Source organism: Netta rufina, assembly GCF_964035555.1.
Source record: "Netta rufina genome assembly, chromosome: Z".
Lineage (NCBI taxonomy): Eukaryota > Metazoa > Chordata > Aves > Anseriformes > Anatidae > Netta > Netta rufina.
Genome location: NC_140126.1, coordinates 11419876 through 11491964, shown reverse-complemented (window position 1 = coordinate 11491964; position 72089 = coordinate 11419876). Strand labels below are relative to the sequence as shown.

General features: G+C 39.7%; 1 protein-coding gene across 1 annotated transcript; it reads right to left on the bottom strand.

Annotated features, from left to right (window-relative positions):
* Positions 1-63944: 63944 nt before the first annotated feature.
* Positions 63945-71838, bottom strand: FBXO4 (F-box protein 4). Its single transcript, XM_084305517.1, has 7 exons — positions 71272-71838; positions 70944-71179; positions 69122-69342; positions 68213-68288; positions 67539-67717; positions 66468-66643; positions 63945-65611 (listed from the first exon to the last, which is right to left on the bottom strand). Exons 1-7 carry the CDS (start codon positions 71698-71700, stop codon positions 65522-65524), a joined length of 1407 nt encoding a protein of 468 aa, XP_084161643.1. The 5' UTR covers positions 71701-71838; the 3' UTR covers positions 63945-65521.
* Between the last annotated feature and the right edge of the window lie 251 nt (positions 71839-72089).

Here is a 72089-nt window from a genome sequence, read left to right as displayed (position 1 = left end):
ACATGGGGGATGTTTCAATCTGAAATCAAAATATGTGTCCTGAAACAGTCTATTCCTTTCTTGAACCATGACTTCATTATTGAAATAAGTACAATAAGCAATGTATTTTTTGCTGAATCAGGTCCAGTGACTGCAAAAAGGCAACATTCCTGTGAGTGTTTTTGTCATCATTCAGAGTGAATGGCAAGAGTAACTGGACATAACAAATATTACATTTGAACCAACGTTAATAAAAAAGAAAGAAACAAAGCAGTAATGGCTAGATTAGTGAAAACACTAAAAGACTTCCCATTGCTATAGATACCTTAATTAAACAAATAAAAATAAATAAAAAGAGTCCTGTGTACATGAAGATGTCTAGCAAACATTGGTGCTCAATTTCACAACCTTAGTGATTATTAAGATATGAAGGATATTAGCAAGATACAAAATTTTGAGTTTTGATAAAAGTAGGCAGCTTAACATCATCCTCATACTTTGATAATACCAAACAGGCACTTTGCCTCTCCCTTCTGCTGCACTCCTTGCACAGATTTTCAAAGCACACCTCAGAGAGCTCTACAAAGGGAAGCTAGAATGTCATCCTCATTTGTTTAGTAGTTGTGTGTGGAGAAGTGCATTCATATAAAACAGGGGTTGATATGATCTTAACTGCCACCTTTGTGTCTCCCAGAAATATGATCTAACAGGTGATTGAGAGTTTGCTGAATCCTTTCAGTTGAGGGATATAGCCAGTTAGCATGAGAGTATATCTTCAGCCATGTGAACAAAATTACTGTTGCTACCTGATACTAGCAGTTCCCATAATATAGGTACCTTAATCTTACTTCTTCAGTAGTATTACTTTTTAGAGTTTCTACATGAGAATTTTACAAGAATGTATATGAGACACATTTGTGTATACTTTTGTAGCTGTTGGACTGAAAACACTCCTCTGAGAAAGTCAGGCCTGACACTGAGAAAAATGTTTCCATGAGCTTTAGATTATCAAACGCTTTAACTGTTCATAAGAGAATAAATTTATTTCTGACATTTTAAAGTGAGTAATTGTATCCCTATAGTTTAACTCCAGCATTTGGCAATGGAAGCGTACCCTGAGACATTTGTTCTCACTCTCTCTTCCCTTCACTAGAAGTGCTGGAAAAAAAAAAAAAAAGGAACTGAATGTAAGCTAAATTCAAAGGAATGATCTCTCAAGTCTGTCCAGAAAGGATTAAAGCCATTCTTTTAGAGTCCAGAACATGTTTACACTTTGCTTCTGCACCTGATGGTGTGAAGCATGTTGCAGAATAATGCAAGTAGAAAACTTTCCATTTATCCTTCATCCGTATTAAAACAAGATTTTCAGCCATGTTGCTTTTACTTGTTACCATAGAACAAGCATGGTTATCATTTTTGAACCTAGCTCTATTACATTATCCAGTGTGTACAAATATCTGAGTGGAGGGTGTCAAGAAGATGGAGCCGTTCTCCTTTCAGTGGTGCCCAATGAGAAGATGAGAGGCAACAGGCATCAATAGCTGATGACGTTCCTGATATTCTTTAAACAACTGTTGATTTCTCATGCATGTTCCCACTTTCTTGGGCCAATTTCCTCATGCCAAGACTCTTTTTCGCCTTCCCGTGTAATAAGCTGTTCCTCAGTTTCTTGTTGTGTCCTCCTCAATGGTCTCTTCAGGGCATTCCCCATGCTCATGTGTCCAGCTGCAAGTTAAGGACATCCCTGGCTCCCGGGCACAGTTCCCAGGTTGAAGACCAAGCTCCCGGCCCGGACCCCAGCCTGGCAGATGTTGCTCCTGTCAGCATGGAGCAGCCATCTCACATCAGCATTTTCTCACAACAGTCACATTTAATCCCTAAGTGCTGCTACCAGGGGCACCCCAAGAGCCTTGTGATGTACTAGAGTCACTGTCACCCTATGGCCCCACAAAAGGCAGCTGGCCGTAAGTGCCCTGAGCATCCAGCCTGTGTCCAGTCCAGCTGGTGGCACTCGAGAGGTGGAGATCCTAGTGCTGGAAAGTGAGATTTGGAGGTGTTGCTAGTGGAAGGCATGATATCGTGGTCATTTCAGTGGCATGCGAGATGTCACGGTCCTTCCTGTGACACAAGAGACGTGAGGTCCTTCTATGTGGCAGGTGAGGTAGCCCAGTCCTTCTGGTGAAACGTGAGTCGTCAACATCCTTCTGGTGGCATGTAAGTTTTAGGCAAGGCATCAAGGTCTTCTTGGTGGAGCGCAAGGCCTCAAGGTGCTGCTGGTGGGCTGTGGCTCTCTGAGATTCTGCCAGCAACCTGCAAGGGAGGTGCTGAGGACTGGAGGCATTTGATACCTGCTTGTCATCAGAGCAGGGTCCTGCAGAGCACAAGCATCTCCCCAGCAGGACAGAGGCAAGCACCATGAGCCAGCCACACCAGGAGCTGCCAGCAGAGGTGCCCAGAGAAGAGTCATGCACCATCTACCTGGGCCTGCTGGCTGATGCAGCTCGGCTGGACCCTGCGGGCACTCCTTCACAGAGTGTGTCCAGCCGTGGGCTGCCCACAGAGCCACCTGCCCGCTCTGCCGGCGGCCCATCCTGGCCATCGTGAGGCTGGTGCCGCACTCCGTGCAGGATGCCTCGGCTTGCCAGCCCAGGGGAAGGGCCCAACGCAACACGGGGCCGGGGTGGCGACTGCAGCAGTGGCAGTGGAGCCCCTCCAGCTACCAGTCCTGCAGCGTCTTGCCCAGGGGCAGGGAGCACAGCCCCTCCACGCCACGACAGCTTGTCCACAGCTTCTTGTGGCACTGGGAACAGGACAGGCGCAGATGGCCCTGATCCCTGCTGAACACCAACACCGGGGACACATCATGGCTGCGTAGGGCCTGGCAGGAGGAGCTGGGGGCTGGTGACCATGCAGGCTGCCAGGCTGAGCCCCACATTTAAGGCAAAAATAATAAAATCCTAAAAAGTAACCTAGATGGAAGTCATTTGGGGGATGAGAAATTATCATGGGATTGGGTAACTGCAGCATGGGATTGGGTGAGGGAGCAGCCCTAAAGGTGACCATGCCCTAACTGGAAAAAGGCTGACAAAAAAAGTCTCCTGAACCTGGGGCAGAAGAAAATGCCTGCCGGCCTGAGAACTGCCAGCCTGGGAGCCCTACCACAGGGAGCAGTCCTTCAGGAATGGACTGGTCCAGCATGGGCTGCTCTCCTCAGAGCAGCACAGGAAGCTTCTCAGACAAAGGGAGCTCCATCTGGGGTAAAAATCAGGAGTGTTTTATATCATTTATACCTCTTACCTGTAAGAAGGCATAGGACAAAGGGGAGTGGTCTTAAACCAGAGGAGGATAGACTAGGCATTAGGAGGAAATTCTTCACTGTAGAATGGTGGTGGGGCACTGGAACAGGTTACCCAGAGAAGCTGTGGATGCCTCATACCTAGAGATGTTCTAGACCAGGCTGGATGGAGCCTTGGCCAACCTGCTCTAGTGGGTGGCATCCCTGCCTATGGCAGGGGGGTTGGACTTAGATGATCTATAAGGTCTCTTCCAACCCAACCCATTCTTGGAGGCCTGGAGCTAGGTAGCAATGTCCCCCAGGGGTCAGTACTGGGTCCAGTCTTATTCAACTTATTCCTCAACAATCTGGATGATGGAGTGGAGTGCACCTTCAGCAAGTTTGCTGACGATGCAAAGCTTGGAGGAGTGGCTGCTACCCCAGAGGGATCTCGACAGGCTGGAGGGTAAGACCGAGAGGAACCTCGTGAAGTTCAACAAAGACAAGTGCCGGGTCCTGCACCTCAGGAGGAATAACCCCAAGCACCAGTACAGGCTGGGGGCTGACATGCTGGAGAGCAGCTCTACACAGAGAGATCTGGGAGTTCTGGTGGACAGCAGGCTGACCATGAGCCAGCAATGTGCCCTTGTGGCCAGGAAGGCTAACGTATCCAGGGATGCATTTGGAACAATAATGCCAGCAGATCAAGGGAGGTGATCCTGCCCCTCTACTCAGCCCTGGTGAGGTCCCACCTGGAGTATTGTGTCCAGTTCTGTGCTCCCCAGTATAAGAGGGACATAGAACTACTGGAATGAGTCCAGAGGAGGGCTACGAAGATGATGAGAGGACTGGAGCACCTGTCGTACAAGGACAGGCTGAGAGAGCTGGCCCTGTTTAGCCTGGAGAAGAGAAGACCGTGGGGAGGGTGTTGAGAGGATGAAGCTGGTCTCTTTTCAGTTGTGCCCAGTGACAGGACTAGAGGCAATGGGCACAAACTGAAGCACAGGGTGTTCCGGCTGAATATGAGAGGGCACTTCTTTACTGTGAACATGACAGAGCACTGGAACAAATTGCCCAGAGAGGTTGTGGAGTCTTCTTCTCCGGAGATATTCAAAACCCACATGGAAGTCTCTTCCAACTTCAGCCCTTCTGTGATTCTGTTGTCTATTACTGTTTGTAGGAAAAATTGATGGCAATCATATTTGTCAAAGTTGTGTTTACTAAAAAATGAAAACCAAACAATATCAGCACAGTGAAAAGATCTCTCAGATACTCTTTGCTTAAGTAGCATTTAAAATATGGCTTTTTTTCTTTTTTCCTATTTTTTTTCCTTCATAGTGAAGCCAGAAATGACTCTATGCCCAGAATCTCCTTGTTACCTTTTAACTGTTTACTTATTCCTTTAAAGAAAAATCAAATTTCTGTAAAGTATGATAAAAACTGTCTTTGTTTTCAGCAGCGCCGTGATTCTATGTGATGGACGCTTCCTGTTCCAATTCCATTCCCTCATGTTGTATTTTCAGTTACTGGTTAATAACATTCTAATAACTAAAAAAAAGAACGGGAAAAATATTTCCAACTTTTCATTTAGTCAGAGCTTGTTAGTGGAGTTACATTGATACTTATGTGGATGACAAGTAAATACTAGTCAGATTAATAAGTGTTCTGGAAAATACAGCCAGCATTAATCCAATAATACACTTTTCAAATTGTTTTCTAAGTGTTCTTTGTGTGAAAGCTGAGAAGTAACTCACTAAAAAAGAATGTCTGATTCCAATTTAGATAGATGTTGTCATCTACCCTGAACTGCACTGACTCAATGTAACCTAAGTAAAAGATCCCATTGCTATGAGCAGAGGCAGGATAAGGAGCATAGTAGCATATCATATCATAGTAGCATATCATATCATCTTTACCATTTGTATTAGGAAATAACAACAACAACAACAACAACAAAATCAGAAGTTTTCGGTTTTCTTAAATGGAATTATTGCATGAACTCTTACTGGTGAAAGAAAATAAGATACAAAACTCTAAAGCAAAACTAACACCCTTTTTTTCTTATCTCATTTTCAGTTATGAGCATGGTTTCAGTTATTATCAGTTTACAAGCCTGAGCGAAAGAACACAGGGGAATTTGCTCTTCAAAATTAAGTAATTCAAACTTTATTTATCATGTGTGTGTGTGTGTGTTTGTGTGCATTTTCTGCCTGCCCAGACACATTACATTCATGTCTTTGTATTAGACCATGTTTATTTGTGCTGGTTACACATGACAAAGAAATAGTAGTTACATGAAGCAAGCAATTCAAAAGTAAGTAAAAACCATCACCAAAACTTCAGCCCTGGACTTGGGGAGAACAGACTTCAGTCTGTTTAGGGAACTAGTTAGCAAGGTCCCCTGGAAAACAATTTTGAAGGCATTGGGGTCCATCAGTGCTGGGCAATTTTTAAATACCACCTCTTATGGGCACAGGAACAGGCAATTCTAAAAGGACAGAAGTCAAGCGGATAGGGCAGAAGATCGTCTTGATTGAGCAGGGATCTTCTAGAGCGTAGGTACAAATTATATTGGCACTGGAAGAGAGGTTGGGTGACATGTCAGGAACACAGCAATACTGTTTGACATTGTAAGGAGAAAATTTGTGCAGCCAAAGCTTAGTTAGAGTTGAAGCTGGCCAGGACCGTTGGGGACAATAAAAAAAAATTGGGTTGTTTCGGTTTGATTTGGTACAGTTTTAGTATGTTTACAGTAAAAGGAGGACCAGAGACTTTGGTCTGTTACTTGATGAGGATGGTCACCTCACAAACAGAGAGGTAAAAAACAGAGGTATTTAATGCCTTCTTTGCCTCCATCTTCAACACTCTGGAAGCCCCAGAGTTCTGAGGTGGAGGACCATGACTGGGGTAACAACAATCTCCCAGCCAACCCTGAACTTTTGTGGGATTTGCTGCCCTAGCTGGTTGCACATACGTCTGCGGGGCTTGATGGGATTCATCCCAGGGTACACAAAGAGCTGGTTGATGTCATTGTGAGACCTCTCTGAATTATTTTTCAACGGTCTTGGGAATCTGGAGAGGTCCCAGTCAACTGGAAGCTGGCAAACATTGTTTCAGTTTTGAATAATAACAAGAAAGAAGACCCTGGTAATTAGAGAGCTGTCTTCAGTGCCTGGCAAATTTATAGGGATGGTTATTCTGGGAGTTATTAAAAACACCTAAAGGACAATGCAAATGCAGTTATTGATCACATAAAGGCATGACTCTCTCAAGTCCCACACAAGCTCCGTGGAAATTGTTGATAACTCTTCAGCATTTTAATGGCATGAAATACATATTTTCGGGCAACTAAATTGTGTCCCATCTTCCTGTCTAATTTAGAGAAATATTGCTACAAGTGAACATTTCCAAATGTTTCAGAGACTCTTTTTCAGAACTTCAGACAATTTCCTCTGTGCCAGTGAAGTAGGCTTACACAAATTATTTTTTAATAATATAGATGGATGTAATGATATTCAGATAACAATTTCTATTTAAACATGCTTACATATTTAGTCTAAAATTGATTTTGGATTTTAATAGGAAATTTAGAACCTACAGCACAATTAAAAGACAAGGCCAATAGTTTATTTACATTTACTGACATTCAGCAACATTCATTATAAGAGCTATCCTAGCCTTCCTCATGAATATTAATTGAAGATGATTTTATTGTAAAAGACTGGTGACATTTATTTTTATTTATTTATTTATTTATTAGAAAAAAGGAAAACATGGTGGTTTTTTTTTTAAATGTATGATTATGTTCTGATTATCATCGATCATTTTTCTCTTTTAAGAAGGGCAAAAATATGAAATTAAACCAATGAAGAAAAAGATCTGAAAAAATATATGGAGTAGTATGGACTACCCACCATTTAACCAGGGATGAAAAGACGGATCAGGATTTCTGTATATTTGAAGGCTGACTGCAAGTTCCATATTACACTCCATGCTGGACCTCCACGTGGAGGCATTAAAAATTACCAGTATATGAATAATTTCTCCAAAATCAGCCAGAAGTCTGACAGTATCAAGCTGTGCTTTTTAGGTATCATTATCACCAGAATGAACTTGTGGCTTTTGACGATCTGCTTTTCATAACTATGAACTTCATCAAAACATATTCTCTGACTCTCTTGTAGCATTCACTACTCAACACAAAATAAATCTAGTAAACTTGAGATTATATTAATATGCAGTTTGTTGGTTTTCCATTATAACACCATTCTGATGCTGGTTCAGGTAAAATCTGACAGAAAAAAAAAAAAAGAGAAAAAAAGGAAAAAAAAAAAAGAGAGGACATGCAGTTCAAGGTTCAGAATTATTATTTATCTAATAAACATAGGACATCAAGTTTCACAGATGAGACAAGGTAACTCCATTATGGGAAAAGGTAAACTGAATTTAGTGGAAGCAGGCATAGTTGTAAGCAATGTGTATCTGCAAATTTTATGATCCTTGATTAGTTCCGGGAAGGCTATAGAGAAGTTAAACTTTAGAAAACTGTCAGAAAATTGAATTTGCTACGTATGTTAGATATTTCCATTCCCTGACATATTCTGACGAATTTTTAATGTATTGGTTTTATGATTATTATGTAAGATGAGGTATAACACAGACAAGAACAAAAAAGCTCAGCAAGGTTACTTCTAGCTAAGAAAACAAGTCCATAGCCTGCAAACTCATCAACAGAGATCGTCAGTGGGTCCAAATGACTGCGAAACAGTCTCACAAGCCAACCAAAAAGGTAAAGGAACGTCATGGAAATATAGCACACAGTGCTGCAGGAAGCTTCATATAGAGTCAGATGAGTGGGTTGGTCCACATGTTGGCTGACCACAGTCAGCTGGTCTCTCATACATACAAGAAATTTGAGTAAACTGAAAAGTTTCTGAAAAGTTTGATAGTAGTCATATAAGCTGTTAACAAAAAATTACTAGAATTTTTAATTCCAATGGGGGAAAGAAAGAAAAAAAAAAAAGCATGCCATAATAATTCTGTAAAAACTAATTCTGTAATGAAAAAAGTATTTGATTTCACAACAACTCATATTCAGATTAAATAGTGAAAGCAAAAACAAAACAAAATGAAACACTGCATCCAAGTTAACCCCACCACTGAGAATAACAGGATCAGAGGGAAAGGATAAGGGAAGAATGGCTTCACACTGGACCGAATACCAGGTCTGTCCTGGTGGAATGCATTTGTGAGAGGAAGTTCAAGGCCATAAATTCATGGGCTGCTTCACCTGGGGTGCAGAGAAATTTGTGTCTTTGTTTTCATTAGTGCCCATAACAAGCTAAATACTATGTGGATATCAAAGAAGTGCTAGGCAGTTTAAACATTCAGGAAGAAATAATGCTAAAACTACAAACTTCATCCATTTTCTAAAAATATAAAATCCAGTCCATATGCTACTGCAACATTTTTCCTGCAAACCTGAGTACAGTGTGCTCAGAACTAGTGTAAAACATCAGTAAGTGAAAAATACTATCTAAGGGAAAGTTTGATGGGACAGAAGCTGAATAAAACAGGCATTCTCGCAAGAAAAATAAAGAGAAGCTGTGTTTGAATATGTAGCAGCCTGTATTCCACTGACTGGAAAAGGGGAAATATAACCCCCATCTTTAAAATTGTAAAAAAGAAAAGGCCCAGGGAACTACAGGCCAAACAGTCTCATCTCTGTGCCTGGCAAGATCATGGAGCAGATCCTCCTGGAAACTATGCAAATACAAATGGAAAATATGGAAGTGATTGGTGACAGCCAACGTGGCTTCACTAAGGGTAGAATAGTGCCTGACAAATTCAGTGTCCTTCTACGATGGGGTTACAGCGTTGGTGGGTAGGGGAAAAGAGACTGACATCTTCTACCTGGACTTGTCCAAAGTGTTTGACAAAGTCCCGTATCATATATCCTTGTCTCTAAGTTTGAGATATGAACCTGATGGATGGACCACTCAGTGGGTAAGGAACTGGCTGGATGGTCACACTCAAAGAGTTGCAGTCAAAGATTCAATGTCCAAGTGGAGATCAGTAAAGAGTGGTGTTCCTCAGGGGTTAGTACTGGGACTGGCTCTGTTTGCCATCTTTGTTAGTGACATAGAGCAGGATCAAGTGCACCCTCAGCAAGTTTGCTGATGTGTGGTGCAATCGACACGCTAGAGAGAAAGGACTTGGGGAAGGGATCTAGAGGGACCTGGGCAGGCTTGAGAGGTGGGCCTGTGCAAACCTCATGAAGTTCAACAAGGCTGAGTGCAAAGTTCTGCACGTGGGTCAGGGCAATCCCAAGCACCAATAAAGGCTGGCCAGGGAATGGATCAAATGTAGTCCCAAGGAGAAGGACTTAGAGGTGTTGCTTGATGAGAAATTCAACAAAAGCCAGCCATGTATCCTTGTAGCCCAGAAAGCCAACCATATATTAAGCTGCATCTAAAGAAACATGGCCAGCAGGGTAAGGGAAGTGATTCTCCCCCTCTGCTCTGCTCTGTTCTCACTAGATCCCACCTGGAGTCCTGCATTCAGCTCTGGGGCCTGAGCACAAGAAGGGCATTGGTATATTAGAATGAGTCCAGAGGAGGACCACAAAGATTACCAGAGGGCTGGAGCACCTCTCCTGTGAGACAGGCTGAGGGAGATGAAGCCTAGAGAAAAGAAGTCTCCATTGAGAACTCTTAGTGGCTTTCCAGTACCTAAAGGGGGCCTACAGGAAAGAAAGGGAAGGGCTCTTTGACAGTGAATGTAGTGATAGGACAAGGGGGAATGGTTTTAAATCAAAAGAGGGTAGATTTAGATTAGATATAAGGAAGAAATTATTTCCTATGAGGAAGGTGAAGCACTGGCACAGGTTGCCCAAAAAAGCTGTGGATGCCCCATCCCTGGAGGTGTTCAAGGCCAGGCTGGATGGGGCTTTGAGCAACCTGGTCTAGTATGTGGTGCCCAGCCCATTGCAAGGGGTTTGGAACTAGATGATTTTAACATCCTTTTGAATCCAAACCTTTCTATGATTCTATGATATTGTTATTACTGTGAACCTTACAGGTAAGCAGTATCTGTCCCATACCTAAGCCAAGTTCTGTCCTAGGCACTTAAACACTCAGGTAAAATTGATAGTGAAGAAGCTAACAGCCAATTATTACCTCCCCATACTCTCTCTGTGTTATATAGACAAGCAAGGGTCATGACAACTAGAACAAATACAGATTTACAGCATGAGTGAGAAGAATTGTGATTAATTAATTAATAAAAGTAATGTAATTTTTTTTTAAAAGTGGTTTTTGTATACTAAGCAAGGAAAAAAAAATGAGATTACCGGTTCAGATTCAAATTTCAGTTATGTTGACAAAGCCAGATCCCACAGATATAATCCCATAGATTAAAAAAGTTTTTAAGATCTATGCATGTATGAGAAAAATCTGTCCACAGATAAACATTTAAAGACAAGGTAAACATTTAAAGAAAAAAAAATAAAAAGAAAAATAGAAAAAGGAAATACAAGGACATCACAACATTCCACACATTTCAGAATATGATTAGGAAAATTTCAGGACAGATGTGTCCTAATTACAAAGTAATCAATATACTGGTAGTTTTTCACTTTCCTGTCAACCTTTTAAACAAAAAGAAACGGTGTTTTAAAAACAATACCAGAAGCATGAAATATTAATGTCAGCCTACAGGCTGGCAACACAAGAACCGTCTCACATAATGAGACTGATCTGGACGGGTTATGGAGAAACCATTTCTACACCTGGTGAAAGGGATATATTTACCATATGAAAACCATTGGGCAGGAAGCATCATCAATTTTATTTTATTTTATTTTATTTTATTTTATTTTATTTTATTTTATTTTATTTTATTTTATTTTATTTTAAAGGTTTAGCTCAGATGCTGACAACTGCAGCTTACTACTTCTTCCATAGTGAAAAACAATGCATCTTCCATCCATAAACACCACTTCTTAATGTACTATTCTAGGTAACAATAAAAAGGACATAAACACCACAACTCCTGTGGAAAGAGATGAACTTCAAATCAGAAAGAAAATAAAATATTTTCCAGTTTTTTTTTCATGTGTTGTCTTTTCCACACTTCTGCAAAAAACAAGCTGAAAGAAGCATCTTCCTGCCTGATGTAAATGCAGATTTCTTCGGCAATCTTGACTTTGGCAATAACAGGTCATTCTTTAGATAGGGTTTTCTAGAGAATAGATATTAGCAATAACATCTGCTGCCTGCCTGTTCTAGTTGGAAATTCAATTCATGCACCCAATTCTATTCCCAACAGATTTATTTTTTTTTTTAAACGGCACGTTCGTACAAATGTTTGAAAAAAACTAAATCTCATATGACTCATACCTCTTCCTGTCAAAACAGATTAATAGTCCTGTTTATACACACAGCACATGCTGCACCATCAGGAGGAGATGGGCTTTCCCATACAACTCAGTCAGTGAAAAGTGACACCAGGTCTTAAATGCTGCACTATCATTAGACTGCCACCAGCCTTTTAAATTTATTATTTCAGGAGAAAACACGAGAATGTCTGTGCTGGAAGATGTTGTTCTACCTAATTGGTAGTCAGCTAGCTTTCAACTAGCTCACATTGTGCTCTTCTCAGATCCAGGTGACAAGGGTCAGATAATTCAGATGAAGGTTTAACAGCCCTTGTAAAGATGAGTTTCAAGGTTTGATCAATGTAACAGATCCCACAGATATGTAGGAATAAATACAAAGAGAAATCCTTTCAAGTTTCTGTAACTTATTTCAGTCTTTGGAAAAAAAGGTTTGAACCTGGTTGCATGAACAGAAGACCTTAAAGGATCTTTCATCCTTCAGTGGAGTGGAAACCAACACTGCATTTGAAGAGGGATACCTGTTCCACTGGTATTCAAATTGCCATCCACCAGAACACCCAGATCTACTCTGCGCTGGTGTGGCCTCACCTCGAGTACTGAGTGCAGCTCTGGGCACCACAGTACAAAAAGGACATTAAACTGTTGGAGAGTGTCCAAAGGAGGGCGGCGAAGATGGTGAAGGGCTGAGAGGGGAAGACATATGAGGAGCGGCAGAGGGCACTTGGCCTGTTCAGCCTGGAGAAGAGGAGGCTGAGGGGGGACCTCACTGCAGTCTACAGCTTCCTTACGAGGGGGAGTGGGGAGGCAGGTGACCTATTCTGTGTAAACACCAGCGATAGAACCCGTAGGAATGGTGTTAAGCGGAGGCAGGGGAAGTTCAGGCTGGACATCAGGAAGAGATTCTTCACCGAGAGGGTGGCTGCACACTGGAACAGGCTCCCCAGGGACACAGTCACTGCACCAAGCCTGTCTGAATTCCAGAAGTGAGTGGACTGTGCACTTAGTCACATGGTCTAAACTTTTGTGTAGACCTGTGTGGTGCCAGGAGTTGGATTCGATTATCATTGTGGGTCCCTTCGAAGTTAGGATATTCGGTTATTTTATGATTCTACGATCCATTTTTACAGGACGATTTCTGCCCCATCATCCAGATTATTTATGAAGACATTAAACAGGACCGTAACCCATGGTTGACCCTTAGGATACAGTGCTATTTGCAGAGTTTGCACCACTGATCACTACCCTCTGGGCCTTGTTCTTCCAGTTTTCAATCCACTTCACTGACTGCTTGTGAGGAACAGGACCTGCAAACACAAGGCTGCTCCTGCCTGTCTGTAGCTGCCTTCGTCTGATTTTTCTTCCTGGCTAGGTGGTCTGTAGTAGATACCCACTATAATGTCACCTTCACCTGTCTCCTCTTTACTCCTAACCCATAAACTCTCAGTTGGCTTTTCATACAGCACCAAGCAAAGCGCCATGCCAACTGCTCTCTCACATAAAGGGCAACTCCTCTGCCTTGCCTTCCCAGTCTGTCCTTAATAAAGAGCCTGTATCCCTTCACTACAACTCTTCAGTAATGGGAGCCATCTCAACACATCTCCATGATCCCAGCTGGATTATAGTCCTGCAGCCACACAGACATCTCTAACTTAACATGTTTACTTTCCATACTGTGTGAGGTAGAGTACAGGCACTTTTGAGAGGCATCCCAGCATGCTGGCTTCCTGGAAAGGTTTTGGAGATTTCTCTATAATGGTGCCTTGTAGACACTTCATCGTTTACCTGCAAATGCTCAAAATGACCCCACTTAAGCTCCATTTTGTTGATTTTTATGCTCTATTCATATCACATCACTTCATGACCTTTGCTCATCAGCCTTGTCCATTGTTCCCTTACAGAGCTGCTGGTAATTCCATGCTCCCTCCCCATTACTCTTTCACTCCTATTTTAAAGCCATTTGTACAAGGTTAGTCATCATATAAGCAAAACCATCTTTGCCCCACTTAGCAAGGTAGATCCCATCTCTCTCAGGCAGATGTTGATCTGCAAACAGATCCCGTGGTCACAGAACCCAAAAACCTGTCACCAACACCAGAACTGGAGCCAACAATTGACTTGTATTATTAGTACTCTCCTCACATCCTGTGATGTAGAGGGGAGGAGGGCACTGGTTCACTGTGTTTACAAAATAAGCTGCACCACAGAAAGTTCAACACATTTTAGATGTGGCTTGTCTTCTTGGGACAAAAGTGGCCAGCAGCTAAAGCATTTATTTGTCATTGACCTTATTAAGAACACAGACGCTGTATTTTGACACTCATAACATTAAAATACTGCATAACTGTGATGTATCTGCGAGCAGAGCTTGGCATTTGTAGTAGCTGCTGTTCCCAGCAACCTGGAAATCTACCTCCCACAGTGGAAAATAGTTGTCTTCTGTAAGTAGAATCCCCTTTCTGCCTTAATATGACCTGCTGCACTAGTGTGGTGCATGCATTATATACTAGATAGACAGCAGAAGCCTAATAAGGGCTTACCATGGGACACAAATGCCCCAAGTCCCAATTACTAAAAGCCGTGGGAACCTAGACAAAGAATTTATCCCATGTCCCAGACTGCAATCCAAACCCCACAGCTGTCAGTGGCTGAGCCTTGTAGGCACCCAACCTCATTGCAGGCTCGGTGGTGCTCAAACCTTACACCCTTTCCCCCCACCCTCCCAAGTTCTGAAGAAAATATTCACATTTTATGTAAACCATGGGCACTGTTTCACAAGAAAATGGTAATAGAGATTCATGTTCATTTCTAAGCATGTCGTAGGTACTACCTTAGAAAGAGGCCGCTGAAGGGGCTTAGGCAACTATGTAGAAAGAAATGGAATTTAACATTTAACAAGGAATGACAAAATCTGCTGAACCTACCAACCACTGCATTATCTTTGACGTGGGATCCAACTGTTTTTGATTTGATTCTGAGGTGTATTTGTGCCTGCCAGAGTGGTACTGTTCATAGCTACAGCCCACCCACCTCCTTCAGAGAAAGAGCTCAGCATGTGTGAATGCTCAAGGTTTCTTTGCTATTAACAAAAATTCAGTAACACATAACACTCTACTGAGTGCACAGATTTTATAAGATAAAGCTTAAAGGTTCTCTGTATCAACACCCTCACCGTTCTACCATTTCTCTGTATTTTACCTTTTTTCCTCCTCTGCATGATACAAATTGGCCTCCATTCACATCTTTAACTGCACCATTTTATTACACTCAGCATTTTGTTTATTCATCCCATATTTCTGAATGCGTGCAAGTTAATGAGAACCATGCATTGAATTTTCAGAAGTATTTCGGGAGATGAATCTACTTCCTTTCCCTGTCTATGCAATGCAAAAACCATGCTGCAGACAAATGCCAAAAAGACAAAAGAAAACAAATACCCCCCATATGAATAAATAAAAATAGAGATCATTAGCAACAAGCCAGATTGTTTTTAGGCAAGTTTTCCCAATACCACAATACCACAAAAGACAATGCAAGACCCAAAAAAAAAAGGGAAAAAGAACTTCATGTTCTCAAAGAACTTCTTTTCAACATATTTATTAAATGGAGAATTTTACAGCACTGAATGCAAGAAAATGGACCAAGTAAATGCATAAGTTGAGAGTCACCAAACTAAGCAGAACAGAAAGGAGGAAGAGCTAGAGAGATTAGTGAATTTTATGTGCTCTAGTCATACAAACATATAGAATGAGATTTGTGTAGGCTCTTGAAGACAGCAGGACCACCACGGCTAGACGTGGCAGAAACAGAGGCACACAGAACACAGTTGGGCATAGAACAATCAGTTGGCCTGGAAAGTGAGAAACAATACTGGGGCACAGAAACAGTGACCAGGCTAGAAGTAGGCTAGAAGAAAACTAAATTGAAAATTACGTTTAAATTGAAAATAAGTTGAAAATTGAAATCTGTTCTAAAAATGGAAAGGGCATAAATAGCTTAAACATTTGCAGCCACTTAGATAAAAATTACACATACGCATTATTCCTTTGCAACACTATAGCCAGTGCTAAAGAATAGTAAATGATTATCTGCTCAAAAAGACAGCATTAATAAGAACCAAGCTCCACAACAACTGTATTTATTAAGTCTTAACCTTAAGCCTTACCTGCCCAGTGGTTAGCAAAACATCTTTGAGACTTGACTGCTTCTTGCTTCCCTCACAAAAGCATTGAAAATTATTTACTTCAGGGAGACATGACAGTCATGTAGTGCATGTGAATGGGAAAAGATTATTCACAATTTCTTAAAAGAAAAGATTTTCTCTGAAATGATCAAGATGTTTGAGATGAAATGCATTTCTGTAGCCTCATTAAAATAAGTCTATTGATTGAACTCACAACTAGAGGCTATTGAGGAAGCCAGAGGGATTGGAGTAATTCAAGGAATATAGAGCATCATTCACGTAACCTCCAGCTCAGTGACTGCCTAACCCACAGACTGTGGGAAGCTGGGAGAAATGGCAAGGGAAAGATCAATCTATGCTTGCACTGTTCTTACACTCTCAGTACTTACCACTTACGGAGACCAGACCACCTTTTTCTGTTTCAGTGTAGCTGTTCTTGTAGTCAATGAAAGGAGATTATACAGGTATGAAAACTTTAAACAGGACAGCTTGGCACACACATACACACACATACACATACACACACAAACAGAAATCCAACAGAGAACAAACCATTTGACTGCAACCTTTCTTTCCTTTAGCAGAACAGCTTTCTTGAGGCTTTCCGTTCAAGGTTTATTGTTATTTCCCATTTTATGGACATAGACTGATAAAACAAGACAATCAAAGGACTGTAAAAACTAAAACTGGATATTTGTTTTTGATAGTGAAGGTTTAGAATTGTAAAGCAGGACCTGACCAAACATATTTTAAAATGAAAACACTGTAAGGTGATTAAATAATACAAAGGAAGCCAATGAAAAAATCTGTTGCCTTTTTGTACTTGGCTTTGCTTGAGTTAATATCTCACATATCGTTTGGGCCTCTCCTCTTGAGACTGTGCCAAGGTCCAGCCTCATTTTGCAATGGCCACAGCTTGACTGCAGAAGCACATTCCAACACAAATATAAAAAAATAGTATTTTTATTTTTTTACAGTTTAACTACGAGATGAGAAACTGTTTGAGTTAACAATACTGTGACTTTTTTTTTTTTTTTAACCATAGTTAATGATTGCTACAGTAGATCCAGTTGAGTAGGAGCTACTACCATCTGGCTGTGTCTCTCTACAACTGTATTAGGACATAAAGTACAGTGATTCTCTACTGTTGACTTATTTTTAAAAATCATTGCTTATTTTTAAAAATCATTGTTTAATTATTTCTGAAAGAGGTGACCCATACAGCCTTGAATTGAGATGCATTTACTTTATATGATCATGCTATAGAAACATTTGGGAAGTTTTCCCCCCTTTAGTTAAAAGCCAGAATAATGTAACACTTCACATGATTTCAAAGAATACAGTGGTCTAACAGCTCTGCAGAACTGTATACAGAGATGTCAAATAATGGCTAAGATACTTTCACTATTCACTAAATTATCTGTTTGTATCTTTGCAATGTTGAATATCACACTTATTTTTAAGCTGCACATTATGCCACTAACAAAACGTCTTCTCACTTCTCAGCTTCACGCGCTTTCAGAAGAAAAAGAAACATGTCAACCTGATAACCCAAACTGTAGGTAATATGGAAGACAAAAGGCAGTGGCTACAATGCTCCTGCCTTTGCCCCCATTAGCTTATTTAGAAAACCTTGGTCCAGCAGGAAAGATCAGACATTTAAGAATCTTTTCATACTTTAGAAATGAGAAATGAACATTACTTTCACACCAAAATTCATGCTTATAGCCATTTTCCTCATGCCTTACTTATGTTTATGACTTCTTATTTCAAAATGAAGTATGATTTTCCAAAAATGTAGTAATTTAATTCAAGGTTTGTTTAATGTAACAAATAAAGCTTTGGGGAAGTTCAAACATTTGGCCACACACATCCCATACTTAACATGTACATTCATAACTGATGTCTGAAAAAAATGACTAAAAGTGTTTAATGTGGTGTTGCAGATCATCTAGGTAACTAGGTGAGGAAGCCCACAAAAATCTATGCATAACTCACATAGCTACAAACTTTACTATTTTTCACACTGAATTCCAAAAGCTTCTTCTGAAATCTTATGAACAAAATCTGAAATGTTTTTACTTACATCAGTAAACAGAACTACAAAAGCTAAAATAAATATAGCAGAAGTGGTGCATAACTTGTTTAATTGGATGTGAATGTGCTTCCACCAAAAGGAAGTTTCTGCATTCCCTTGGGCTGGCAGCAATGCTCAGGTAGTCCCACAGATGCTAAAAAATCTTCTGCTTTAGCTGATTGTTAAACTGCACTCTTAAAAGAATTACGTCAATTTCATATCCAAAATCCTGGTCATTTCCCATCCTTAAAAGATAACATCTTCCTTTTGAGGTGTAAATATGGAAATGGTTTCTGGTTCATATTATGCAGATTACTAGAAATAGGCATGTACAGAAAGTGTCTTGTGACTGCTTTAAGACTATACATTTGAAGGAGAAGAATTATCCTTGAGAAGGAGCTACTCTTCTCCAATATCATTAAGGTAAACCAGTTCCAATGTATTCCTCTAAAACTGTGTGAGTTCAAATGATGCTAGCAATATCTTGTTCAGTTTATACAGCTGTTTTGCCCTTCCAAAAAAAACTTGAAAATTCTTACTTAGCTCTTTCATTTTGATGAAACTAGCTTATGGCTAACTTCCTATGCATCAATATGATCCACACTGTTTCCATCTTGCCTACTCTAGAGATGGAAAATAGTGGGTTGAGGGGCAAACACTACTCAAACACCCGAGCATATCCTTTTCTGCCTCCTGGCACTGGCAGCATATCCCTGAAAAGTTGGGCTGATGTTGCTCTTGAACTAAGGAGTGCAAGGCAAGGCATACCTGTGATGAGAAAGTTCCTTCACAGCAGCAGCCACTGTATCCTCCTGCCAGGCCCCTCTTTTGGCCATCCCAACCTGTCTCTGCTCTTTCATGTGAAAAGCAGCAGCTCAGCTCTGGTAGCAAGTCTTGACAGCTTCTCCCTGGGACTCTCTGAAGTAATTTTTTGCACAAGGAAGAAAGTGGAGTAGCTATTGTGTGCTGGGGAGGGCTTATCTTACCCTGCAGTTATAGAGGGATTGATGAGGGAGTTGGAGCCAAGACTACTCTCTAAACCCATACTGCGTATTTGTACGGAAACATCCCAGGTTTGTGAATAAGCACAGTTGAAATGTAACATCTCCGTACCTTGCTTCTTTTAGTTGCAGTAATATAAATATGGTACTTATTCATGCATATTCTAGAGCATTAAATTGTCCACAGGTAATGGAACAATAAGAATTTCATTTCAGCAGAAGAACTATAAATGTCATTGTGAAGGTGCTCCCTGTCTTTGAAAAGCTCTGGAGGTAAGAGCAAAGACTTCACAATGACTGAAAAAAAGGTAAAAGATGGATTCATCTTCACGGAGGGCCAGAAGGAGGGCTTGAGGCTCTAGAGTCAAGCCGGTCTCACCATTGCCCCTTGGAAAATTATGGATTAAATCTTCATAGAAGCCATTTGCAGGAATATGGAGGACAAGAAGGTGATTGGTCACACATGATTTGGCCATGGCAAATTCATGCTAGCTGTTACCAATCATAGAATCAGAGAATATCAGAGTTGGAAGGGACCCACAGGGATCACTGAGTCCCACACCCAAAAAATCAGACCATGTATCTGGGAGTGTTATCCAAACACTTTTTGAACTCCAGTAGTCTCAGTGCCATGACCACTGACTGCCCTGGGGAGCCTGTCCCAGTGCCCGAGCACCCTCTGGGTGCAGAACCTTTCCCTAACCCCCAGCCTGACCCTCCCCTGTCCCAGCTCCATGCCGTTCCCTCGGGTCCTGTCGCTGTCCCCAGAGAGCAGAGCTCAGCGCCTGCCCCTCCGCTCCCCTCGTGAGGGAGCTGCTGGCCGCCATGAGGCCTCCCCTCAGCCTGCTCTGCTCTGGGCTGAACAAAGTAAGGGACCTCAGCTGCTCCTCATACATCTTGTTCCCTCGACCCTTCACTGTCTAGTGGCAGGTCATCAGCATGATGTAAACTCATTTACAAGAACCCTCTGGGCCCAACACAACAGCCAATTGTTCACCCTTCTTATGCTTTTATCTATCTGTGTTCTTGTCATTGTGTCCAGAAGGGTAATGTAAAAGACAGTATCAAATGCTTTACTGAAATCCAGAAAGATTACGTTGACTGGCTTCCTTTCGTCAATTAGCTGTGTGATCTTGTCATTGAAGGAAATTAAGTCAGATTAATCAAGTTAATTGCCTCTAAGAAGAAATGACTGACCCTGAAGATGAGTAGAGTGCAACAAATATTTCCTAGGGCTTATATATTTCCTATATGCAGGTTAACACTCTCACTCATAACATCATAGAATCATGGAATGGTTTAGGTTGGAAGGAACCTTAAAGATCATTTAATTCCAACCTTCCTGCCATGGGCTGGGACATCTCTCACTAGACCAGGTTGCTCAAAGGCCCCATCCAACCTGGCCTTGAACGCATCCAGGTATGGGACATCCACAGCTTCTCTGGGCAACCTGTTCCAGTGCCTCACCTCCCTCATAGGGAAGAATTTCTTTCTTCCTAATGTCTAACCTAAATCTAACTTCTTTTATTTTAAAGCTATAACACTTGTCCTATCACTCCACCCGCTGACAAAGAGTCCCTCCCCAGCTTTCCTGTAGTCCCTGGAAGGCTGCTGTAAGGTCTCCTTAGAGTCTTCTCTTCTCCAGGCTTAACAACCCCATATCCCTCAGCCTGTCTTCATAGGAGAGGTGCTCCAGCCCTCTGGTCATCTTTGTGATCCTCCTCTGGACTTGTTCTAATTAATTCAGTGTCCTTCTTGTGCTTGGGCTCCAGACCTGAATGCAGGACTCCAGGTGGGTTCTCATGAGAACAGAGTAAAGGAGTAGAATACAGCTGGCTTTCTAATTAAATCATAGAATATCCTGAGCTGGAAGAGACTCACAAGGATCATTGAGTACAACTCCTGTCTCCACATAGGTCTACCCAAAAATTCAGACCATATGGCTGAAAGCATAGTCCAAACACTTCTTAGACTCCGACAGGCTTGGTACCGTGACTAGATCCCTGGGGAACCTGTTCCAGTGTGTGACCACGCTCTCAGTGACAAACCTTTTCCTGATATCCACCCTGAATGTCCCATGTCACAGCTTGACTCCATTCTCTTTCTGGGCTGCAAGCACACATTGCCAGCTCATGTTGAGCTTTTCATCAACCAACACCCCCAGGTCCTTCTCTGCAGGGCTGCTCTTATTCCATTCTCCACCCAGCCTGCATTGGTGCTTGGGATTGCCCTGACCCAGATGCAGGACTTGGCCTTGTTGAACCTCATGAGGTTCTCACAGACCCACCACTCAAGCCTGTCCAGGTCCCTCTGGATGGCATCCCTTCCCTCCATGTCAACCACACCACACAGCTTGGTGTCATCAGCAAACTTGCTGAATGTTCACCGAATCCCACTGTCCAAATTACTGATAAAGATGTCAAACAGCGCCAGTCCCGATACTGACCCCCAAGGAACATCACTTGTTACTCAACTCCAACATTGAGCTGTTGACTGGAACTCTGAGTGTGACCATCCAGCCAATTCCTTTCCCACTGAGTGGTCCATCCATGTCTTTCCAACTTAGAGACATACGGATATATGATGTGGGACTCTGTCAAACACTTTGGACATGTCCAGTAGATGATGTCAGTTGCTTTTCCATTACCCACCAATGCTGTAAGTCCATTGTAGCAGGCCACCAGATCTTACAGACATGATCTGCCCTTAGTGAAGGCACGTTGGCTTCACTTGCACTTCATGTTTGTAGCCTAACCAAGGAGACAGAGAGTGGATGGTGAACAACAAGGTAGGTAAAAAAAAAAAACTACCCATCTGCTCCCAGTGTGCTCTTCAACACTGTGAGGTCTAACCTGCAACTGGTGATGAGTACTTCTTCCCAGGGTTTTGATACTAGGACCAATACTATTTAACCTTGCCATCAACAACCTGAACAGGATGAAGTGTATCCTTGTCAAGTCTGGAGAAGACAACAAAATGTGGTGAGTGATCAATATACTGAAGAGCAGGCCTGTCACTCATAGGACCTTGGTGAGCTGTAAAAGAGGGATAGCAGAAATCTCATGAATTTCAAGGACAAGAGGAAAGTCTTGAAGCTGGTGCAGAATGACCCTGTGCAGGCTGGGGACTGACTGGCTGGGGAGCAACTCTGCAGCAAAGGACCTGACAGTCCCAGCACCTGTGAACATGGCTTGTCAAGGCATTCTTGAGGCAATGAAATCTGATCACACAGTGAGCTGCATTAGTATCAGATTGAGGAAAACTAATTTTCTACTGTCCTCTGAGATTCACTGGAGTACCAAATATGGTTTTGGTCCCCCAAAAGAGCTACTGAAAAATTTGAGTGAACACAGCAAAAGACCAGCAAGATGGTCAATGGGAAGAAGAATGTATGGGGAGAGGCTGCAGGACCTGAGCTTGCTCACCCTGGAGAAAAGGGCTGAGAGGATCTAACTGCTGTCTTCAGTTTCTGTTGTAGGTTTTGGTGGAGGCTAAGGACACAAAAGTTTGCAGAACTAAATTGCAAACGGTTTTAATAGATCAATTAAGGGGAAAAGAATGTGACTAATAATGCAGTAGAAATTGACTTCTGGCAATCCTGAAATGATACTCCCTTGGGAACAATACTCTTGTCACCATAAGATCACTTGCAGTTTACAGTCTACTGTGAATCTTTGCAAAGCAAAGGGAAAAAAAATATTTTCTTCAGTACTTCATTAGCTAAAATATCTGAGTACATAACCTAGCAGGAAATTTTTAAAAGAGTATCAACTGAATTATAATAATGTCCTTAATCACTAAGAAAGTGCGTACCTTAGAAAGTGCCTCAGGCTTCAACAGGGATGTGCTAATTACCTCAATACAAGGCTAGATCCAATAAAAGAATTATATGCCTATGTGATGTATTATCAGTTCATGGACTGAGTGCACTCCCACACTTAAATGATAAATGAAAATGGAGTCTCAAACTCTTTCTTTTGATCTGTACCATCACTGCAGATACTTCACTCATTTCTCACCTTGCCCTTCAGCTCATCTTCTGTTTACCTATCTTCAGCCATATTCCATGAGAAGGCTTATACTGTAATCTACATACATGTACGTACATGCAAACAACCTCCATTGCTTGAGTCTTGCTTTCAGCAATGTGTTAAATATGTAAGTCTCAGTGTAAGACTCTTTCCTACAGTTGCTCAAGGGCAAAACTCCTTTTAAATTCTTTATTGCTTTATCAATTTAGCTCCATAAAAATCTGGCTGTTGTAAACTTGTGAAAATTTTAATAAATACATCAAATCACTTAGGAAAAAGGCCGTATACCCAACATTTATTACTTTTGTAAATGTATTACAACTGGGCACATGTGCAGCATTCTGCTTTATGAACCCACATTGCTCGTTCTTATTAAAGGAGTTTGATATTGTATGCTTTAAAATATATATGTGTATATATATATTTAAATAAATGCTATGGTGACCTAACTGCTGCAGAATTTTTGTTTCTTTCCAGATATTTTCTGTCATCTTCATAGCTGTTCTCCAGTTGCTAGAGTATGGAATATTTAAAGAGTTGTTTAGAAAAAAAAATAGACTGAAGTTACATGCAACATTAAAAATATCTAAACTGATTAAAGCAATTATTTTGATAACTTTGCACTGGACTTTGTGCTAGCCTTGAAATTTCTAAATGTGTTGACTTATTTTTTTTTTCCTCCCTCACATTCATCTCCTTCTGGAAGTATTTTTCCATAGGAATGCAAATAATTTTGGCAATTGTGGATAAAAAGTTGTAAAACTATAGTCATGCACACACATGAGCACACACAGATTCATGAAGAACAAGGAGCCAAAAGGCAAAGACCACGACAAAAGAGGAATATTATAGTGACTTCCTGGGAAAGAAGCCCATTTAGTTTTGAATTGTCCATCAGATAAAGACAAGATCCATCCCTCAGATATTCCAATCTATATGATCTGGGTTCTTAGAGACATCCTCATGAGTACCTTTATTTCAGGGACCCACACAGCAATGAGATCACTTACATGTATGCCATTAGAAGTTCTGTGCAGGCCTTAGCAAGTAGGAGACACTTAGGCTGACAGAAGAACAATTTCTAAATGATGAGCAATAGACTACAACTGACAAGCACAGAGGTATCCCTAACTGAATGTTCTTTATAAATGTATGAAAATAACTATTGAGAAAATTAGGAGTACACGGTCTCTTTCTAACAAATGTCTACATTACATTTTCTGCTTCAAGGTAAATAATTAAGTCTTAGCAAAAATGCTTGCAAATATGTTCCTCATAGTTCACCACCTGCAAGCAATAGAAGGTAGCTTAATACTCTTAAATTCAGGTTATCCAAATGACTTTCTTGAAGTGCATTTCACCATTGGTAATACATGAAAAATAAAGTTTGGTAAGGTCAGATGCCACAAATTGAACACAGAAATCAGATACTTAAAGCAACCAGTGTGAATTCTCTTGATATTTCAGTATTTTTATTTACTTCTGTGTATCAAACACACCAGACTTTTGCAATCTCAGCTGGGGCCTGATCAGGCAGAGGCACTCTCAGCTGGTAGTAGGGACCCTGGCAGAGCAGTGCAAACAGCTATTGCAGAACTGACCTCTCAGCACTCTGTTGCACAAAGGAATGTGCCAGACAATCAAAAAAGGTATAAGCAGAAGAAATCTATGGTTGAGATAAAGACAGCTTAATAGCGAGAAGGAAAAAAAAAGTCATGCACAACACAATTACTCACCAAGTAACCAATGCCCAGCCAGTTCTTGAGCAACAACAGCCCCCCTTAGCCAACTCCTCCCAGCTTCTATGACTGAGATGTCCCTTTGGATAGCCTGGGACAGCTGTCCTGGCCCTGTCCCCTCTAGCTCCTGGTGCACCCCCTCTGGGCAGGGCCGCATGAGGAGTTGAAATGTCCTGGGCTCTGTATGCGCACTACCCAGGAGCAATTAACACATCAGTGTGTTATCAGCATTACTTTTGTCCTAGAACACAGCACCACACCAGCTAAGAAAGAAAAGAAAATTAAAATTATGAAGAAAATTAATTCCGTCCCAGCTGAAACTAGGAGAACTAGCTCAAAAAGTCTCCAGACTCACCATTCTGGATTTACTGTTTGAAAGATAACCAAAAATTCAGTACTATGTCACCAAACAAGATACCAAATCTTGGCCCTGAGATATGAACACATTCCAGCCCATATGGTTCTTTTAAGCCCTGTGTGGTATCCTGAAGTATTATTTTTACATCAAAGAACCTGAAGGAATGTGAGGGTTTTACAGCTTCTCAGAATGGTGTTTTCATCTATGATGTCATCATCTATGATGATTCTATTCTACAATTCATAACAGGAAACAGAAGATATGTGCTGAATACCCGTGAGTATGGACCGTCCTGTGAGACAGGGACAGTGGATAGAGAGATAATGTTGTAGAGCAGTGTAGCATAGCTATTTCCATACTGCCTACTGAGCATGGTCTTGGTGCATGCGAACATTTTAACTGTTCCTGGACTAGCTGGCATAGGCTAGTGAACAGACAGAGTAGCCGAAGACAAGTTAGCACAGACATAACTATCCTGGGTCATCTGCTAGCAACTAAGCAATGTGGACTATCAGTGATCCAGTGCTCATTTTTCCTCTCTGACAATTTTATTTATCAATATATATAGTCAATATGCATGCTGAGGCAAACTCAGCAGAACGCTGTCTTTATCTGGTAGGTAAATTATTGTTTCTGTGGTTGTTTACTGCCATGGAGGCATGCTGCTTCCATGCTGCTTTCCTTAAAGAGGCCAATGGCCCAGTTACTCTCTTTCCACACTGCAACTCCAAGGCTGGGAAACAGCAATAGCCATGCACTAAGTTTGGTATCTCAGTTTCTTTAAACCTTTGACTCACACGTTGGCAACTGCACAAAGTTACACCCCTCACTATTTATCAGAAGACAAATATCACCGCTTGTAACCACTAAACATCAAAGACAGTGACTGCTATGCAGTGTTAGTAATACGCCAGACTGCACACGTGCACCTTAACTAGATTCATCAGTGGGTTGATTTTATCATTTATGAGACTAATGGGTTGAAATTCAGTTAATCACCTCATGTTACCTTGCTTGGATCACCTACACACACTCCAAAAGAGTGAAAGCTGTGAGGTATTTCTTTAACTATATGGTCATATATCTCTCTATGTATCTATCTTATGTGAATTTTTTTGTGCTCTATGACTCACTTTAAGGAAAACAACTACCTTGTGAATTTTCTTTTCTGTATGGAAAATCGTGGTTAATCTTCACTAACCTGAAGATCTACAATTGATTTAACTTCTTAAAATATTTTTACTTCTTTGCTCATTTTCAACTTAGTATTACTTAAAGCCACTTTGAAAATATATCCTCTGCAATGGATGAAGGACTGTAAAATATAATAATGCATGAAAAGTGCTGATTCATCCAAAGTTTTACTGTTAGTAGTACTTCATAAAGGCAATAAATCATATATGAAGTACACATGCAAAATGGCTCATCAGAAAACCTTATTTTTTTTCTGAACAAGCTGATATCTTAAAGGATCTAGAGACAAGTATAAGACATACCTAAACCCTTCAGAAAAAAATTAAATATGATGAAAATACATGTCAAAGGGAATGTAGCTGGCTTAATCATAACTCAACACTTTTCAAGGTTTCCTGAATTTTTCAACAAAGCATCTCTATAAAATGTTTGTATATCTCCTAATAGTTCCAATTCATTTTTTATTTTATTTTTTTTTTTTTCTGACAAAACTGACAGTATTACTAAAAGCACTGAACTTGATTAGCTATGAAGATTTCTTATGTTTGTATTTTTTTCCTAGTGGAAAAAAAAAAAAAAGAAAAAAAAAAAGAAAAAAGGATAAAAAAAAATGCACTACCCAAGAACGAGAAAAATACAATTAACATTTTAAAAGAGCCTTTAGAAATAAAGGTATTTTGGTCTTAACCCTTGATCCCCCAGTGTTAGGCTGCTAATATTCAGGAAAAGAGGACAAAGGCAAAGCTTTAATTCTCTTGTCCATTGCCAAGAGTAAAATTTAACTATATCTTTATCAGAAAGCCCACAGGATATAGTCTGCTTCTAAGATAACATTGTCAGAATAACTTAAACTTTCAGCTCTTTCAAATTTTTTCAGTGACTGTTTTTTCAATCTTACTGTTCTTATAAAAATACATTATTGTGAGTGGTCCCCAGTATTCCACACTAGTGCATTCTCTACTGCCATTGCTAATACAAACGAGTTTATTAAAAAGGCCTATTTTTTTCTGTAAATATAAGCATGGGGGATGCTCTTGGCCTACAATGTAGGCAGGTAATTCATGCTCATCAAGATGCATGCTGTGCTTTCCTTATTTTTACCTACTCATTTGACAGTCTTTATGGTACCAGAAATTTCACTTCTCAATTCCTTGCTGTGTGACAACTTTTAATACAAAGCTACTCTCACATGCCACAGCATTATGTCCAACAAGCACATATAGTATAAGTATAAGTACAAGACCCTTGAATTCTAGTAAAATATTGAACCAAGGGATGACTCATAGAAGTTTTCCCATGAACTCTTGTGGAATAATCCTGGAATAATCTGTTAGACTACAAACACGTTTCATCAGGAGGTATCATGCTTCTTTTATGTGGAAGGAACTTATTTGTACTACCTGTTGTTAATACATCACTGCTGTGATCAGTAGGATATAATTTCGTTTGACGCAAAAGTTGTGCAAATCATAGCAAAGCATACCCATCATGCTGACATTTCTAAGGGAATACAAAGACAGTACAAAGATTTGATATGTAAGGAATCGTTGCCATCTCAAGGTGTTACCAACCATTCTCCAGAAGCCTAGAAAAAGGACTCAGGGTGGTTTTTTTGAGCTCCTCGATTGAAAGATAGTGTGGAGAGAAGGTACCAGGGCCATGTATGAGAGCTTGGATGAACCAAATATTGGTCCCAGTCTACAATGTTATTTACATACAATAATGGTTAAGGACTAGCCCTTGTTGTTCCATACTTCCCTCATGCCTAATCATATTTTTTCTACATGCTCTTTCCTTGCTCTCTGAAATACATTAACTCCCTACTTTCCCCAAGTTGTTTGTCAGGAAGAACTGTTGCTTCATTCTAGCTGTAATTGTCAATTAAGCTATTAACTTATGCACAACATGGCTATGCAAATTGCCAGTTCCCAGTGAACTTTATGAAAATGAAAACTAGAAGAGTTAATCAGATATAATTGCAAACTAACAACATCAGAAAGAATAGCCAGTTATTTGTATTTACATATAAACAATAGAATGAAAACAAAATTTTATGTTTTAAAATCTTAATACCTTATCGTACAAAATATAATGTATAAAATTATACATATATGTATAAAAATAATAATGTAGGAAGATACTTGTATTTTATATTACAATAAATTGAACACTGATGAGTTGGAAAAACAGGGCAAAGGTATATTTGCTTCATCTAAATGATACATTAAGTAAACTAAAGCAGACTAAACAAATAGTCTGGTAAAATGTTTACTGTGGGTCTAGAAGTAACTACAACTGCAAATAGGCACAGTGTTTGTGGTGAATCACTAATAAAAATAACATTTAGTTAATGATAAAAGGTTTGGAGATCAGTGAAGACTGATCTGACATTAACTGTTTTGCAAATTTTCAGTTAGTGAGGGTCTCCCATCTCTCAAAGCTGTTGAGGATGCATTAAACCTCAAAAAAGAATAGAAAAATGAAATTATCAATAAAATTCTCTGGAAGCTTAACAAAGACATTTAAATACCTCCAGATTAAAGACTTAAGAAACTACATTCCTGAGTGTAAACTATAGCAAGAGATGTAATATGATTCTTCCCAATATCAGCTTCTCAAACCAGAAGATTTAAAATTCTGTCCAGTCATCCAGAAGACTACATTTCCCAGAAAAATTACAACAGAAATCTAAATGAAGCGCCAGGAATTGGGTCCAGAGGTTGAGTTTCTTTATTTGCTGAGAGAATAAAGTCTTGTCAAAATACGGACAAGAAAAGACATTAACCTGATGAGTGGGTAGGCAAGAGGGAAAGGAAAATAAAGGAATTAATGATAGGAGACGGTAAAATAAAAGTGAACTAATTTGTTAACTGAGAAAAGGACATTTTGTGTCCACAGCACCAACAGGATGCTGGTTACCATTCACAGGAGAATCAGATGGGGCATGTGAAGAAAAACACATCTGTATGTTCAAAAATATGGAAGTTACTTTTGAAAAAACTCCCCTGAAAGCTATTTATAACCTGGAAGATTCATGACTTGCATAACAGAGTTGGTCATGAAGTTCACAGCTACCTCAAATCCCTTAACTGGTCAGCCTTAATTGATGTATGATAAGCAGCCAGTAAAATAGTCCAAAGTGTCATTCCTCAGGGGTTACCAATGCACATATGACTTCACTGAGGCAAAACACAGTAACTTGGCATTTTTCTAAAATATACAGCAACAAGTTTACAGATCCTGCTCAAGACTTAAGCACTGAGAAAAGTACTGGTTGCTCAGCATTTTGTCATCATCTGTGAATGAGCTCTCACATTTGTCCTCCTAGAAGGGAAGTCCATAAGTAGCAGCCGCAGAAGTTTTCCAAATCTGATTTCTCTGTGCTTGGCACTCCAAATTATTTCACTGATCTAATTTAAGGGAAGCCCCATTACTGCAATAATTTATGCTCTGTGCAATGTTCTCCAAGTGGCATATGATCCACTGCAGAATAAGCAAGAGTACAGCAAAATTAGAAACAGAACTACACTGTTCCCCAGATGTTTTTTCAGAATCTCTCTCACATGCACAGGTTAATGGTATGCCCCAGTCCTGTGCTTTATAATAAACAATTATATTGAATTATTCAGAGGCAAACAGTTGTGCTTTGTGATTTTTTTTTTTTCAGTTGTAGCAAGGGAGATGGACACAGGATGGCTGTTACCTTATGACCACTTCCCAGCACAATTTACTGGGAGAAACATTCACTAATAACACAGCAAGAACAATTGAGGATCATGAGAGATACATGCAAATAAGTCTTAAGAGCTGCTGTTTGCTTGTTAGCTAAAGCACAACGTGAGCTCCAGCTCTGTAGATGGTTTCTAGCCCTCAACTGATTTCACCTCTCCTCTCTTGCCCATCCCTCCCAGATTTTCAGTTCAGGTTAAACTATTTCTAGGGTACGGCCTGTTGAATAAAGAAAATCACAGAAATGAAGAAAAAATAGTTTTGCTTGTTCAGTCATAAACATACACAGAGGTGGTTCCTCTTCTCTCAGGGAAAATAAACTTGTCATCTAGCAGGACAGCACTCAAACAACCAGCTGACAAAATATTCAGGGAAAGAGAGCCCTCAGCCACTTCTGAACTACTTAGAAGTCTTCAGTATCACAAGTGCAAAACACATTAAATGATCTAAAATCCAGCCCTACACTGTATATGTCATTAGCTTTTCAGAAGACCTTGACGTAACTTGGCCTAAACGCTTGCATTTTCCCAGTCCAGATCTTTATTTGGATTACCATACAGGAAAAACTTCAAAAATGTGGGGAGTGCCTGGCCAAAGCCAGGGAATAGCTGCAAAATGCAGCAAATGGGCAAAGATACCAGTATCGCATGTGTTGCACAGTACAGCAATGTCTCATCTTCTGGAGCATTACCACCAGACAGACAAAGAGGAGCATAGTGAGATACAAGGAGAATGCATTGTGCATGACTGAATTTTATCTGGAAAATAGACAGCTGATGAAATAGTACTATTCTCCTTGCAAAAGCTGCAGATGAAACACTCCTTGGTATTTGAGTTTTAGCATTCTCTGACCTGCATATTACCTCAAATGTTGGCGTGGGAGCTGACATCATTAGATGAATGCAACTAAACCACTGTCAGATGTAGCCTACTTCCACGGTGCTTCTGTGGTCCACAAACAACATGTGCATTGACCTGCAATGCCTAATATTAAAACTGTGTATCTTTGTAACACTAGGCTCAACCTTCTCTCACACGTGCACAAGAAGTCAGACTACCACCAAAATGAAATTTCATAATAACCTCAAGAGAAAACAACCACATATCAATGACAATTTTGCAAGCTTTCATTCTTCTAATATCCTGTAAAATATTATACATGTACGTCTTTCAACACTCTCCATAGGTTGTGCATATGCATCAGCATAAAACTGTGGTAGCGTGTGTGCAACACTTCATCCTACAAGGATTGCTAACATAACCGTTGTGACCTCCATCCATCTTGAAGATAAAAACCTCAAAATCCTAGAGGATGCCCTTGTTGTTCCTGATCTGCCATTCTACATGGACATCTGAAGTGACATACACTTAACTGTCATTGATATAGCCTCACTTATCCAGTATGTCACAACAGCTGCAGTCATGTAGCCATGTTCTTGAGAAAAGTGACCTTTTATCAGTGATAGCAAACTGAAAACCCATCACTAATCTTATCACATTTTTGTTTTAATGTTGCACCATTACAGCCTGTTCATTGAGGTCACTGCATTGGCTGTGCAGTGACCATGGGTGGTCTCTCCAGACGGGGCGCATGTAATGAAGCTGTGGAAAAGTGACAGTGCACACTGTAGTGCAGTGCCCTCTGGTTTGATTTGATGTGAAACGTCAAATGCTGTTGACATTCAACATTTATACTTGTTTGCTTTGCCAAGACACAGATTCATTAGATAATCTCTCCTGTTGATATTCTTGTGTAAGTAATTAAACTCTTATTGACACATGATACATAATCCAGATGTACCATGTCCTTCATGGATTGTCTAACCAGCAGCCCAATTCTCTTCCACATTCTGGAACAGTAAATATTTAAGAATTTTACAAAAACTGCATCAGCTTCACCAGGGTATGCAGAGACCTGTATTCAATAATCTGATAGTTGAAACACATAGCTAGAAGATGATCTCCTGGCTGTGTTTCTTTATTACATAGATGACTTTATTATTTGTGCAGTTTCTTCAGGGTTATAATACCATTAGAAATAATGCCAGGAAAATACAATAAAAAAATCCTACTGAAATATTTTGGCAAAAAAAGCTCAAAGCTTTTAAAATTATGTCTAGCAGACTATTTTGTCCAAATCTACAATACATTTGAGCCATGAAAGGGAAGAACGTAAGTATGAATATACTCTCAACGTCACCATATTTCAAAATACAATTATATCCAAGTGTTGCAGGAATTTATTTTTCTGATTGGTTTCCTGGACACTGAAAAGTGTCCTGATGGCACCTGTGTGCCTCGCAGCCCTGCCAGCCCCCCTCAGGACCATCCAACCCCTGTCCATGGCCTGGAAGTCCCTTTCAGCTCTGTCTGGGGCCATCAGTCTGCACTCCTGCCTGGCCATGGACACCTCATTGTTTGGGACTCCCTCCTAAACTACCAATTAAAATAATGAATGATGAAGAATCACCAAAATAAATCTGATATAACATATAACAGAATTACATGGCACAGCCTTTTCCCTTCCTCCCTTTAGTTGTACCTCTGATATGTGAGGATTTACGCCATACTTTCTGCTCAGGAGCACATTTTATCTAACAGATAATTGACATCATGTATTTTAGGCTTGCTCCTTTATCTGTCCATTTACCACTGCTCAGCCAGAAAGCAAAGCTATAAAGACCAGTGCCAAGTGGCATTAAAAAGGTGAAAGCTGGCATTCAGAGCAGCCCATCACTTATGCGTGCATGAAAAAACATCAACCTTGACTAGTTCTGACATGATATAATTGGTAACTGATAGATAGGTGGAAGGCATATACATTATCTTAAAAGAGGATAAGTGCATATGTGCACAGCTGCTTAGGGCTGACTGATAGTGTTTTTGAGGTAGTAAGTGAATAAGGCTGCAAAGCCTTGGCTAATCACAGAAGGACAGCTTTGATCTGGCTCACATTAGCTATGGAAATGCTCAACAAGGACAGAGACCAGAAAAGATCTTAAAGTAACATTTACCACAGACTGAATGAGTGACACTAATAATGGCTGTGCATGCTTAGCATGCGAATAGAGTTATTAACTAATTAGATGATACATTATACAGATGCAAGAGAGAAGGCTGGTAAACAAACCTTAGTGAGTAGGAAACAAACTGAGCTATAATTCCTTCTCCACAGTCACTGAACAAGAGCTGCTACAGAGAGGACTTCACAGAGTACACAGCCAGACCTCTGCTTGATTCTTGCTACATTAGATCATAAAGCAGTCTGAATGTTGAATCTAAAGTCAAGTGTTACGTCCGGGCAAAGTAGATTAAGTGGTTGCTGGAAGAGGTGCGATTAGAAGCAACCAGCTGTAAGCTATGGGAGGAAAGACTGAACACTGCTAATATTGGGTCAGGCTGTCAAGTAACCAGATGCCTAGAAGTGAAAATAAAAGCAGGTAGTGATGCTTCTACAAAACGTTCTCCCAAACTCCAGCAATTTGTAGTTTCGGGACCATTGAAACAAATAAATTTAACAAATCTCAAATGATTTCTCACCAATTATCTTGTTATGCCTGTCCCAAGCCTTCTGGCATTTACAGCTTTCCTGACCGAAGGAGCTCCTCTGGTCACTGGTAAGGTGTACGAGGAGCCTTATGATCTTTTTTGAACCTTTCTCCTATTAATTTGATTTAAAGGTTTAAGCTATTGTATATGAAAAGATCCTAGCAATCAGTTATTTTGCATCATATCTAAGCTACTCTCATCTAACACACTTCTATGATATTGCTGTCAGCAGTCCCTGTTCCAGGCTGGAGAGCCCTGGGTTTAATCAGTAACTGCTGGAATGAAAGCCGTCTCATAACTCTTATCTGCCTTTTCACATTCTTAGTTGCTTTTGCTAGATCTACTAGAATTTTTTATTTTATTTATTTTTTTACGAAATTGGGAGTGGGAGGGGAGCATACAACCACTTATATAAGTGCTACTGATAATTCTCACCTAAATTCTATCTGGTCTCCTTACCCTTGAAAACATTTTTTTTTTTTTTAATTCAATGGCAATTTTTTTAGGAGCCTGTGGTAAGGGAGCTCATGGTACACCTCTTCAAAGTCCTGGTAGATGAGATTGAGCAGGTTTCTCTCCCCCCCTTCCTCAGGATTCCTAATGCCTTCTACACAATTACTCCTCTCCACAAGCTTATCTAGGTATCCGGGAAATATTCTTTACTAGTTTTCCACTAATTTGCCTGTTACAGATAGCAAGATTATTAGATTTTAATTCCCCTAGTTCTCCCATGCAGCCCTTTCAAAAATTACTGTCAAAACTAACAACTCTGAGGCCTGAAATGCAAGAGACTTTTAAACTTCTAGCTACATACCCTAGTTACTTGTTGAGAGATTTCATCCTTGAGCCGAACTTTTATAGGTACTGGGTAAATACAGATCTGCTTCTGGCAATCTGCTGTACCTCAGTTTATCTGTTTGTTCTACAACTTCCACTAACACTTCACTGAGACACTGAGTCTGATGAATGTGCTCTCAAAAGAATTCCAGCACACAAACATCTTGAAGCTCACATGCATTGAGCATGAAGATCTCATTTGGTGTTCTTCTACATGTTTACCTTCTCTGAAAGCTCCTTTCATGTGGTGGTATCTATTGGCTCAATATATCATCTCAGTAGGCTTACTCCTGATGTCTTTGAAATCAGGTTTTGACATTGGACTTGGGTTTGGTTTCTGCTTTTTGGTAGCTTATCCTTCAGTTTTCTTGCTTGTTTTAGTTTTTATACATAACTAGCAAATGTTTCCAGTGTTGTCTGAGCTTTCTTAAAAATACTATTTTGTTTTTAACCACTCCCAAATGTTTTGCTACTGAGGTCTAGTAATATATATATATATATTTATATATATATATATATATATATATTATATATATATATTTATATATATATATATATTATATTTATATATATAATATATACATAATATATATATAAATAATATATATATATTAAAAAAAAAAATGCAAAAGTGCAGTCTATAATATTCTATAAAGGAGCAGTAGCTAGTATTACTTCTTTTACACCATTTACCTCACAAAGTTTGTTTAAGGATAAATAGCACTTGATCTAGCTAGTTTTCTATTCTGACAGATTTTGTTTTCCTAGGATTAAATGCTGCTCTCATCAAAATGAACAGCAAAGTTCCTATTGATTTGCAAGCAAAATATAAGGTACATTTATTTTACTATTTGGCTCATTTCTAAAGGTAGAGATAATGCTACCCAATTATTCAGGCAGAGAAATCTGAACACCAATTGTAATTGGTTTGCCCAAAAATTTTGCAGTCAGTGGCGAAACAACGATTAAAACATTTTGATTCTCTTACTAAATCCATCTGAACATACTATGTACTGCTGAAACCTCCATTCCAGTACTGTGTGCAGGTTTAGGCACCACAATATAGGAAGGACATAAAACTATTAGGGAGTGTCCAAAGGAGGACTACAAAGATGATGAAGGGTCAAGAGGGCAAGATGTTTGAGGAGCAGCTGCGGTCCCTTGGTTTGTTCATCCCAGAGCAGAGCAGGCTGAGGGGAGGCCTCATGGCAGCCTGTAGCTCCCTCACGAGGGGAGCGGAGGGGCAGGCGCTGAGCTCTGCTCTCTGGGGACAGGACCAGAGGGAACTGCATGGAGCTGGGACAGGAGAGGGTCAGGCTAGGGGTTAGGGAAAGGTTCTGCACCCAGAGGATGGCCGGGCACTGGGACAGGCTCCCCAGGGCAGTGGTCACAGCACTGAGCTGCTGGAGGTCAAGAAACATCTGGATAATACTCTCAGACACATGGTCTGACTTCTAGTTTGTGCTGTGTGGAGACAGAAGTTGGACTTGGTGATTCTTTAGGTTCTCTTCCAACTCAGGGTGTTCTGTGATTCTATGTTGTTCTTGTGTAAGAAGTTTGGGATGTTAAGATTCCAGATTTCACCTGCACTTTGAGCAAGTTATTTGCTTCAGTGGCTAGATTTACACCCCAGTGACAAAAAAATGGCACAGTGAAAGCAGTACTTCATGCCTAGCCTAGCTATGTCTAGTCTGAGAAATCCTTTTCTCATACAGTTTTCTGCCGTATTTCTTCATGAACCACCTCAGAAATACAGATAAAAATCTAAATTCTGAATTCCAAACTTTCTCTTTTTCATCATTACTGCCCTCATTTTTCATGTTTGTATCACAATGCTACATTCACACATCAGTAACAGAGATGTAGAGAAGTAGGCTGTAAAGGTGGAACCTGAAGGGTAAATAGGCAGAATAATATACATGTTGTGACAAGAATGATACTATTAAAAATGTTATTTTCTTTCAGTTTCCTTGTAGCCAAATAACAAAACACAATGAAACTGACAAGAAAGTAAGAGCTGGATGCATTAGCTAAGAAATCATGTAATAGTTCTTACATTTCTTTATAGAAGAAACCTGCCTGAAGTCTTTGCTCAGCAGTGCTCAGGTTTTCTGTGAACTTTATTTAAAAGCTACATATAGAACAACTTTGATTTATGCTCAGTGTGAATGTAATTTCCATGCTGAAATCATGATTTTCAGAGATCCTTAAGGACTTCTGAAATATGTTTAATGTCAAATTTACAACTGTGAATGGAACCATTTGTTCTACATCTACACTCTTTTGTTATTTCCTATAGCATCCAATAACAGATTCTGATCTAGTTCATAAGGGCATTCAAGTTTTTCTGGAAGAGCCATGTTCCCTGTGACATCTACAAAAAACATCCAATGAGTTACTTAGACTTTCTGCAATTCAGCTGCCTGGTAATATCAACAGAAAGACCAAACAGTAAGAAACAGGAGCCTATAATGCACTTCAAATTTTCCTTAAAAATAAATAAATATATAAATTAAAGCGACCCTTGAAATTCAAAAGAATTCCACCTTTCAAAATATATTGTTTGGACTGAGGATGTCCTCTACTTGACCTCTGTCCCAAGCTGGTTTTGTTGTTTCTTTTCAAATATCACTCAGGTCATTGTGTGTTCCTGATGTTGCTAACATTCATTATTGAAACTAAGTGTTTTCTATTGAAAACCACGCTTCCTGTCCCTACAGGCTTACTCCTTAGTAAGGAGAAGAGGCTTAACAAGGTTTTCTTGTAAGCTAATTCCAGTAATAAATGCATGAATTGGGAACAAGAAAGAAATGATGAGAGACTGCTGATTGCCTGTTTTCAGGGTCTTCCTTTCAAAACAGCATGTTCTCTTTAGAGTCCTCAAATGCTTTGGCCACATGAAAGGCTAATGTGTTTTGGACTTCAGAAACAAAGACTTAAACTCTCAAGCAGATAATGCAGATAATGTCTGTTCTGGTTCTGTAGGCAGTAACAGAACCACAACGTTATTTCAGGTTATGGGTGTAAGCAATGGTTGAAACAAGGGAAAATGTCCTTTTATATCTTTTATGTGCAGAAGGGTGACACTTGCACAGACCTGTCCATTCAGACTCAGGCTGGAAAACAAAATGAAACCTTCAGCTATTACTTGTGATAAAGGCATGAAGGAAACTAGCAGCAGTTAATATTCTACTGCATAGGCAAAAATATATATAATAGTTCTGCAGAAGAAAACAAGAAAAACCTACAGAATTCAGGTGCCAACCTGTAAGAGTTAATAACATGTTTGAATACAGTCTTCTTTCTGTGTTTGCAAGTGGAAGGGAAGCAGGGGAGCTACTGCATATGCTAAACACAATGTTCTCTCTCATCACCTTGAGGCACAGAAAAGTATAGAAACTCACAAAGCAAGGCAAGGCCACCTTTTGTGTTCTCCATCAGGAATTTTATCACCATAGAACATGCAACTGCTTCTGAATCTGTAGTATGGATCATATATGACTAAAACCACCTCCACAGATTCCTCCCAACCTCAGCTATTCCACCGTTTTGAGAAAATAGGATAATCTCTGCATCTTTGTCTGATTCCTTATTACAACACACTTCTCAACATTACTTGGCAGTAAAAAAATGTTAAATTTTTGGGGGTGGGAGAGGGTGTGTGTGTGGGGGTGAGTTTATCTCCTAATGTCAACTCTTTAAATATGGAGAACAGGAAAGTTAAATGGGCTGAAGTTTTGTGGTTCATGTTATACCCCAGAGATAATTTTAATTTATTTTAATGAAAACTAAGGCATCTGACAGGGTACAAACTTGTTCTCTTCCAAAGGAACCAAAACAGATCTTGCATATCTCATCCAAAGGTCAAAGCCACAGCAACAATTCAAGGTATCCCAAAAAGATTCCGAAGCCCTGCTCAGGACACAATATTGAAGAGCTAAAACGGTGAGAAATATGCAGAAAATCAGCAAGATTAAGCAGAGATTTGAAGCCAAAATAGATATTCTGTGAACTTTAAGTATTGCAAGATTTGTTCTTCCCCACTGTTTTAATACCGATACAATAATTAAAGTAAAATAAAATAAAAAATGCAAAGTTCATTTTTTAGTGTGCCATCTAGAGGTAAGTCAAAGGCAGTAACTAAAAAGAGATGAGCAGCAATTCCAGTAAGTGGAAAGTTGGATTACTGAGGTCACTTTTTGTTTAAAACCACAGTTTTCAAGATGGAGAATGCAAAAGATACAGATAAGGGAGGATGTAACAGATATATCTTCATCTTCTACATCAAAATTGTGGTCATAGATGAGCACTTTGCAAGTTTTACTGCCTTTAGCTTTTTATCCCTACAATAAACTGATTTGTTCTTGAATTAGGTGCATGACTTTTACTGATCTGAGAAAATTACCCCAAAGAGGGGTTTGTATGGCTACAAAGAAACTGTAAAGAAACAGAAAATTGTGTGGTTTTTTTTGTTTGTTTGTTTTTTTCCCAGAGGTTAACCTCAAATTAATTATTTAGATACACTTTCCCCATGTAATTTTAAGATTACACTCTAAAACAAGTACAAATGTTTTAGCTGCTGAGATGCTTCCTGCTATATATATACTTGCCCTACTGATATTCAGTGCTTCCAGTAAGGCAAAAAGTAGCAAGAGGATAGGAAAGTGGCTTTAGGTGATACAGAAAATGTTATGTACTTCTCATACAGATTTATCACAACAAGCAAAACAAGCTTCTTGTATTCTATCTTCTTTTTCAAGACCTTTCAGGGTTTCAACATTATTGTGCTCTATTGATTGACTGCTCTCCAAACAGACTGCAACGGCAGCCAGCATTGCTTCCTACTTATTTCCAAACAATACTTGTGGTTTTATAGACATCACATTTTGAGGAAACATTTGTACATACCCATGCAACTAACCCTGTTCTAAGCTAGCCCCAAATGAACTTAAAAAGCCGCATATACTAATCTTTTCTGCACAAGAAGTGGTAGAAGTTGTTCTTACAAAGGCATGCTCATTAGAAAAGCCAGACCTTAACAGCTCTAGGGAAGAGCTACCTCTGCTATCTGTTCCTTATCTAGCTAGCCCTTTCCTTTTAACTGGACTTACAGACCACTTTAACACACTCTCCCAGCAACTCCATTTACTCTGCTTCAGGCTGTCTTACTGCAGTGCATTATAGACTGTGCCTGCAGAACTGCCCTTTTCCTTTACTCTTTTGCAAGAAGATTCTCCAGGGCTCCTGTAGTTCCTGTAGCTGAGGGCAGGGAGACGCTCAAGTGCTTCCCTCAAACCCCATGCTCAGCAGAACTGTTGAAGGGTTTTAGGGCTCCACCAATGCTGGCACAGAGTATATCTGCCTGAAAGTTGGCATTTCTCTAGTTGTTTACCAGCAAAGAGCTAAAGCTCTTGAGTACCTTGTTTTCAGATTCAATGTACAAGTTCTCCTCCTCCTCCTCCTCGAAAATAAATAAATAAATAAATAAATCACATTATTTCTTTCTCTTGAATAAACAAACCACTTCATATACTCTGTTTTTTCTGGTTAAATTAAACATTCGCTTGCACAGGGCTAAATGTAAGTTATAGTTAAACATATAACCTCAGGAACATTTTGTTCTTCCTGAAAATGCAAGATTGCCACTGTACTCAAAATGAGAGTTAGTGACAATGTCAATCAGTGTATTATTTCCCTAGTTAAGGTAATTGTTATGCAAGTTGATTCTGCCATCACCACACCAGGTTTTTGACATCTTATGTATGCTTTCTTTTTAATCCTCCAAAGAAATACACTTTTGATTGAAGAATTTTAGTGAGGGTAAAGTTTCTGTAGCTATTCCCTGAAGAAAAAGAGAAGTCATGGCACCACTGAGTTACTGTCTTACTCATATCTAGGCTCTTCGACATACTTCAAATTGCAGCTCTGGGTCCCAGGACAGTCATAAATTCATATAGTGTTGTTAGCAGTGCAGACATTTTAAACCCTTAATTCTTTTAGAACTGAAGAAATTATCTGGGGGGCTACTACTTACTTGTTATTTTGTCCCTGTGTTCATTGCCTCTTCTCCAGAACTTCAGTTTAGACAGATTCTGTGGTGAGTCCTCCTAGAGAAGTATTTTATATTTCTACTAACAATATGGATGGGAAAAATTATTTATTTATTGCTGTAATCCTACGTTTTACAAGTTTTGCATTATCCTGAATAAAAGGCAGCAACAAGCTTTAAATTACAACCACACTAGCAGGGTCATAAATAGATGAGCTGTTGCAATCTATGCAACAGTTCATATTATTTTATGACCACCTTATTATTTGCCAATAATAATTATTTGCATTACTAGCTTATTACAGCACCTTATTATTTGCCAAAGATGAAAGAGCCTGAAGAACAGGTGATTTTTATTCAGTGTTCCATGTGTCCAGAAAAAAAGGACTTTAGGAAATCGAAACCAATATATATAGACAGCAGATTTACAGTATTCTAGTAAAATGATTTGCCCAAGCTCAATATTAACATCTCAGTAAGTCTTCAAAAGTTTTGGTTTCATTAATGTGCAACAATTTAACAAATCATTGAGATACAATTTAACCAGCTTGACAGATTTTTATCATTAAGGAAAATCTATGGATAGCTAAAGTTAATGCTGTAATTTTCCTCTTTTATGAAAACAATTCTGATTGTATGTTATTTGGGATTAAGAGAAAAACAACAGGTGCTTCAACTGAACTCTGTGTTTGGGGCCTTTGCATTACATAGAGGTAATGTCTAGAAGTTTGCTTTGTTACCTTTCTGTGTATCAATGTTACCTACTACTTTTATTTATACTCTGTTGTGTGAGTACAGTTCTTTACATGTGGAAATAGCTTGGAATACCTAACTAAACATTACTGCAATTATTTTCAGGGGGGGATAAGGTTCTCTATTTACAGAGGTAATCTTTCATTATAAGATGATCTATAACTATTCAGTGTGCAAGAATAACTTTTGCGGTATGCAGCATCTAACACTAAATTATCTCTTGAAAATTTAACTTCTTAAAACCTCAAATTGTTCTGGACTTTCTGAATTAATTAAAAATGGAAAAATAACAATGCATTCATAGTAGGACTGTCTGGGTGAAGAACTGAGACTTAATGAACTCACCTGAAAGCAAAATTTGAAATTTTGTATCTATGAAACACAATGGCAAAATATTCTAACATGAGTAAGGTCAGCATTCCATTGACATTGTAGATATGACCAATAGCATTTATCAACACTAGAAATAGCAAAAGCATTTTGAAAAGCCTCATATATTTACAAAATAACAAGCATCTGTGTTTTTTTGTTTGTTTGTTTTTGTTTTTTTAAATGAAGCTCATATTTTAGCCACAAAACACATTTAAGTATTTCAGTAGTTTTGCTGCAGAGTTGCAAAATGCCTCAACTACTGATGCTAGTAGAAAGAAAGATGTTTTAGGGGGAAAAAAAGTAAAAAATAAAAATAAGAATCACAAAGTGCTGTTAACTTCTGCTGAAGTAGAAAACACCAATGCTTCCTTCAATGCATATGGCTATGGAAGAGAAAGGAAATATCACTGAGTCTTCACTGCACATGTGAAATGAGGACTATTTTTTGCTGTCTTACAGAGTGGAAAAGAAAGTTTTTCACTTCACCCGTATCATCAGTGCCTTTCATTTGATATTTTAGTAACCAGTCATTATCACAAGACTTTTCTGCAAGCCTTTGCTTCCATTTTGTTTGAAATAGCTTACTATTAACAATCTAACCTAAACACTTTTCAATACAAGTGAGATATCATCACTACCGTATATAAACAGCTCTGACATAATTACAGAGAGTAGAGCAGGTGTACAGGTGCTTATCATTTTATCAAAGCAGATTTTGTCAAATCAGATTAAATACAACTCTGTACCTTTATTGAGGTTTCCACCCTTCCTCCCCACTTCATTACTTCAAAAGAGTTTGTCTTCAGAAAACATTCATCCTGGAATAGCCAGTATCTTTTAGTTAAGGCTGACAGGAGATGAAACCCATGTCCTTTGAACTGTAGCTGTCTTCAGTCATCAGCAATTTTTCTGTGGACCTCCACCTCATTCTTTGACCAGAATGGACAAAGTTACAGGATGATCCTGGGCTATGGAGTGAAGGAAGGTCTTGGCTTTAGGACCCACCATTCATTAGTGTGAAGTAGCTGGAAATTACCTGCAAATAAGACAACGGCAGGCAGGAAAGAAATTCTTCTGTCACAGATAAGACTTGAACATCAAGGTGTACCCCTGCATTCATAAGCAGGAATTTATTTATTGCAGGAAATGCAGCAACAAATTTCCAATAGTCAGTAATTATGTATTTTTCTTTTTCAGGATGGTTGATCTGAGATCTATGGTTCTAACACACAAGAGCTTTAACTTTGAAAAGAAGCTGGAATTTATCCATGCAGCTTTGTTCCATGGAGGTGACAGCCCCTGCTATAATCACCATTAAGTTTATATACACCACAGATAGATCACAAGTTAGGAGTTGGGTAATCTTCTGTGCTGAAGATACAATGTTCCTTGTGAGGGACTGGAGCTATTATTTGTTAGAGATTTGTTTTAGGTTTCTCCCTCCTGTTTAGAGGAAAGGCTAGCTACTTGTAAAAAGAAAACCTCCAAAACTTCTTGGCCATCTTTATCTGCATGTTTCCCTCTTGTTTCCAACTCAAACAGAAAAAATAAAAATTAAGTACTACCTAGGGTCCAGGGGCACACCCTCCTGTCCCACATATATTATTTCCAGAAAAAGAGAATACACATTTGTTACAGGCAGGACAACCCACAGTACATGTACCATGAAAAATATGGATACAGAAAAATAAAGAAAGTTCCATTTTTCTTTTAAGTGAATGCACCAAAGAGACGAAGGAGTCTCAGCTTTCTTTTAGCAAAACAATATATTAGAGCAATACAATCTCTAACTAGAGAGAACTGAGATTTGCTGCAAGCAACTGACAAGATACAGAGATATTCAAAAAGCAGCTATCTTCTGACTTTGAAAAACAAAGTCTCTCCTGCTGTCTTGCTTCATAGCCCACCAGTAGCTGCTTGGGCTGAAAAGGTTGTACACATGCAGGAGAGACTTCTCTTTCACGTCTGAGGAGCAGCTACGACTCCTTTCCCTTCATCAGATGAAGGCATCCTCCTCTCCAGAGTGCTCTGTGCCCTTTGTAGCTTCATGATCCCAACTCCCAGCACTGCTTCTCCTGGGACATGCACACCTGTCCCCAAGGAAGAATCTATATCCCTGACCTTCCAGAGGAATCCACAAGAGAGCATCCAGCAGCCAGGACCAAGGCTTCTCCACTGTCAAGTCATGCTCTTCTGGCAAAACACCGTCTGCAGCAGGTATCCAGCGAACAGTGGGCATCACATCGACCTGTCACAAGTGTATCTGAGAGCTACAGCCAAACCTCTGAAAAGCCCAAGAGGCTACTCTTTCTTACCAGCAGACACTTTCTGGACATCATGACTGCAAACTGTTCCTTTTGCACCTAGACCACAGCTGTTTGCTTTCCTACCCTTTCCTACCGTCCAGAGACTTTTTCTCCACCTTAAAGCAGGAGTCATGGGGGAGAGACCCTAGGAACAGCCATCATGTACTGACATTCTGATCAATAGTACATTGCCTTGTGAGCACAAAGACAATTTTATTCTGATAAAGAACAAGCTCTCTCTATTTACAGTATTTACCAGCTATGCCCAGTGAGGTCCAGCTATTCCCAGTGAGTTCCATTATTTTGACTAGAGTAGGTATGGATCGCGCAGATGTTTCTGAAAGTGGAACCAATGTCAGTTTTGGTCCATTTCTCCAGTGGTAGCATCAGTAGTCTTTGCATCAGGAAAATTGTAGGATACATTAACCCTCTAAGGACAAACAGACCGATCACTGAAGATCTTGCTGAAGTACTATTGAACAGTCTTACACTGTAGTAAGACAGAAATGGTCTGAAAGCATGTATGAAAATGAATGAGAGGATTTCCTCCAGCTTTATCAGTTTAATTTTAATTACCAGTTTGATTTTAAAATTAAACTATGCATGGTGATGTCTAATGTCTTTTGGTTTTAAAATAATGCAAAAGTTACCCTCAAATTAGCATAGATGCAAAAATTCAACGGTAATAAATTTCAAAATTTTATAGCAAGGTTAGCCTCAAATAAGAACCCTAAGAATCTAGCACTGAGGAAGAGTAGAGAGGCAGCCTCTAGGAGTTTCCATAACATTAGAAAAAAGACCTAAAAAACTTGACTGATTAGCATATCAGTGGCTCCCCATACACGTGAATGGAGGCACCTGGATTGTTTTACAGGGCAGAAATAAAGCACAGGGAGCATTTGAATCTCCCTTCTTGCTGCAACATATGGTACTCTATTAAAAAGGCCTTTACATGAAAATCTCTAGGACCCAGAATGTAATGATTCAACAGTCTTCAAGAAACCAACTTCATCTATACTCAAATGTATTTCTGGTTATTGTTCTCAATAGAGCAAATTGAATCATTCTTCAGATGGAAAACTTGATTAAAATGCCAAATAAATAATAACCTTGCTTCCTGAAAATATAGAGTATTCATGTAGACTTGTGCAAAAACCTGGAAACACCTGACTAGGCAGACTTCAGGTTGTGGCTATTGATGTTTATTTTAAACTTTAAAGCTTAGAAGTATTAAAGACAGTAAAGGAAATTCAACGTTTTAATATGCAATGAATAGAACAAGCAAAATCCCAACTGCAGTTGGAAGTAATGTGAGCACTTTGGCCTAAGAATTCAGTGCTGCACAAAAGGATAGAAAAAGCAATGGCAGGACATCCCCTTAAGGCTTTGCTCAAGTTTATTAACTATGAGATCTCTATTAGCTTGAAAATGTGAGCACCTGGAGTGAACTCATTTTAATAGTTTCACCTGCTAGTCCCTCATAGTGTCTGTTTCTTGGCAAATAATCCACATTAAAGAAAATGTAACCAAATGAAGTCTCTTGTGTGCTCTTCCATCACAGCAAGTACACACAAATATTTATAAATAAGCACTGTGACTTTATGAAATAAATGTGATACAACATAATAGCCTATTTTCTGAAGTCTGCAAAGCTGCATTCAGCTAACAGGAATGAAAAGATCCCCAAGAACTGAAGTGTAAACTGAATGGCATCTCTCTACAGGGGGCTGCTTCTTACTGTGGCAGGCTTAGGTAAGTACTTTCTCTAGCTAAAGAAAATCGTTGCAGCTCATTGCACCAGTCTAGAGAGAAGAACAACATAAAAACTCTGCTGCCCAGTCGGGCTGTGAGCTAGGTAGGAAACATCACAATGAAGAGCAAATGAAGACTTGGCTCCTTTCCCCAGTATTCAGAGTGCCATAAACTAATCTACATTTTGAAAATATGCCTAAATTTGTAATCTCCAGAGACTCCTACTGAAGATAAGTCACTCCACGTCAAGCATTATGTAACATTAGGCAAAAACATTAGATTGCCTGCTGTCTTGCAGGAATGAGGTTTCTTAAAGATGTGAAGTCCTAAAGCCACAGAAGATGATACATTAGGAGGAACGAGAAAGACTAATTTGGATTCCAATTGAATTGGAATGTGATTTTTCCAAAAGTAGTTCACCCAAGAAACTCAGACTGATATCAGACATGCTGTTCTGCTTGTTGTCAGGGCAGGTGAACAGGTTGCTGAACCTGTCCAGACCCCAGGTACTTGGTGCAGCCATCCTGCCAGAAGTTATTATTCAAATCAAGATGTTGTTTTTGCTGCTCCTCAGCATAACTTTAGAAAATCTGTTACTGCAAACACATTACCCAGACAGGCTCATTTTAATAGAGCTGTGTGAGGGAGCAAGAGCATACCCACTACTGAAAAGCGGTTGTATGCCTAACATGTAAACAGCAAACTCCAATGCCTTTGAAATAGAAATAGGTGATGGGCCATCTCATTTGAATCATAGCATCTGATCTGCAAACAAAATCCTTTGAATTAATCAAAGATTTAAAACAAAACATAAGTACCTATCCTTTTAACGTGACAGCAGGGTGCTCTCTCTGTTCCGTTAAGTGCATATAATTGGAGTCCAAGATTGCACAAGCTTCTACATCAATTTCTACTTTGTTTTTCAAAGCATTCTGAAAAGACAGAATGAATCAGAAAAGAACAAGAGGCATGCGGACTGGTCTTCAAAGTACTTTTTAACATTCACTGAGAAGAGGAGAGTTCAAAGGCAAATGCTGCACAGTAAAAGCTTCCTCCCTTGTTTCTCTTTCTAGAGAATTATCTTGTATTCTGACCTGACTCAGAGCAATGTCAATGAAAAATGAAGGCATTCCTGTGAGCTGAAACAAGAGTAGACTAACAGCTTAAAGTATTTTCTACACTGTTTGGAAACAATTTCAAATAAAAACAGAAGAATCTTTGACCTTCAAGAGGAAAAGAAAAGTGTGGCAACTTCAGACTCCAACCAGAAGACATAAAAACAAGAGGAAAGGGTGTGAAAAAGTTAATGACAATAATTACAGTATTAACCTTTCCTTTAATGATGTTAACTCAAAACATGAGCTCTAAGTGTTCATTTTCACCTTTAAGAATTCTCTCCTTTACTGATAAGAGAATTTGCTGCTTCAACTGTTTTGTTAGAAATGGTTTGAGAAGAAACTTTTCTTAAATCCATCGACTTATTATTACCCTGGTTGTGAAACTAAGTCCAGGTGCCTGAATGTGTCTATACCACAGACAAAGCACTGACTGTGGAACAATAGAGAAATTCCTGGCCTAACCCTGAATTAGCTATTTCTGATACTAATCTTACCACATACACACAGTACTTAGAACTGATTTAGCCAAAATGATATGTCATACGTCTACTTTAAACTTGTACACATCTTCAGTCATCTTAGAGCAAGAAAAATGTTTTTACATTTTGAGCTTATCATTCAGGAACTGATTCAGAAGTTTGATTTTCTGCCAATAGCAGCAGAAAACAGCTGCCAAAAGACTGCAAAAATCTTAAACTAAGGAAGTAATATAACCTGCTTACATCTCATTCTAATCTTTCAGAATAGTTTAAATCCTGGAATGTGGAATTTTGTAGACATTTGTCTCCAGTTTCAATTATTCCAGGGAAATTATTCCTCCAGTGTACATTCAATTCTTTTAAGCAAGAACACATTGCTTAATATATTCAGTTTAAATTATTTTTTGTAGCAGTGAGAGCTCCATGGTTCACATGATTCATAACAGGTCAAAATATTAAAAAAATGTTAATGTAGAAAATTCATTATACAGAGAAAAGATAATGGTTCACAAGGGCCTCCTGGAAATTTTGTAGAGATTTTAAATATCTGATTGAGAATATTTAGGCAAAAGATTTATCAAAGAGAATATACAGACCCTAGTTTTTATTAGTGGTTGTATTACACAGAGTGTAGTAAATCCCACAGAGGTTGCTGTATATTGTAAACAAGACTTCCAAGGTAAGAATAAATGTATTGGCTTAAATTTGATCAGTAGTAAATCTTTTATGAAAGGCAAAATGAACACCTGAGTACAAAATTTATTACAGGTTTGTAAAATTGCATCTAAAAGCAAATAGATTATAGAAAGACTTCTGAACTACTGCAGTGATGAAATCTTTCTCGATTAAGTATATGCCTATTCCCAAACCTGAGATCAAGGACTGCATAGGTTATTGAATAAAATTTCCATTTTATGTCCAGTTTTACCTCTATTTACATTTCTACAAACTTTTTCCTATCCATTACAGGTAGATTCCTCCATTTTATATACAAAAACTGAAAGTAGAGAATAAGTGATTATATAAAATAGTGATGTGTTTTATAAAATTGGGATTTCCTTCTTTTCCAGCGGCAATTAAACTCAATATCTGACTGCAGTTGGTCTTATATTAGTTTGTTCTTATTATTCATGAAGACATGAGCCAGAAAACAAAAACCTTACATTTGTCTTCTAAACATATTACGATATTCATCCCAGTAGTACTCTTTTACATTGAATTTCACTGAATAATTTTTGATTGCATTCAAATAATTTTCCTCCAGGCCTTTTTTTTTTTTTTTTTTTTTTTTTTTTTTTTTTCCCTTCTCCTCCTGAGTTATCATTTCAATCAATTTCACCAGGGGCTGTAGGATGTGCTATGGATACTGAATACTAGCATTAGCTCTTTAGTGTACATGTCCCAGGTATGCTTACAGTCATATGCATCTTTAATCATACTTAAAGAATATAAATCACTGACAAATATTTAGCTTATTGAACAGACTGTTGAAATTAAAACGCCTTTCATTTATAAGACTTCCATCGGGTCCAAAGTTAGGTCCAATTACAGGTATGTGAGCAAGAGCTCCTCTTGCTTTTGTTTGTGAAAGACAAGCATGTACAGACATAATTCACTACCTACGTTGCCTATCTTCACTTCAAAAAGTACTGAGAAGTAATAAGCACAAGAAAACTGACTAATTATAGAAATCCATAGCAGGCTTTGAAGATACTTATTTGTATCACTGCAATGCAGTCCCAGTATTTTTCAATAATCTGTAATTTAAAAAGCACCAGGCAAAGCTATTTCACAGAGCTACGCATTTTGCGTGAAGTTACTAAAGTGAGCCTGAAATTTTCCAGAAGTATTAGCTGGCTAGCCTGTGCTCTAACTGATAATGAGAGGTGAACTGTAGGGCGGAGAACATTTAGATTCCGATGCTGAAGGAGAGAGCACAAAGCTGGTGGCATTATAATGCAGACTGAATGTCTATTTGGAGCCAGAATATAAATAGAGATAAATATATCCCCAGGGAACAGATTCTTTGGATTAGGGAGGGTGCAGGAGAAATGGGAGTGGAGGGGGGAACTTACAGACCTTTCCTACCTCATGGAAAACTTCACAAGCTTTTTCACATTAATAAAATGTAGTTGGTTTGTTGCAGCTGAGGTTCTAAAGCTATTCATCTCTTGGAGCTGTGAATTCAAATGAGAAGTCTGTCCTTGAAGGTGTATTACTTTGACAGTTTAGTTACTTTAAAGCTTTTCCCCCCACCCCCACCAGAAGTTAGTATCAAATTTTTGGAATTAAAGTTTCCTAATGTCACCAGCCAGCGATATAGCTTGCTAAGGCAACCCATCAATTATGCCTTAGACATCCTGTTATATTATTTGTAAATGCAGGTATGGCAGAGTTAAAGAAGATCTCATCTGATCTAATACTTTCTTTTCTAGGGAAGTGAGAAAAAAAAAAAAAAAGAAAAAAAGAGAAAAATACACAAGTAACTAAAAACATAAGCCATCACATTTGCATGTGTACAAATCTGTCTAAAAAGGTTTGCTAAACACAAACAGTAAGTACCTTAGAGTATACCAATATAGGCATACAATTTACTGAATTGTGTTGTTTATATCACCTTCTATTTCACTTCAGAAAATGAAAAATGGATTGCTTTGCGTAGGAGAATAATCCAACTTGCAGTGGCATAAACACCAAAGGAAATGTTGCACCCAGCTTCTATGAAAGAAACACATCCATTGATTTTTTAGTTATGGTAATAATGAATGTAATAAATTGCACCCTAAGACACTACAGCTTTCTTTGGCTGAGGAAGCACTTTCATATGAAGTTATTCTCAGAGTGTTATCTAACTAGGTATCCATGTATTTTTAAGCTCAAATTATTCTTCACAACAACCTCATTAGCTCAAACGGTAAAGAACTTAGTCCAGTGTTTAACCCCTATCACATCTTCCAGAGTCAGTGCTGTACTGAAACTAAATGATATGAAGAAACTGGTGAACTAATAGATTGTATTTAGTAACATGTCATCCAAGAATTCACCCACTCTGCAGAAAGCAAGGGGAGGGAGAGTGAAGGGGGGAAGAAGAAGAAAGAAAAAAAAAGAAAAGAAAAGAAAAAAATGCTCCTCTTCCTTCTCTTCTTCCAGCCCTGATTAAATTCACTTTTGTCAGAAAGCAACACACCTGTGGCCTCTCAGCTCCTACTCTGCTTGTCATCTGATTTCTGTTTCCTAATCTCAGACACCTGTGCTGGTGTAAATTAGCACTTCATGGGAGCTCTCTGGCTTTCTGACACCTGTATGGTCTGACAGGTACTCCAGCAGAGAAAGAGGAGCAGTAGCATTGCATTTTCCCCTTTATCTCTCTGTCTTGTATAACTTCACAATTGGTTTAAGCCAATATAAATGATGTGGCAGAAACACTGGGCTGGTGTGGGGAATGTGTATCCTGACCTGAAGAAGGGAACATTGGATCTGGATAATTGGAGGGACTGATAAAATGCACTCACTGCTCTACAATGAAAACATTTGCTTGGCCCTCTCTTCATGCTTTCTAACAGGTAAATGCAGAGCAGCCTTGCAAGCAGAATATTGACTTAGTAAAAGAACTATGATGTGCTTACTTTATAAAGCCTCCATTAAGGGAGTCCATGCACTTCTGTGTTACTCCAAGGTATTATGAGGGCTCTATAAATGCAGGCCCTGACTGGCCCCTAAGCCTGTTAGCAGCCCTTTGCTGTACCCTCAGTTCATCATAACCTTGGGGCCCAGTGTCTCCAAAACAGACACAGTTTGTGTCAAATTGGCACAATATGCCAAAATGTGGCATAGGAAGGACCTGCCTGCAGGCACCTTTCTCATGCTGCCCATGCCACTTACAGGCAGCTTTCTGCACTGAGAGGTAATGCTGCTGACAAGAGCCCACACCATCCTTTTTCCAGGTTGTATCAACTGACTTCAGTTTTGTGTGCAACAAAGAGCTCCACAAACCCTACTACTGCAGTGATACCACCAGAGGTGAGCCTTCTGCTTCCTGACGTGGCTCTCTTTCCCCAGCAGCTGGGGCTGCAGTGAGAGGGGCCCATGGCAAGGCACCAAGACTCCCCCGGGTAATATGGCTGGTGGGGCCCCAGGGTCCCCGTGGGGTGCTGCAGGCCCAGACCCTTACGGGAGCACCCAGGCAGCAGCAGTCTTTTGTAGACTGAATTAAAAGGGCCTATTTTAAATTGGCATAAATTCATATAAAGTAATTCCTACACAGTATGACCACTCTGTTGTGCCAGATGGATGGTCCAGGATCTGTGGCATAATGGGGAATTGGGACATCAGTGTTCAAAGTACAGGGCTCTGCACATATGGCTGCAGGTAGGCCAAAAAGGAGTTTATTACCTTTCCCCCACGGCACTGCATTTTTCTCACTCATTAGACTTTGTAGCTTAATATGCAATCAAATGAGGATCATAGAGTCATTTCCCAGTCCCTCTGCCAAGGAAGCCACAGGCATGGCAAAGCACAGAAAGCAAGCTGCGGTTCTACCTCTTGGGAGCAGAGCAGTTGCAGGTTGCTTCATTCTATTGTAATTATTACCTTAACTTTTGATTCAGGCAGTGATTATCTCAACACTATTCCCTTTGAAATTGGTGAAATAGAATTGATCCAAGCTGTTTGCACATGCACCTGTCCCCTCATGTGCCTGGATCCAGCTCCCACTGCCTGCTGTGTCTCAGGGAGCCTCTGATGCAATTTTTTTCCACTCTGGGAATTACAAAAGAACGGTTGAGGTACTCTTTCAGTGAAATGCTCTATGGTCTGTCATCTACATAGTATGGCACCTCACTTTTTGGCTATGGTAGTGACACAGGCGAGAACATGAAATAAGGTTTTGGACTTTAATTAGTGTGGTTAGAAAATTGGATAAAAATGCAATTTAAGATGTGTCTGTTCAGGGAAAAAAAAACTTGATGACAGCAGAGAATTGGACTCATAATGTACTATTCACATACAACTAATCTCCCTAACTCTGAACTGATGAGGATGGTTTTCCAGTAATTTGAACACCAGATGGTTTCAGCTCTCTGAATAATACGAACACTTGTAATGCAATTCTTATTGTGTCTGTTTATATCTTCATTGTAGCCGAGGAAAGTTTCATTATAAGTTGATAGCAACTTTCTCAACAGAGAAGGAGTCCAATATGTCCTTCATATTGTACATGTACTTCACAGAATCACAGAATGGTTTAGGTTGGAAAGAACCTTAAAGATCACCCAGTTCCAACATACCTGCAACCCCAACTCCTTCAGCCTATCTTCTCCAGCCCCTTGGTCATCCTCATGGCCCTCCTCTGGACTTGTTCTAACAGGTCCATGTCCTTCTTGTGCTGGGGACCTTAGGCCTGAATGCAGGACTCCAGGTGTTGTCTCAGCAGTGAAGAGCAGATGGGGACAATCACCTGCCTTGCCCTGCTGGCCACACTGCTTTTCATGCTGCCCAGAATAAGGTTGACTTTATGGGCTGCAAGCACACTTTGCCAGCTCATGTTGAGCTTTTCTTCAACTAACACCCCCAGATCCTTCCCCCCGGGGCTGCCCTCAATCCATTCTCCACCCAGGTGGTATTGGTGCTTGGGATTGTCCCAGCCCAGGTGCAGGACCTTGCACTTGGTTTTGTTGAACTTGATGAGGTTCACACAGGCCCAGCTCTCAAGCCTGCCCAGGTCCCTCTAGATGACATCCTTTCCCTCCAGTGTGTTGACCATACCACACAGCTTGGGGTTGTTGGCAAACTTGCTAAAGGTGCACTTGATCACACTGTCCGTGTCACTGACAAAAATGTTAAACAGCACCAGTCCCAATACTGACCCCTGGCGAACACCACTCATTACTGACCTCCGCATGGACAGCTGTTGACTGCAGTGTTGACTACATGGTGAACAACAAGGTAGGTAAAAAAAAAAAAACAAAAACTACCCATCTGCTCCAAGTGTGCTCTTCAACACTGTGAGGTCTAACCAGCAACTGGTGATGAGTACTGCTCCACAGGCTTTGATACTAGGACCAGTACTATTTAACCTTGTCATCAACAACCTGAACAGGATGAAATGTATCCTTGTCAAGTCTGGGGAAGACACCAAAATGTGGTGAGTGATCAATATACTGAAGAGCAGGCCTGCCACTCATAGTGTCTTGGTGAGATAAAAGTGTAGGATAGCAGAAATCTCGTGACTTTCAAGGACAAGAAGAAAGTCTTGAAGCTGGTGCAGAATGACCCTGTGCAGGTTGTGGACTGACTGGCTGGGGAGTGACTCTGCAGCAAAAGACCTGACAGTGCCAGCACCCATGAACATGGCTTGTCAAGGCATCCTTGAGGCTCTGGTCCTGGTACTGACCCCTAAGGAATGCCATTTGTCACTTGTCTCCACCTGGATGTACTATGTCCAACTGTTCAATGAAGTACCCAAGCGGCAACTGGCAATTTAGAAGTGCCACTGAATTCTGTCACCAGACTTACTTTTTCTGTACTGGTAGCCCTATATGATGTTTATGTGAACTGAGAACAGCAAAAGACATGCAGGGACATGTCATGCAGGGACATGTCATGCAGTGCCATTTTAGAAATGTTTTAGCTCTTTCTGAGCAAGTTTGTATGCCTACATGAAAAAGCATTAAGAAAATAGCACTGGTTACAACCAAGTGAAGTGGTCTACATCTCTTGCCATCCTCAGTCGGCTTCACGTTAGTGAAACATCGTCCCGTTGAGTCACACCCTCATATTCTAGCAGTCACATTTCTTATTCTAGCAATCACATTTCATGACCTGACAGTTTCAAACCTATCTTTGTCCAAAGTTTAAAAAAAAATAAATGGAGACAGAAGTATTAATTTTGAGAGCAGACTTTAACCATGTAATTTGTACAATAAATTCAATAAATTACTACTCTTCAACTGAGATAGCCAATCACTGTCTTATTTTCCAAAGACTTCTCTGCTGAAAATGTTTAATTTTTCAAATAGATCAGAAAATACATTATACCTAGAAGGAACTGCAGACTCATGATCCCGCTTGGCTTAAAGCTAAACCCATGTTTTTCACTTGATCCTTTCATTATCATCCTACCAACAATGCAGACCTCCAGAAACAGAGGTGATTATTTGTTGAATTTGTATTGTTCAGATTATTATGTTTATTTAGTGCATTTTTTGCAGGTAACCCGTGTGTGAATGCACTTTAAGATGCTGTCTGCAGTCAAGAAGCCTATTTACAATGTTGGTATTAAATTACAGGCAGTAGTTGTTGCAATGTTCCTATACAGTATGCTCTATCAGCATGCCAAGAACACTCACACTGAACTTAAGGTGGGTATGATTTAGTTAAGAGACTAAACAAATGGAATAAAACACTGGGCATCCTTAGTGAATGGTGAGATTTCACATTGACCCATCACAACTCCTTAGTTACTGGGGGATGTTGGCGTGTTAGTGATAGAATGGGTAAACACATTAAATATATGGAGAACTATCTAATGATGTACATAAAATCAGTAACAATTCTTGGTGCACTGAGTTTTACTGATCAGGTAATGAGTTTCTTTTTGAAACCAAACACATAGAACAAGAGGGACAGAATGCCACCAGACCTCTTGCCTTGTACTGTGTATTGCTGCCTTCCAGCTACCTCCACATCTAAAAGCTAGGAACAACATAACAGAGTAACAACATCCTAATCAATCAATCAAAACAAACAAACAAACAAAAACAGCCTCCTGGAGTTAGGATAAACCCTCAGTTCCTCCTCCTCCTCCATGCAAAAGTTGAATAGTTTACTTTCCTTCTTCTTTCTTCCAGTTCATCTTATTTGTATCCTCTTCAAATTGTCTAAACAGCACTGATGCAATGGGAAGCAACATACTGCCTGAAATATCCAACTGTGTGGGAGGAAAAAAAGCCTTTTTCCCTTTATTTGTTTGGAACTAGGTAGTAAGTTCTACTCAAAGTTAATTCCAGTGTCTAATAGTGCTCATTGGTCTACAGGAACTGGTGTAACTTCTGACTTAAACCACCAGTAATAAAGATGAAACAGTAAGCATTTATTGAGTAGTTAAGTCTATTTTCTGGTTAATTCTGCCACTAACCACAAAACAGCTGTACTTTGGTTAATAAATAAATAAATAAATAAAATAAAAAAATAAAAAGCAAATTGTTCCCAGCATTGCTGCACTCTGTTGCTTGTATGTTCAGTCGTAAGCACACAAATTTCAAACCATTTGTGCTTCTTTTTTGGTTCTAGGTTAATGTAAGATAATGTTGGTCATTGGTGTAAGCAGTGCGGAGGAAATACTGAATAATACTGAATACTGAATCACTCTTATCATTACTCTCAAGTGCTGCTGTTTTGCAGTACCCTGTGAAAAACAAAGTCTCCAGTTCTCCAGGGTGTACTGCATGGACATATTAGTATTCCCTTTCCAACATGGCTCTGTGTCACTGTGGATGAAGGCAGCTGTTTGGTTAGGTGTTTCTGCTGTTTTCTCAGTGATAAGCACATCCACTGTAATTTCTGCAGCAGGCTGAGAACTAATTAGGCAGCAGTGATATTCTCCCTCAGTGTCACAGAGAGAGGAATATTCAACAGGCTTTTTTTGGTGTAGGAATTTTTTTGGAATTTTTTGGAATTCCGATAGAAAGATAAAGCCTTAAGGTGGCAGATGTCTGGCTTTCAACCCTCACTTTGAGGTATGCAGTTTACTATTATAGATAGTCTCAACACTGCCAAACTCCTTTTGTTTTGAAATATATGTATATTTTTTCCATCACGATGTCTGCAGACAATGGAGAGATAGTTAACACATACCTAAAATGCATTTTTCCAGGGTTTTTGCCTTCCTATTTTTTGACTTTGTTTGCCTTTTAAATTCTAAGAAGTCAGTGGGTCCGAGAGCAGTACCACAAAAAACATGTCTGGACCATCCATTTTCTCTCCCAGCCTCCAGCTCATGTTTTCAGTTTAGGTTTCAACTTCAGTTTTTGTTATTTCCTACTAGCCAGCAGACTTTTTCGTGGCCTAGAAACCCACAACCTCCCTTCACTGGCAGTACATGAAAATGTTCTCCTCGTGTAGTGTGCAAAACTGGGGGTGGAACTTGGAATTTGTAAAGGGGCTATTCAGACAGAACATTTCTTACGAAGTTCTTCAGTTAACAAACATAAGCAAAATTTTTTTTTAGGTGGAGGTTTTTCCAGCTTCTTTTCCTTCTCCCTGATTTAGTGATGTAAACAGGAAAGTAAATCCTTGATTCTGTGTAATAAAGTGAAAGAAGCAGCAAAGTTTGCACAATCTGGAACAAACCAGAGAGGCAGATGAACAGGCCTCAGGGAAAATGACTGTTTACCTGAAGCAATACAAGAAAGGAAATGAGTAAAGCAAACGGGTAAAGGAAGAAAAATGTCTTTAAAACTTTGTTTTGCTGTGCTGCCTTTATCACCGTGCAGAGCCATCCACTCTGTTCCTGTCCAAACACACCTACCCTCTTTTATCCACCTCTGTTTCTCATAATTAAATGGTGAGTGCACTGGAGTAAGATTGATCTTCCTGCTTTGTGTTTGAACAGCACCTTGCACAAACTGCTCCCACATCTTTGGCTAAGAACAGTAAATGCTACAGAGATAAAAACAAAATCTGGGCTCAGAGACTTTGATAAAGAGGTCTGATCATGACTAGGCCCAACATCTTGTAAACCCTCCCCATGGTACGTAGGTCTGCAGTGGTGGAGCTGCCATGAAGGCTGTTCACGGGAGCCAGAGGTGCTGGGCTATGGGGCCATGTGAAGAAGGCACCTAGAGAGCTGGTGAGCAAATGTGTAGGGGAGGCCAGGATTAGGCCTGGTGGGAGAAAGGAGATCAGAGGACTTGCAAGACCAGTTGCAGTGCACTGAAATTGAGTGCTGGAACAGTACACGTGCTAAGGATGAGGAGAACATGTGGATATGCAGCACTGTCCTATCTGGTCAAACCCTTTGCAAGCAGGGTTGGAAGGAGAGAAGAGAGGGGTGATGGTTACTAGAAGAAAGGTCTATGTACATACCAGTAAAAGCACCTTTGGCTCTGGAGTTCAAGTATGTAGTCCCTACTGACTTCAGTAGACTTTTACCCTCACTGGTATCAATTGTATATTTTGCTGACAGAAATTTTTACCACATTTGTTTATTTATGAACAAAATTCTTTTTGCCTCCCCAGGTTAGACAGATTCTGCACTGGACTCAGGAGTGAGTTATGCCAGTAACCTACTGAACAACAAGCCTACAGCGTGCTGATAAAGGAAGTAAAATCACTGCAGCAACCCCAAAGCAGGCAAAAGGTGATTCTTGTCCTGCACACAGAAGAATTGGCAAGCACAGGACTAGATAGATTGAAGTCCTCAGGCTCTGGAAAAGAAATCAGCCAAAACACCCATAAAACCAAATAAACCTAGAGCTTCAAAATCAGTCTGATTAGAACACTTGAACCCAGTAAGAAGCAAAATTAATCAATTATTGCATCTACATATACAAATCCTTTATCATTTCCAAAGAAAAAGCAAGACACCCATTTTGCAAAGACTTGCATGCCAAATTTCAGGTGCGCAGTACTATTTATTGCCTTCAATAACCATTGCCACCTATGTGGTTAGTGTAGGATCCAAATCCATACATGTAGTTTGATTCTGGAGTATATTAAGCATATTGAAGGAGTAATAGCACTAGTCTTATTACATTTATGGCAGAAATACACTCTGATGTCCTAGGTGTTTAAATAAACATAGTCTGTACAGGAAGCTCTTATTATTCTGCAAACAATGGGGCAATTTCCCGGAGTGAACAGTGCTGTGACCTCTGCGTGATTGATAGCAAGGAGCAAGACATGATATTGCCAGCATCCAGACAAAAGCAGAGTATTGGCTAGGAGAGACTCCAGCACTTTTTCATCCAAGACTTCAGGCTGTCTCAAAGAGATAGAACAAAAGTAATTAAATATCATAAACCAAAATCTTTAGGAGCAGTGTTGCAATGTGCTGAAGTAACACAGGAGCTCTGAAATGCTCTCTGAGATAACATTTCTCCCCATCTTCCTCTCTCTCTCAGGAGCTCAGATCCCTAACTGTGGATACTGTCAACAACACATTACTTAAATGCTCTTAAAATAGGTGCGTGATGAAAACATATTTAGAAATCTTGGTGATAAATACAGAGGTCCTAATTAATGAGTCCTAGTGATGAGCAACAAGTTATATGATCCTGATCCTGTCTTAACCTGAGCCAATGGAAACCTGATTTTAGTGGATTTAGGCTACATTTTTGCTCTATTTAGCAGCTAGTTCCAGCCCACCATCAGTTAGACTGGGACAAAGTTTTAGGTTTCAGGTGTGCTCCAGTGCACTGGCACCTCAGAGGAAATAACTTAAGCCCACAATGTTCCTTGTCATAGCTTGTTGTCACCCTGGATTATTGAGTTGGGTCCACACACATACTACTTGCAATGCACTCTGTTGACGGTATGGCACCGTACAGGGCTGTCAGGGTGCAGATTGTGCATCTTTTTTTTTGGCATATGCTGCAGCTGAAGTACAGTACAAGCATGGACCGCAGCTCACTGAGGCCAGGGTGTGTGCTTCTCAGTGTCCCTGTGACCACAGTTTGTCAAACAATGATCAAGGAAGAAATAAAGACTTATTTCAAAGATTTGACACACTGTGTTTGTGTTTTGGAGCTACAGCATTAATATGTTTACATTAGATATCACAATTAAGGCTCACTTTCTGTGAAGTTATTCTGGAACTTTTTGTGACATTTTAACCCTGAGCATAAGTCCGCTGTACTGGTGTTGTTTTCCAGGACATGGCCGTGTCTTTCTGGTGTAGTTTATTGTGCTTGGAATGAACAAAGTGCTCCTCCTTTGGAGTAAGGGTGGCCCTACTTGCAATTGTCCAAGAATAGCAATTTCTTTCTGAATTCACTCTCTAATCTGAGCCAACTTTCAAGCATAGCCAAGCCATTTAGACATTCCACAGGGTTGTCAGGAGGAAGATACCCTCTTTGAAGAGAGGTGACCTGGCTGTCATGCCAGCTTCCACCTGTGGCTCAGATAAATATGCAGACTGACAATCTCTGGGGGTGCTGTAAGCGCCCATCTAGAGCAAGCCCTTTTGCCATTGCAAAGAAATGCTGTGACAGTGCTGATATTCCAGTACCCAAATACCTCCATTCCTGTGACACACGCATGAAGAGATCAAGCTAGCAATATATAAATGCATACAAATATCTCAGCAGTGGTTTTACAGGAATAGCTAGGCCTCAGGAATTTCCCTATATGCCGTGCCACAACTATTGAAATTCTGTGGATGTAGCTCAAATATTCTGAGACTTTCCTTTCTCCCAGTGTCTGCAATTCTGTGTGCTCAAATATGGGGTAAATTTATAGATCTGGCATGTGGTTAGGATTAGGAGAGGGTTCCTGGCATATGGCTGCACCTCTGAGAGCAGAATCTCACACAGACCATGGGCTCCAGATGCAACGCAGATCTGCAGTTTCTTCCGCCCCCTGACTTCAGCCTCATCTACTCAGCATGTTACAGGTCAGGCCAATGAAAAGAATTTGGTGGACAGAATAACAGCAGGAAAAAAAGTGCTATGCTCTACTGCTCTAGGCCAGAGATGCCAGGGGGAAATTAAGGCAGGAGCTGACTGTAAGCCTCATGGTCAGTGTGAGAGGGTCAGCATGAACATGCCCCTGGATGTTGTGGAAAGTGCCTATGATGCTTTTTGTTGTTGTTGTTGTCAGCCAGAAATTTCCATTATTGGTGATTTTCAGTGCCTACCATGAATCTTGTTGATCATGGTGGCAGCAGCTTGCAATGTCTTCTGTAAACTGGGCCCTTCAAATGACTACACCCTCAGGCACATTGAGTCACTCCAAAAAATCATTACACCAACACTTCCTGCGGCTTGTTTAATTCTCAATTTGTCTCTAAATTATTAACAATTTGTGACTGGAACAAGTGATCAGAGAACTACTGGGGAAAAATGTCTCGTTGTGTATCTATGCACCAGCTGATTTGTATCGACTCACATCCTGTCATTAAAAACAAGTTAAAAAAATTGTAAGTGCTTGATAGAAGCTTTGTGATTTTTTAGTGAGCTCAAAAGAAGTTCAGGTGTATCAGCTGAAAAGGATATTGATATTGGTTCAGCTGCAATTTTCTTTTCATCAGAAGACTGGAATATGCTTGTATTCAAGTGCACAATTCAACCACATGTTGATTATTCTCAGAGTTGCCCTTCCTAGTTTATATGAATGCAGCAGTGATCAGGTAATTAGGTTCTTTTCTCCCAATAATTTATGTTTTTACAAAATTTGAATCTCTAATTTTGGATAAACATAAGACTACTTTAATCTTTCTGTTAGTTAAACATTATTTCTATTTATTGTCTTGAATATAGCTTGTGATTTTCTTAAAAGATGCATTTGTGCAGCTGTGTCAGTACATCCTTATGTTGTACTGTTGTACAGTACAAGGCTTGGACGCATAATGAATGACATTTATAGTCCAAAAAGGAGATTCCCAGGTAACTTTTTTGCTTAAAAATTAGTGATTCAGATTCATGATACAATTCTAAATACTTCCTCACACAGAATTTAATGTATAGCACATATCCAGGTCAAATATAAACTACCATATTCATATGAATTAAAGGTATGGACACATCTTTAAATCTCTACAAAATTTAATATGAAGCCAGTTCAATGTCAAAGATGTCTGGCTGGAAGTACTACCAGTCTTACAGAACACAGTCCATTAGCTGAAAATATAGTACATTGGCTGGAAATACTATCAGTCTTATAGAACAAAGTTCAAAGCAACTGCAGTTTCTGGACTCATTTTGCACAGGAAACTTGTATAAGACGCTTTCATAAAAGACAAGGTGGATTTGATTCAAAGTAGAGAAATAGGGTTATTTTTGTTCTTGGAAAGTAGCCCTTGTATGTTCACATTTGTGGAATGTGTCCCCCCTGCAATCAGGCTGTGGAATTGTCTTCATAATTCAAGTCAGTGGGGAAGATATGAAAGACACCAAAAAATTGCATCCATTTATCAACAAAATGCAATTGATTAATAAATACAAACCTCAGTCCCTCTCAACCTCCCTCAGTTCCTTGATTGTCATTCCTGAGACCAAACTGAAGAAGAGTTTATTTTCTTGTCATCACCATTAAATATTTTAACAAGTATGGTAGGTGTTTGTGGGTTGTCGCCAGCCTTATTTCATAATGCAAAACTTTTCAGAGCTTGGAGAAATGCACTTCTGAGACAGTATCAGACTAACATAGTCCCAGACGCTCTCTTTCACCGGTGACCAGTTTGCCAAACTACGCAGGAATTTATTTAGAGGCTCTGAGACTCACAGTATTCAACTTTTTTGATGGAGCAGATGGCTTGATTGATTTCAGCCTTCACAAAAAGACTGAATGCCTTTATGTCATGTTTTTTTTTTTTTTTTTTTTTTGTTTGTTTGTTTGTTTCTTTTTTTGTTTGTTTGTTTCTTTTTTTTTTTTTTTCTTTTTTTTTCTCTCCCAGCAGATGACTGATTCTGCGTGTTGTCATGGGCAGGGCCGGTGTTTCCAGAGATACAAGAATCCTGGTGCAAGGACAGCCAGAATTTTTGCAAGTGTGCATTCACTGGGTAAATGGGTTCTTCAGGAACCTCCAGATGCTGAGCAAGATAAATGCAAAGTCCATCATCTGGAAGGGAACACGATGGGTCAGAGACTGGTTTGGGAACTTGTGGGTCTGAATCTGGAGCACTGTGTCCAGTTCAGGTCTGTGGTGTGGTGTGATTATACCCTATAGAGAATCTAGTACAGGACAGCTGAAGTCGTTAAGAGTGGGGCCTGGGAAGGGAGGTATAGAGAAAGTAAACTTAATGCTGGTGGGGAAGTGAGCTAGTGAGGGAGATCATCCAGCCTCGCTGGTTCTTAAATATACCCCTGTGTCCAGATCCACTGCATTCTGCTGCTTGCTCTGTCTCTCTCATTGAACATCTCTTCTGTACAGCTACTTCTATCCTTCATTTGTAATTTCATCCTCCCCAGGGAACTGAGAGCAGCCTGTGTGCAAACATCTGACCTGAGATTTAAGCACAAGCTCAAACTCTAGCATCACCTTGTCTAATTGGCCCAAGAATATAATTTCTTCACTCTTCTACATAACAAGGATATCTTATCCAGAACCACTCTTCCTAAAATGGCATGAAAGACACACTAAATCACTGGCTTAAGCTTCAACCACCTCTCAAAGATGCCAGATTTCCATGCATCCTCCTGACTGCAACTTGCTTTAATCAGAATCTTTCCGTGCAAATTGGTGTCAATACCCACCGGACTGAAAGCAGGGGCATCAAATTCCCTCTCTATAACCCTTTGAAAATCACGCTGATTGTTCTCACAGGCTTTTCTATAACTGCCTGTATCTGAGGAAAGTCAGAGGGACGGGACCCCTTGAAGCAGCTTTGCCGCAGGTGCGAGGTGCGGACCGGCAGTGCCATCCAGCGGGACAAGGTGGGGTTGCGGGGAGCAGAAGGTCCCCGCCGGGGCGCTCGGCACCGCTCGAGAAGAAGCCGAGAGACACCAACCCAGTCCTGGGGCACCACCGGTGTCCTGTGGACTCGGCAGGTTCCTTCACTCCACCTTCTTTGGAGTAGACAGCAAACGTTCCTGTTATTCTCGATTTCAAAGACTATGAAAACCAGCGCCCCCACGGCCACTTCCTTTTTTTTTTTTTTTTTTTGCTGGGGGAAAGCTGCTCAGAGGAGGGCCCATTACCAGATCTATCATAAATTAGATTTACTGTCAGTTTATTCTTTTGCTTTTATTTTGTGAACGCTTTTTAAATAAGCATCCTGTGTCAGTGGACAGGAAAATGATTCTCTTTCTAGCAGTGTTAGAATCCTTCTTCTCCGGGAGAACAGGATCTCTGGGAAACAAATTGCTGAGTTTTATTTCTCACAATCTCATCACAGTCATAATTGCTGCTATTGATACAAATGTAAAAACCATATTAAAAACAAACCAACAACAAATTAAAAGCTTGTTTTAAAATAAATTTTAGTGACGTTCAAATATTCAATATCCAACTACTTTTATCCAAACCTAATTGCCTTATCATGCTTCTAAATTCACCAGGCTCAGGAATTTAAATAGTGTATTTTCTAGGTGAAATACAAAAGCCACTTCTAAATGACATCGGCAGTGCCTCTCTGCAATACTTATTTGGCGTATGAAACAGGCTGATTGCCTATTTCATGGCATATTTCCCTGCACCCAAGCCGTTGATTTGCAAAGCACACACTCCACTCACCATCTTCCTTAGTCGTATTGATCTGCCACCGACTGCACTATCATGCAGGCTGCCCCCCCAGCTCTTGGGATTCCAGTGATGCAGCTGCACAGACTGCCAATTTCCATGGTTCCAAGGCTGTGCCCTTAAAAATCTCAAGATATTCTAAGTTAATGTAAAATATGTCCCCCCGGTTATGATAAACTGTATTCCCTACGTTATCTTGACCTTTTAAAATGACAATAAATTAACATCTATTAATTAAACATTTAATAACATTAGTCACTAATGAAAGCAATGCTGCAATTATAGTTATCTGTTCTGGCAGCATGACTGCAGACAGTGCATGTTTGTGTGTTTGCAGACGGGGGGAGAGCTTAACACAGAGAAAGACTGGAAATACTTTTTAAAAAATAATTTATTCCATACGAAGAAAGCAGAATAAAGATCTTGCATAAACAATCATTTGTAATAGCTAACACAGGTTTCTGCATCCAATTCTCCTTAACATAGACAGATAACAACAGAATTATTATAACTAGCAGGAAGGTCACAATCACCCAGTCACAAAGTGTCAATTTTTTTCTCCTATTATTCATGTTTTGCATACTATTTTAAAGCACAGAGTACACATATTATATTAAATTCAGGATAATAAACACAGTTAGCATAGTATTGCTTGTGACGGATCCTCCCTTAGAACATCTCCTGATATGAAGTCAGACAAAAAGCCTAGAAAACTGTTAATCCTGTATAAAGATGAACAAAATAAGATTACGATTCCTATCTCTGTATTAGTTCATTAAACAAACAAAGACTTCTCAAATGGAATGTTTCTGAAGTAGCTGTGTTAAACATCAAACATGTATACCAGAATGAAGGTAGTTGCAAGCTGGATGTGCACCATGTGCAACATTTATCTAGGTAACAACAAAAAACTGTTTTTGAGACTATGGCACTTTCATGTAGCAAACAAAAGAAAAAACAAAACAAAACAAAACAAAACAAATACATGCATAGGCAAAAAAAAAAAAAAAAAGCCAAGGGAAGTTTCTGAACATTCATCCAATTATTAAAAAATATTAAAAAGGTGGAAGACTAGGAACAGAACTATGCCAAAAGACATCAATATGAAAAACGACATTTTGGATCTAAAATGTTGTCTACTTTTTATAAAAATATTTACAGCTCTGTAGAAAATTTCAAGCCCAATACTTCACATCTGCAAGTGGCCACAATTATCTGAGTAAACAATAGGTCCTGGAGATCTATGTATTTGATAAATCTTTTGAAATACTAATAACTCCATTTTACATTCACTCATGGCAATGGGTATGTCAGTTCAAATTAATAATTTCACTGCAGCAGAAAGCAGATGTTGAAGGGTTTCTGTAGTCAATTGATAAACAAGATCACAACCAAGAAATAACTGATTCATGCAAGGTATTTTGCTTGTTTGCTTGTGCGAGTTTTGGTTGGGGCTGTCAATTATGCCTCAAGCACTATTTCTTGTCAAGGTCTTGTGGTTTCTGAAGAAAAAATAGACAAAAAGGAAAATCTACACTTCTGAAAGAGATACTGTCTTTCTGTCAATCTACTACAAAAGATGATGAGTTAGGAGCATAATACAATGCACAGTGTATTTTCTTTGGTTAGGAACTGTCATTGTCGAGACATCCACTGAATGTATTTACTGAATGTGTGATGCGTGCCATACAGCTGCATTGATAAACTAACCTAGTTCGGTATATTTACAGATGAGATTAGATTATCAGATATACTGAGAAGAGATTGCACCTTAAAGGCCTCATTTTAAAAGAAAGAAAACTAACTATGTTAATTATTTATGTGCAGTGAAATGTATGCAGGTTTGTCTTTTAAATCTCCTTTCTGATGCGTCTGTGTCAGGACAAGATTCTCAATTCATCTAACTGCCAAACACCAAAGTCTCTATACAGTAAACCAAAGCAAGTTCCATTATTGCGTATTTTTACAATCTGCTTCCTCTAAGAGCCATTCGATTCCACTTAGCAATCCAGTTAAAGTTGCAGCTACAGTATCTTGCACCTGTAAAAATAAAAAATGAAAAATAAAAAGTTAATGTATTACAAATAACAGGCAACGTAACAATATTTTAGTAGCACTGCATGTCTATCTTTGAAGTCAAAAACACTCCTCAAATCTAAATATTCACCACTGGCTTCTATATCCCTTAAACAGGGTTCCTGAGAGTATGGTACAAAAAAAAAACACTAAGGTTTACAGAATGAAGTATAAGACCCATTAAAAAAAGCCTTGCATTGATATCCAGGTGAATTTTATCTTAATCACTCCATTGGCTATTCTAGACAATTTTCTTTACAGATGAGAAGCCACTTGCAAATTCTTCTCATAATTCTTACAGGAAAATTGTCACCGACTTTAGAATTCAAGGCATTACTACTTCTCAGATTTTGTAATGTATTTTAAAGCATCTATTAGAAATGGTATACTTTTAAAGCTTGTGAACGTTTTCTTTAATGAAAACAAAGGAATTATCTAAAATTGGGATTTGATCAGCTGGTCAAGAGGTGATTCTCCCACTATATTTAGCATTGGCACAACCTCACCATGAATATTGGTTGCAGTTGTGGTCTCCACTACATAAACAGGATGTTCAGGTCCTTGAATACATCCAGAGGAGAGAAACCCCCTTCAAGACCCTTTCTTACCTTGTGGCTCCAGCTGAAGCTTCTTCTGTGTACCTAGGCAAGCCACTTACCACTTACAGGACCAGAGAAATTAAATTATTCATTTAAGTGGAGTGCTCATATAATACTAGTGTTGAAAGCTTGTTTAGGTGGGTACAGTTCAGGAACTACAAATTACTTAAATTACATTTAAGCCACATGGAAATGGAAAATAAAGGTTAAAAAGCAAGTACCATCCAGGGCTGATTTAGCAGATTTAGTTGCAACTGATGTGCCACATAAACACAAGGAATTCTTTTCACATCTTCTTGAGAGATGCAAGACAGAACTAGCAGAGGTCTGTTCGGAGGTCCAAGGGTTGGATCAATCATTGCCAAAATATGAGCCAGTTCCTCCTGACGATCATGTTCTAAGAAACAATTTGCAAGTATTACATATATGCAAATCCCAATAAGAACATTTTTTTTTGTCTTAAATATTTTTCAAATATTTAGGATCTCAGAGGTGAGGCAACACAGAACTAGAAGGGGTATAGGCAAATTATCTCATTCTGCTTAACTCAAGGCCAGATCATCTGTCTTCATGTCACACTTAGCTGTTATTTAAAGATCTTCAGAGATTTCCACAGATGGGCTATTCCAGTCCTTAATGACAGAGTATTTTCTAGGTACCTCTAACTCCAAAACAACAACAAATCACTAAAATATACTGACACTCTGTACAGCCAGCAGCCTTTCCCTAACGACTGTATTTTTTGTTTTAGTATATCCCCTCACATTTTTTACCCTCTTCTTTCCTGAGCTAGACCTTTCCATCCATTTAAAACTGATGAATATAAAGAAAATTAACATGATAGTTGTTTGGATTATTCTTATTATAGGACTGTCCTGATTTGAGCTAATTGCATCTTTTTCTGCACTCTTTCTGGTGGAGGCTCTCTTTCCAGGCCATTATACCCCTAGCACCATTCCAGGCTGCTTCTCCTAGCCACCCCCAACGATTTTTTATTCAGGTTGGTTTAGTTTTGCTTTTTTAAAATCCAAAATCACTTCCCAGATCTAGCGTAGAGAGCAGACATATAAGTACCAGCCATAACTGAAAGAATGAGCTGTAACATCTCACAGGGAGGTAACAGACTACTTAGACAAGCGACCTCTTGGACCGGGTAAGAAATGAAGAAACAGCACTAATGAAGTTGATTTTGAAATAATCAGAACATGAATGTTGATGTATTCTATATTCTGCATAAATCTTTTGTGACATGCCAACCTTTCATAAAATATGAGTAAAGAGAAAAATCTTACTTTTATGAGCTTCTGCATTAGCAACATAAATGAATCCATCAACTACTTCGCACACCTTTTTAACTTGAGCTATTACATTGTAGTGCACAGCTTGCTGATTTCCTACTACACTGTTTTCTTGGTAGAACATCTTATTCACAACAGCAGCTTGCTCCTCCCTTGCTCTCTTTCTTTCCACACTGCAAGGTATTAAAATATTTCAGTAGTCAGATTAATTAAATAGAAAATGCAAAAACAGGATCTAGGCAGCATAGCAAAGGGGCAGGAAAATAGCTTAAGCCAGCATAAGTTTCATTCCTCACACTTTTTTTTTCTAGTGTATGTATTCAGATAGCTAGCAATTTGCAAGAACTCATGAAAATACACTCCAGGATGAGTTTATACAGTGTTTCAAATGGGAATTAATCAGGTTATCAAGATAGACAAGAGCACCTGCTATGTCTTTGTCGTATACATTTGTTATGTATATGATTTGAAAAATAAAGTTATTACTTCCATGTGAAAATTCATAGCTTGAAGAAAGGAAGGCAAAGACTGAAGGTATGTATTGAAGCTTCAGTTTATAAGGAATATCCATGCATATGAACACAGGCATAAAAAACAGATCACAAAACTGTAAGGAGAAATATGAAAGAACAGAGAAACTGTCCTTTTTTGTGCAGAACAAATCTTACCTGGTGGTTGAATACAATGTCAGAATATTGAATTTTTGATTGTTATTAAACTGAAAACTGACTCCTGATCCAATTCCTACACGGGAAAAAAATGAGTATATGAGGTTACAAATACTTAGTCACTGGATATGACTAAGTGGTAGGCTGAAAATCCCAGTGGTGCTATACAATGGACATATCCAAACTTAGGTGTTGCTGTTAAGGGTAGCACATACATTATTTCACGCTGAAATTTTATACATGCTCTGAATTTGTAACACAGACTATTAATTTAATTAAAATAAATAGAACTGAATTAAAACAAGGAGGTATTTCCATGTTTTTTTTTTGTTTTTGTTTTTTTTATATATATTTAGATTAGAACCTAGAAACCTAGGTCATAGGGGAGTTAGATTTGCCTCTATTAGCCTAAATCAGCACAGAAAATGTTCTGCATTTACAACAGGCTGCATTAACAATGATACAAAACAAAAAAAAGATGACAATTCTAAGAAGTTCTATTTTCACACTTCCTGTAAATACAAAGTAACCATTACAATTGTACTGTGCTTAAAGGATATAAAGTAATGTACATTTTTGTCTGGTTTGGATTTAAGCGGAATTTAGGATTTAAAACAGAAGTAAAAAGAGCAAAATCTTGATATGGTACTGTACAAATTAAATCATTACATTTACTGCAGCTACAACATGATCACAATGTTTATTGCATTTATTGTTTTGTATAAATACAAAGGGTGATTTTTTTTATTTTTTTTAAACTATGCTATTGATTTTCAAGGGGAGTATTTATTAAAAAGCATCATTTTTGTTTTCCATTTCTCCCCAATGTTTTTGTGTATAAGGATTTATTTAAGATTTAAATAAGAATTAAAAACAAAACAATACAAACAACAACAACACCATCGTTACCATGAATTCGTCTTTGAGGTAGGCCAGCCACTAGCAGAATTTCTGGGCATGTCATCATCTTTCGCACTAAAGAGTTATCCAGCTCTTCCAAACCCGGCCCAAACATCGCAAAGCGAGGTTCTGCCTGAGTGACCAGTGACTGCAAAAAGGAAGTTACAGCCCCGTACCGAGGACGGCTTGATTTCCAGCTTCTTCTGCTCTGAGGACAGCTTTTTTTGTATCTGTAAAATAGACCCAAACTAGAAATTAAACACAAAATACAGAATAGGTAAAAATCAATGTTTACTCAGGTCCCACACTTCTCATGCATTATTACTGGTACAACTCAAGCACAGGTGAAAAATGACCGAAATAATCAGCTTTGAACTTCAGCAACGGGTTAAAGCAGACAAAAGAATTAGTCCTTCCAAATTCCAAATGCGGTCTTGTTGGACCTTTAACGTACTTCCATTGGATGGAATATTTAGTTTAAAAAAAAAAAAGTAAAATTAGAAACTCTCCCAGCCTCACTGCACACACAGCATTGGTAGGATAAAATCAAAGCTGTTGTGTTGCAAACAGCATAAAAAAATAGGAAAATTCTGAGTGCACTTCCAACCTTCATTAAACTGCCTCTGTGTTTACTAATTGTTCACTCCACCTGGAAAGGACCATTTCCTATTGAGGAACAGAGAACACATGTTATGAAAGTAGACAAGCTGTTGTCTGCAGCCTTATGCATTCATTTGATGGAGAAGCTGGAAGGCATGAAATGACTTTTGTAATCACAGGGAAAGAAGTAACAGTGATGGAAGAGACAGACTTCCTGGAGAAGCAGGTTCAATTTTTGCTTTGTTGGCCACTGCACTGTGATGCTGGACAAATCACTTCAAGAAAATATTAAATGTGTGCTTCACTTAAGATCAGCAACAACGTCAAGTGCTCACAGACACAATGAAAATCAGTGACAGGTGATTTCCAGTATGTGATGCTCTGAAGTACTTGGACCTGAAGACATTTAAACGCAGTGCTCAAAATCTATGATATTTTGCACTTCATGTTCAAAACACCTCTTTCCCAGCTGTAAAATGGGGACGAAGGGCACAGAGACCACAGGAGTCAGTGCACTTTTTGTGAAGCAAGAGTTTCATGAAATCATCTTTGGAAAATGTAACTGCAAATTAATAACTTTGACTGCAAATTAATTAAAGGCATTGAATGAGTTTTAAAAAACACAAACACCGCAGAATAATCTGCTTCTCTTGGAGGACTTTTCAATCATCCAATCATCATATTATGAGTGTTGCTGTGCTTTTCAGCTACACTGGTTGAAATTACAGGCTCTGTCTTATTGCCACTAACCATTAGAGCTAAAGCAGTATTAGTACTTATTCCGCACACATTCAAAAAGAACATTTTATTTTTTACTAGGTCTTCCAGATAAGATATAAAACAAAACCAACAATCATTCCACTCGCTGTATTTTAAACACTTTTTAGTTCTTTTATTAAAACAATACATTATTTTTCATTGCACTGAGAGTGAAGAGCATTTTCATCAGGATCAGTGGTGAACACTGCTTCTACAGTGCAAGATTTTTCATGGCACAGTAGGCAGTTTACAAAAGGCTTTGATTTTTTTTTTCCATAACATCTTACATTCCTGTTGAATTCCAAGGAGAAATACAGTGCCAAACCGTTGCAGAGCAGGAAATTAAATTTCTAAAATAAGGGTCAGGTTTGGGAACCCATCGAAATTTGAGCAGTGGCTTTCAGTTTTCTGCAGTAAATATGAAGCCTGGCTGTGGGCTGTAAATTGTGCAAGAGAACGCTGAGGCACTTACATTGCCATGTAGTCATACAGCGCGTTATCGCTGACTTCTGAGAAGGCTTTATTAAAAATCTCCACATCCGGGAGCGACTTCCAGTCAACGGAGGTCCAGAAGGGGAGATCCCGCAGCAGAAAGTACCTCCAGAGCAGCGGGTCCTGCACGGCCGCCCGCCAGTAGCAGCTCGTGCTCCCCAGGTGGCACAGGTCTTGCGGCGAGAGGAAGGACATGATGTTCAGCTGCACGTCGATCTGAAAACACCGACACCGGCGCATCAACCCCGGTAGCCCCGATGGCTGCGATAAGGAGGAGGAGGAGGCCAGGACAGCGGGTCCGAGCTCACCGGCAGCACCTGCAGGGCGCTCGCTTCCTCAGCCTCCCCTTCCCCTTCTCCGCCCGGGGGGGCCGGCGGTGAGGCGGCCTCAGCCCGCTCCCTCAGCCCCCGCGCCCAGCGCTCCTTCAGGCCCCGCAGGCGGCCCCGCACGGCAGCCTCCAGCCCGCCCCGCTCCGCCGGGCCGCTGCCCGCCGCCATCCCAACCCCGCTCCGCACCGCCGCGGCCCCGGGCGAGGAGGAGGAGGAGAAGGAGGAGGAGGAAGAGGAGGAGGCGCCGCTGCGGCCGTCCCCCGGCCACGCAGGCGGAGCCCCCGCGGCTGGCGTGGAGGGGGAGGCTGAGAGCACGGCGAGCTCGTTTATTTCTTGGTCCCGAGGTAACACAGCATTTGCTTGGCGCTGCTGGTGCTCCAGCCCTGGCCGTGCAAAGGTCCCTCGCATACAGACACGTACTTCGTCAGCATGCTTTTGCCCAGTTCTCGGAAATCCAGGGGTGCGCTGTGCGATCTGCAGCCCGGGCCGCTGTCGGGCGCTGGGTCTGGGGTCTCCAGGCTTTCCTGCTCGCCCTCGCCACAGAGTTTCAGTCCCCAGTAGCACATTTCTCCACTGTACACCATCGCCAGTAAGTGAGTGTCACTAAATATACCTGCAGAAATAATTCGTATCAAGCTCTTTATTCTTCTGCTGTGACCAAGTACGCAGCTTGTTGACTACGTCCTTTTCTTAGAAACACAGCAAAAAATTAAAAAAAATGGTACAGACAACATAAGCCTATTAAAGAGGTACACCAAAGAGCAATTTTCTGCCACTGTATGACCGATGATGCCCAC

What these genes read in the sequence shown, in the direction of transcription:
- FBXO4 (XM_084305517.1), bottom strand. Translation starts at nt 71,700, where the DNA reads ATGCGAGGGACCTTTGCACGGCCAGGGCTGGAGCACCAGCAGCGCCAA. An exon ending in CTGTATGACTACATGGCAAT is followed by an intron (nt 69,343 to 70,943) that starts GTAAGTGCCTCA and finishes TCTATTTTACAG; the next exon opens with ATACAAAAAAAGCTGTCCTC. An exon ending in TGCTAAATCAGCCCTGGATG is followed by an intron (nt 65,612 to 66,467) that starts GTACTTGCTTTT and finishes TTATTTTTACAG; the next exon opens with GTGCAAGATACTGTAGCTGC.